The sequence below is a fragment of the Pleurodeles waltl genome, chromosome 2_1 (genome assembly GCF_031143425.1).
Source record: "Pleurodeles waltl isolate 20211129_DDA chromosome 2_1, aPleWal1.hap1.20221129, whole genome shotgun sequence".
Taxonomy (NCBI): Eukaryota; Metazoa; Chordata; class Amphibia; order Caudata; family Salamandridae; genus Pleurodeles; species Pleurodeles waltl.
The window spans coordinates 220341542-220413630 of record NC_090438.1 but is presented as its reverse complement, the minus strand read 5'-3'; positions in this window follow the sequence as shown (position 1 = coordinate 220413630).

Genomic DNA, 72089 nt, shown 5'->3' with positions numbered 1-72089 from the left:
CAAGCACAGGAGTAGAGGGTAACTCACCCAATGCACAAGATGGCACACACAGATACTAAAACTATGCATTTACACACCAACAGGACCCATACCCAAATGTCACCGGACAGGAGGTTCCAGACATATCCAGTCCCCCCACAGAAGAGGCCCACAGTGATGACAGCAGCTCTGCACGCCTGGATCAAAATGACCAGCCCAGCCCATCAGGGACCTCTGGACAGTCGGTTCCCCTGCCACAGTCACAAGCCACCACAGAACCTCCCCCCTCAGGAAACACCACCACAGCACCAACCCAGGGGGCCCATGTCACTGTCCCCAGGACACGTCAATCAGCAGTGTGTCCACCACTACAGGGACCCCAGGTAAACCCACTAACCCAGGACGATCAGGTACCTGGGGTCAGTGAGCACACGGTTCAGGGGACAGAGGCACAGGATAACAGGGAAGCTGGGAGGACTGCTGTGCGACAGGGGGGAGGACAGGCCCAGGGAACCCACTCTCCGCGAGGCACTCTCCAACATCATGGGAGCATACCACCATTCCCAGGAGACCATGGGCACGGTACTGGCCAAGTTTCAGGAGACCCAGCGGCTGCAGGAGGAACACTACCTGGGGATCAGGGAGGACTTGAAGTCCATCAACACCACCCTTGTCACCATTGCAGGGGTGCTGGCAGACCTGGCCAACACCATGAGGGACACAGTGGCACACAAACGGGCCCCTGACACTAGCCTGGACGATGAACAGCCCTCCACCTCCGCCGGCACTAGTGGACAGGAGGCCCTGCAACAGGAACAACAGGTCACCAGCACCCCACCTCCTGCAGAAGGAGAACCAGCCCGCAAACGGTCCCTGAGATCCAGGAACAAGACAGAGAACATTGCCAAGACCCCCGCCAGGAAATAAGACCCTCCTGATTGTCACCCTTCTGTCCCACTTTGTCACCCTGTCCACCTTAAACTGCCATTGCTCCCCTTCCTATGCCACCATGGACAATGCACCTGTGAGACCAAGATACTGAACTCTACCACAGACATTCCTCCATCATCACCCCAGCCCATTGCACACCCCCCTCCACTTATTAGCACTGAAATGAACACCCTTGAATCACAATTCAATCTGGAGTCAGTCTGTACTTTTACAAATGTGTAATTGCAACCTTTCGGGAATCTAGCAATGTCAATGTTCATGTTCACATACCATGGTTACACAGTTGTTGGGCAGCAGAAAACATAGCAGAGTGCACAAAGTGGGACATAGATCTGTGAAATGGAAAGCCAATGTAACATGTCAGGGTCCATACACAGAGGTAAAAAGGCAGATTTATGCTATGTCCTACAGTAGTATGAGATGTGAGAAGCAGTGCCATCCTCTTACCTGTGTCTCACTGGAAGTATTGCATGTTTGTCTATATCTTCTTCTTCTGCCTCCTCTTCTTCACTGTCCACAGGCTCCACAGCTGCCACAAGACCAGCATCAGGCCCATCCTCCTGCAGAAAAGGCACCTGGCGTCGCAAAGCCAGGTTGTGCAACATACAGCGTGCCACGATGATCTGGCACACCTTCTTAGGTGAGTAGTATAGGGAGCCAACTGCCAGATGGAGGCACCGGAATCTGGCCTTCAGGAGACCGAAGATGCGCTCTATTAACCTTCTAGTTCACCCATGTGCTTCATTGTAGCGTTCCTCTGCCCTTGTCCTGGGATTCCTCACTGGGGTCAGTAGCCATGACAGGTTGGGGTAACCAGAGTCACCTGCAAATATCGAGGGACAACTGTTAGACATCCTCCAAACATTAGGGACTCTCCCATACCCAGACACCTATTTATACTGCATGGGGACCGTGGGCTCACCTATTAGCCACACACAGTGTCACTGGAGTTGCCCCATCACATAAGGGGGGCTGCTATTCAACAAAATGTAAGCGTCATGCACTGAGCAAGGATACTTGGCATTCACATGGGAGATGTACTGGTCTGCCAAACACACCATCTGCACATTCATAGAATGGTAGCTTTTCCGGTTCCTGTACACCTGTTCATTCCTGCGGGGGGGACAAATGCCACATGTGTACCATCAATGGCACCAATGATGTTGGGGATATGTCCCAGGGCATAGAAGTCACCTTTCACTGTGGGCAAATCCTCCACCTGAGGGAATACGATGTAGCTGTGAATGTGTTTCAGCAAGGCAGATAACTCTCTGGACAACACGTTAGAGAACATTGGTTGTAACATCCCTGATGCCATGGCCACTGTTGTTTTGAAGGACCCACTTGCCAGGAAATGGAGCACTGACAGGACCTGCACTAGAGGGGGTATTCCTGTGGAATGGCAGATAGCTGACATCAGGTCTGGCTCCAATTGGGCACACAGTTCCTGGATTGTGGCACGATCAAGTCTGTAAGTGATAATGATGTGTCTGCCTTCCATTGTCGACAGGTCCACCAGGGTTCTGTACACCGGAGGATGCCGCCATCACATCACCTGCCCCAGCGGACGTGCCCTATGGAGGCGAAGGGTGAGCAGAGGGTCATACACCTCATAGGTTTAGCACAATTGTGAAATAATCTCTGTGTGCCTTTGTCTGTCCGTATTCGTGGCTAAAATTGCTGTGATGGAGTTAGTTGGCCTGCCATGTGGCCCCCTGAAATGGCAGCTGCCTGACCTGTAAGGAGGGACAAGGAGAAATGAGGTAACTGCGCTGGCGTTGTGCCGCATTGCGGTAGGCGGTCGAAGACTGCTGCGCAATTCAGCATTGGTTATCATTGGGCCCTATGGGTTCCAGGAGCCAATGACGATGTACGCCGGCGGTGACGGTACGCACCGCCGCGGACGTGACCGCCATTTTCTATCAGTTCCCTCATTTGATACCTGATCTTCAACAGGAGAGGACCTACTCTGCAAGTGCTGCTGTGACCTGCGTCTTTAAACGACAATGGCTACAATGTCTGGGGAAAGTGCCCCTGCCTTCACTGCGGAGGAGTTGGCCAAACTGGTGGATGGGGGCCTCCCACCAGTACACGCTACTCTACGGTCCTCCAGACAAACAAGTGAGTAAACTGTGTGCATGGTGGATGGCACATGATTGTATGGAATGTCGTGGATGGAAGAGACAGGGTTAGGGGACAGGCCAGCATGTGGGGATGGTGAGTGTATGTTTTTCTGGGCCAGTGTGGGAGGTTTGTGGCCAATGTGTGAAAAGAACAGTATGGGGGAGTAACATCCTTTTTTACTTCACTATTCCTCTAGGTCAGCGCCCACCAGTATTTGGCGTACCCTAGGGACCCTGGGGGTCTACCATAGACGGAGCACCCACTGCCGTAAAAGATGGGAGGACCTGCGCCACTGGAGCAAGAAGACTGTGGAGGCCCAGCTGGGGATGGCATCCCAACGTGGAAGGGGTGCCCGTCGCACCATGACTCCCCTGATGTACCGGATCCTGTTGGTGGTATATCCTGAGTTGGATGGGCGCTTGAGGGCATCACAGCAGCCACAAGGGGGTGAGTATAGTCTCATTCAGCTGACTCTAAGTGCTTTATGAGGTGTCTGGCTGGGGGAAGTTGGCTGTGGGTTCCCCTAAGCCAGGACAGACGTGCCAAGGTAGATCCATTGTTTTGCAGGCTCAGTGCCACTCCAACCCCAAAGGTGGTAGTTGCCCTCTACACCTAGTCAGGCTCCTATGGGTTCCAGCTGTGCATGAAATGGGACTAGACAGAGTCCTCCATGGGCATGTGCTTTTCCCCTGCACTGTTAGTGCATTCGCTAGTGCACAGGTCTGCTCCCTGTGTGTTGTGTCCGCCAACGATAGTGGTGTTGCAGGCATTGACTGTGTGTCTCTTGTGTCTTCCCCCCTTTTTGTTTTGTCAACCTGTCCTTGTGTGCATTAGCAGCATCTGACGGAGGAGCAAAGGCACCGGAGTAGGAGGGAGCTGCAACCCACATGGCCCTGGAGGGTGAATTTACGGAGTCTGAAGGTACCAGTGGGACAGAGGGTGATGGGAGCTCCACGACAGGGACAGGAGCAGACACCAGCGACAGTGATTCCTCCTCTGATGGGAGCTCCCTTGCGGTGGCTAGCACCTCTGTGCCCACCACAACAACAGGTACAGCCGCCACCCCCTCTACCAGCACCACCCTCCCAGCAGCCCCTCATCGAGTTTCCCGTGCCCACTCACCCAGGAGGGTAGGCATCTCCTTCGCCCAGGCGACTCAGGCCCTGCCCCAGTCAGCCCTGCTGCCCTCAGTGAGGAGGCTATTGATCTCCTGAGATCACTCACTGTTGGGCAATCAATCATTTTGAATGCCATCCAGGATGTTGAGAGTCATTTGCAGCAAATAAATACATACCTGGAGGGCATTCATTCTGGCGTGGCGGCCCAAAAGAGAGCATTTCAGGCTCTGGCCTCAGTACTGATGGCAGCCATTGTCCCTGTGTCCAGCCTCCCCCCTCCAACTTCCTCTACCCAGACCCAATCCCCTGTACCTCAGCCTATTCCAAGCACACCATCAGACCAGCATGCACACTCATCAACACACAAGAGTGGACATGGCAAACATAAGCACCACACATCCCACAGGCACTCACACAAGCACCATCCCCATGCAGACACACCAACATCCACTGCCTCCACTGTGTCCCCCACCTCCATGTACTCCTCCTCCCTCCCTGTCTCGTCTCCACTCACACCTGCATGCACTACATCTTCATCCACTACCTCCATCACCAGCACGCCCATCACCACACACCGCTCACGTGCAATCACCACCCTCACTACCATTCACACATCCCCTGTGTCCTCCCCCGGTGTGTCTGTGAGCCCTCCTCCCAAAATACACAAACGCAGGCACACACCCACCCAACAGCCATCCACCTCACAACAGCTTCTGTCCCATGCACCTTAACTCAAATTCAGCAGATGTACACCTCCTACAACAACTACCTCTTCCTCCACTCCCAAACCCCCTCCATCTTCCCGTCCCAGTGTGTCTAAGAAACTCTTCCTGGCTAACATTGACCTCTTCCCTACACCTCCCCCCATCCTTCCCCTAGGGCCACGATGTCCAGGTCCCAGCCCAGCACCTCAGCCACCAAATCCTCCAGCACTGTGGTCTCAGCAAGTCCGGTCACATCGCGGGCGGCACTCATCAGGGCTGCCAGTGTGCCACCTAACAAGGCCAAGGATCAGCCCATTCCGCCACCTGCCAAGGTAAAGAAGGAGCCCACATGCAATAGGGAAAAGCCGCACCAACCACCCAGCAAGGGCTTGTCCTAGCCAAAAGGGGACAGTGCCAGGGGACCAGCAGTGACATCCAAGGTGGGGAAGGGACACAAGGCGAAGGGGAAGTCAGGACAGGGCACGGAGCCTCCGGCTGAGGGACCAGAGTCACCCCTTCTGGCAACCAGAACAGCAACCTGTACGGCGGTGTACACCGCCACCTGCACATCCACCTGCACCGCCACCTGCACGTCTGCTGCCTCAGCAACAGTCCCTAGCATCATCCCCAGTGGGCAGCCGTCTGGGCTGTATGAGACGTCCTGCTGTCTCCCTCCACAGGTGCTGACACATTCACCAACGGCAGCATCTCCACCACTTACACTGCTGCAACCACCTCCACCAGCCCCGCGACGTGTTCAGACAGTGCCACCACAACTGACATGGCTAACATCCTCAGTGGGCAGCAGTCCGAGGCTGCAGGAGACGTCCTGGACCCTGCACAGCGTACATGAGGCACCACACCCAGCACTATTTGTACCAGCAGGTGGCAGGCAAAGTCGCAGCAGGGTGGAGTGTGTCTCTGTCTCCATGGAGTATCATGCTACCTGTTCCCACGCAATCTTGTGGCACACACACCCAGGTGAGGGAATGGGACCTGCCACAATGCATGTGAAGCACTCTGGGCACAAAGCCCCCTCCAGAACCAGTGGAGAAAAGCATCCACTCACACAGTCCTTGGCAGGATGAAGCACTCTGGGCACAATGCCTTCTCCAGAACCAGTGGAGAAAAGCATCCACTCACACAGTCCATGGCAGGATGAAGCACTCTGGGCACAATGCCCCCTCCAGAACCAGTGGAGAAAAACATCCACAAACCCAATCCTTGGCAGGATGAAGCACTCTGGGCACAAAGCCCCCTCCAGAACCAGTGGACAAAAGCATCCACAACCCCAATCCTTGCCAGGATGAAGCACTCTGGGCACAATGCCCCCTCCAGAACCAGCGGAGAAAAGCATCCACTCACACAGCCCTTGGGCAGGATGAAGCACTCTGGGCACAATGCCTTCTCCAGAACCAGTGGAGAAAAGCATCCACTCACACAGTACTTGGCAGGATGAAGCACTCTGGGTACAAAGCCCCCTCCAGAACCAGTGGAGAAAAGCATCCACAACCCCAATCCTTGGCAGGATGAAGCACTCTGGGCACAATGCCCTCTCCAGAACCAGTGGAGAAAAACATTCACTTGAGAGACTGTGGCTTTGCCCTCCCAGGATGAAACAATGGGCAAACCACCCACTTGTGAGACTTGAGAGACTGTGGCTTTGCACTCCCCAGGATAAAGCAGTGGGCAAACCACCCACTTGTGAGACTTGAGAGACTGTGGCTTTGCACTTCCCAAGATAAAGCAGTGGGCAACCCGCCCACTTGTGAGACTTGAGTGACTGTGGCTTTGCACTTCCCAGGACCAAACTGTGGGCATGGAGCCCCCACGTGGAGCAGTGGCGTCGTCCATTCATCCGGCTGAGGTGGCCCCCTCCTCCTACACCTAAGGTGCCTGTTTATTTTCGATCTAATGCCCCTGCAGTGTTCTCTCTGTTTCGAGTCAGGTGTCATGTGTGGGCTTTGCCCATGCATTTTGGGACCATTGGACCACTGGTCCACGGACAGTGATTGCAATACTATCTGGACTTGTGTAGTTGCTGTACATATTTGTAAATACTGATGATTTAAATTTTGAACTATCTGATTTTTCGATGATTACACTCATTACAATCATTTCATTTGGTCCTTGCTTTCTTCCAGAGTGTGACAGGGTGTAAATGTCAAGTTGCTGCATGTGTTTTATGTGTATGTTGTTGTGGGTGAGGGTGGGGGTGGGGGTGTTGTATGTTGCGTGTGTGTGTGTGTCACTCTCTTTCCCCCCTCCCATGTGTGCTAGGTGCAGTACTCACCGTGGTCATCGCCAACGTTTTTGCTGCTCCTGGTAGAAGACGAGGTAAACCAACATGGGCAGGACCTGTAACTCGGGCTCTATGGCGTCCTGGTTCCTTGTTGGGTGTCGAGAGGTGAGTGGTTTCCGTTCCAAGTCCTGTTTCCGCCGTGCTTTTTATGGCATTGGTAACACCCCGGAAAAGCTGGTGGATTGGTGCCTTGTAATACAGTGGGCGGTACATTGTGTTCCGCCTGTCTGTTGGTGGTCACTGCCGCGGTGTTTGTTTCTACTGCCGTGGCGGTCTGAGTGTTAAAGTGGCTGTCTATGTTAGCAGTTTCTGCCATGGTTGTGATTCCATTTTTTTAACCACCGGCCTGTTGGCAGTATTACCGCGCTTTAACACTGACCGCCAGGGTTGTAATGAGGGCCAAAGTGTTTAACCACTTCGCTGCCAGGCCTTTTCCCCCTCCTGTGCCAGGCCTTTTTTTGCCTATTTGGGGCAGTTCGCGCTTAGGCCCGCATAACTTTTTGTCCACATGAGCTAACCAAGCCAAATTTGCGTCCTGTTTTTCCAACATCCTAGGGATTCTGGAGGTACCCAGACTTTGTGGGTTCCCCTGAAAGAGGCCAAGAAATTGGCCAAAATATAGGGAAAATTTTGTTTTTTTCAAAAAAATTGGAAAAAGTGGCTGCAGAAGAAGGCTTGTGGTTTTTCCCCTGAAAATGGCATCAACAAAGGGTTTGCGGTGCTAAACTCAGCAGCTTCCCAGCTTTCAGGAACAGGCAGACTTGAATCCGAAAACCCAATTTTTCAACACAATTTTGGCATTTTACTGGGGCATACCCCATTTGTGCAATTTTTTGTGCTTTCAGCCTCCTTCCAGTCAGTGACAGGAATAGTCATGAAACCAATGCTGGATCCCAGAAACCTAAACATTTCTGAAAAGTAGACAAAATTCTGAATTCAGCAAGGGGTCATTTGTGTAGATCCTACAAGGGTTTCCTACAGAAAATAACAGCTGAAAAAGAAAAATATTGAAATTGAGGTGAAAAAAACATCAATTTTTCTCTACTTTTTACTCTGTAACTTTTCCCTGCAATGTCAGATTATCGAAAGCAATATACCGTTACGTCTGCTGGACTCCTCTGGTTGCGGGGATATATAGGGTTTGTAGGTTCATCAAGAACCCGAGGAACCCAGAGCCAATAAATGAGCTGCACCCTGCAGTGCGTTTTCATTCTATCCCGGGTATACAGTAATTCATTTGCTGAAATATAAGGAGTAAAAAATAGCTATCAAGAAAACCTTTGCATTTCCAAAAAGGGCACAAGATAAGGTGTTGAGGAGCAGTGGTTATTTGCACATCTCTGAATTCCGGGGTGACCATAGTAGCACGTGAATTACATGAAATTTCTCAAATAGATGTCTTTTTTACACACACCCCTATATTTGGAAGGAATAAATGTAGAGAAAGACAAGGGGCAATAACACTTGTTTTGCTATTCTATGTTCCCCCAAGTCTCCCGATAAAAATGATACCTCACTTGTTTGGGTAGGCCTAGCGCCCGCGACAGGATATGCCCCAAAACACAACGTGGACACATCACAGAAAACAGAGCTGTTTTTAGCAAAGTGACTACCTGTAGATTTTGGCCTCTAGCTCAGCCGCCACCTAGGGAAACCTACCAAACCTGTGCATTTCTGAAAACTAGAGACCTAGGGGAATCCAAGGAGGGGTGACTTGTGTGGCTCGGACCAGGTTCTGTTACCCAGAATCCTTTGCAAACCTCAAAATTTGGCTAAAAAAACACATGTTCCTCACATTTCTGTGGCAGAAAGTTCTGGAATCTGAGAGGAGCGACAAATTTCCTTCCACCCAGCGTTCCCCCACGTCTCCCGATAAAAATGATACCTCACTTGTGTGGGTAGGCCTAGCGCCCGCGACAGGATATGCCCCAAAACACAACCTGGACACATCACAGAAAACAGAGCTGTTTTTAGCAAAGTGACTACCTGTAGATTTTGGCCTGTAGCTCAGCCGCCACCTAGGGAAACCTACCAAACCTGTGCATTTCTGAAAACTAGAGACCTAGGGGAATCCAAGGAGGGGTGACTTGTGTGGCTCGGACCAGGTTCGGTTACCCAGAATCCTTTGCAAACCTCAAAATTTGGCTAAAAAAACACATGTTCCTCACATTTCTGTGGCAGAAAGTTCTGGAATCTGAGAGGAGCCACAAATTTCCTTCCACCCAGCGTTCCCCCACGTCTCCCGATAAAAATGATACCTCACTTGTGTGGGTAGGCCTAGCGCCCGCGACAGGATATGCCCCAAAACACAACGTGGACATATCACAGAAAACAGAGCTGTTTTTAGCAAAGTGACTACCTGTAGATTTTGGCCTCTAGCTCAGCCGGCACCTAGGGAAACCTACCAAACCTGTGCATTTCTGAAAACTAGAGACCTAGGGGGATCCAAGGAGGGGTGACTTGCGGGGCTCGGACCAGGTTCTGTTACCCAGAATCCTTTGCAAACCTCAAAATTTGGCTAAAAAAACACATGTTCCTCACATTTCTGTGGCAGAAAGTTCTGGAATCTGAGAGGAGCCACAAATTTCCTTCCACCCAGCGTTCCCCCACGTCTCCCGATAAAAATGATACCTCACTTGTGTGGGTAGGCCTAGCGCCCGCGACAGGATATGCCCCAAAACACAACGTGGACATATCACAGAAAACAGAGCTGTTTTTAGCAAAGTGACTACCTGTAGATTTTGGCCTCTAGCTCAGCCGCCACCTAGGGAAACCTACCAAACCTATGCATTTCTGAAAACTAGAGACCTAGGGGAATCCAAGGAGGGGTGACTTGTGTGGCTCGGACCAGGTTCTGTTACCCAGAATCCTTTGCAAACCTCAAAATTTGGCTAAAAAAACACATGTTCCTCACATTTCTGTGGCAGAAAGTTCTGGAATCTGAGAGGAGCCACAAATTTCCTTCCACCCAGCGTTCCCCCACGTCTCCCGATAAAAATGATACCTCACTTGTGTGGGTAGGCCTAGCGCCCGCGACAGGATATGCCCCAAAACACAACGTGGACATATCACAGAAAACAGAGCTGTTTTTAGCAAAGTGACTACCTGTAGATTTTGGCCTCTAGCTCAGCCGCCACCTAGGGAAACCTACCAAACCTATGCATTTCTGAAAACTAGAGACCTAGGGGAATCCAAGGAGGGGTGACTTGTGTGGCTCGGACCAGGTTCTGTTACCCAGAATCCTTTGCAAACCTCAAAATTTGGCTAAAAAAAACACATGTTCCTCACATTTCTGTGGCAGAAAGTTCTGGAATCTGAGAGGAGCCACAAATTTCCTTCCACCCAGCGTTCCCCCACGTCTCCCGATAAAAATGATACCTCACTTGTGTGGGTAGGCCTAGCGCCCGCGACAGGATATGCCCCAAAACACAATGTGGACATATCACAGAAAACAGAGCTGTTTTTAGCAAAGTGACTACCTGTAGATTTTGGCCTCTAGCTCAGCCACCACCTAGGGAAACCTACCAAACCTGTGCATTTCTGAAAACTAGAGACCTAGGGGAATCCAAGGAGGGGTGACTTGCGGGGCTCGGACCAGGTTCTGTTACCCAGAATCCTTTGCAAACCTCAAAATTTGGCTAAAAAAACACATGTCCCTCACATTTCTGTGGCAGAAAGTTCTGGAATCTGAGAGGAGCTACAAATTTCCTTCCACCCAGCGTTCCCCCATGTCTCCCGATAAAAATTATACCTCACTTGCGTGGGTAGGCCTAGCGCCGGCGACAGGAAACACCCCAAAGCGCAACGTGGACACATCCTAAATTTTGTAAAAAAACAGAGGTGTTTTTTGCGAAGTGCCTACCTGTAGATTTTGGCCTCTAGCTCAGCCGGCACCTAGGGAAACCTACCAAACCTGTGCATTTCTGAAAACTAGAGACCTAGGGGAATCCAAGGAGGGGTGACTTGCGGGGCTCGGACCAGGTTCTGTTACCCAGAATCCTTTGCAAACCTCAAAATTTGGCTAAAAATACACATGTTACTCACATTTCTGTGGCAGAAAGTCCTGGAATCTGAGAGGAGCTACAAATTTCCTTCCACCCAGCGTTCCCCCAAGTCTCCCTATAAAAATGATACCTCACTTGCGTGGGTAGGCCTAGCGCCGGCGACAGGAAACACCCCAAAGCGCAACGTGGACACATCCTAAATTTTGGAAAAAAACAGAGGTGTTTTTTGCGAAGTGCCTACCTGTAGATTTTGGCATCTAGCTCAGCCGGCACCTAGGGAAACCTACCAAACCTGTGCATTTCTGAAAACTAGAGACCTAGGGGAATCCAAGGAGGGGTGACTTGCGGGGCTCGGACCAGGTTCTGTTACCCAGAATCCTTTGCAAACCTCAAAATTTGGCTAAAAATACACATGTTACTCACATTTCTGTGGCAGAAAGTTCTGGAATCTGAGAGGAGCCACAAATTTCCTTCTACCCAGCGTTCCCCCAAGTCTCCCGATAAAAATGATACATCACTTGTGTGGGTAGGACTAGCGCCCACGAAAGGAAAGGGCCCAAAACACAACGTGGACACATCACATTTTTTTATAAAAAGCAGTGCCTACCTGTGGATTTTGGCCTGTAGCTCAGCCGACACCTGAGGAAACCTAGCAAACCAGTGCATTTTTGAAAACTAGAAACCCAGGGGAATCCAAGATGGGGTGACTTGCGGGGCTCTGACCAGGTTATGTTACCCAGAATCCTTTGCAAACATCAAAATTTGGCCCAAAAAACACTTTTTCCTCTCATTTCGGTGACAGAAAGTTCTGGAATCTGAGAGGAGCCACAAATTTCCTTCCACCCAGCGTTCCCCTAAGTCTCTCGATAAAAATGGTACATCACTTCTGTGGGTAGGCCTAGCGCCCACAAAAGGAAATGGCCCAAAACACAACGTGGACACAACATATTTTTTCACAGAAAACAGAGGTGTTTTTTGCAAGGTGCCTACCTGTGGTGTTTGGCCTGTAGCTCAGCCGGCCCCAGGGGGGGGGGGGGGCAGAAATGCCCTAAAATAAATTTGCCCCCCCAACCCCCACCCTCCCCCGCCGGGAGCGACCCTTGCCTACGGGGTCGCTCCCCCTGCGTGACATTGGCACCAAAAAACAAATCCCCGGTGCCTAGTGGTTTCTGCCCCCTTGGGGGCAGGTTGACCTAAACTCAGCCAATCTGCCCCCAAGGGGGGCAGAAATGGCCTAAATACAATTTGTCCCCCAGGGGAGCGACTTTTGCCTGATGGGTCGCTCCCCATCTCTAAAAAAAAAAAACAAAGAAAAAAAAAAAGAAAAAAAAGAAAAATTCCCCTGGCGCCTAGAGGTTACTGCCCCCCCCCCCCCCGGGGGCAGATCGGCCTAATAATAGGCCGATCTGCCCCCCGGGGGGGCAGAAATGGCCTAAAATAAATTTGCCCCCCCAACCCCCACCCCCCCCCCGGTAGCGACCCTTGCCTACGGGGTCGCTCCCCCTGCGTGACATTGGCGCCAAAAAACAAATCCCCGGTGCCTAGTGGTTTCTGCCCCCTTGGGGGCAGATTGACCTAAAATTGGCCAATCTGCCCCCAGGGGGGCAGAAATGGTCTAAATACAATTTGCCCCCCCAGGGGAGCGACCCTTGCCTGATGGGTCGCTCCCCATCTCTAAAAAAAGAAACAACAAAAAAAAAAAAAAAAAAAAAATTGCCCTGGCGCCTAGAGTGTTCTGCCCCCCCCCGGGGGGCAGTTCGGCCTAATAATAGGCCGATCTGTCCCCCGGGGGGGCAGAAATGGCCTAAAATAAATTTGCCCCCCCAACCCCCACCCCCCCCCCCGGGAGCGACCCTTGCCTACGGGGTCGCTCCCCCTGCGTGACATTGGCGCCAAAAAAAACAAATCCCCGGTGCCTAGTGGTTTCTGCCCCCTTGGGGGCAGATTGACCTAAAATTGGCCAATCTGCCCCCAGGGGGGCAGAAATGGTCTAAATACAATTTGCCCCCCCAGGGGAGCGACCCTTGCCTGATGGGTCGCTCCCCATCTCTAAAAAAAGAAACAACAAAAAAAAAAAAAAAAAAAAAAAATTGCCCTGGCGCCTAGAGTGTTCTGCCCCCCCCCGGGGGGCAGTTCGGCCTAATAATAGGCCGATCTGTCCCCCGGGGGGGCAGAAATGGCCTAAAATAAATTTGCCCCCCCAACCCCCACCCCCCCCCCCGGGAGCGACCCTTGCCTACGGGGTCGCTCCCCCTGCGTGACATTGGCGCCAAAAAAAACAAATCCCCGGTGCCTAGTGGTTTCTGCCCCCTTGGGGGCAGATTGACCTAAAATTGGCCAATCTGCCCCCAGGGGGGCAGAAATGGTCTAAATACAATTTGCCCCCCCAGGGGAGCGACCCTTGCCTGATGGGTCGCTCCCCATCTCTAAAAAAAGAAACAACAAAAAAAAAAAACACAAAAAAAAAATTGCCCTGGTGCCTAGAGTGTTCTGCCCCCCCCGGGGGGCAGTTCGGCCTAATAATAGGCCGATCTGTCCCCCGGGGGGGCAGAAATGGCCTAAAATAAATTTGCCCCCCCAACCCCCACCCCCCCCCCCGGGAGCGACCCTTGCCTACGGGGTCGCTCCCCCTGCGTGACATTGGCGCCAAAAAAAACAAATCCCCGGTGCCTAGTGGTTTCTGCCCCCTTGGGGGCAGATTGACCTAAAATTGGCCAATCTGCCCCCAGGGGGGCAGAAATGGTCTAAATACAATTTGCCCCCCCAGGGGAGCGACCCTTGCCTGATGGGTCGCTCCCCATCTCTAAAAAAAGAAACAACAAAAAAAAAAACACAAAAAGAAAAATTGCCCTGGCGCCTAGAGTGTTCTGCCCCCCCCCCCGGGGGTCAGTTCGGCCTAATAATAGGCCGATCTGTCCCCCGGGGGGGCAGAAATGGCCTAAAAAAAAATTGCCCCCCCAACCCCCACCCTCCCCCCCCGGGAGCGACCCTTGCCTACGGGGTCGCTCCCCTTGCGTGACATTGGCGCCAAAAAACAAATCCCCGGTGCGTAGTGGTTTCTGCCCCCTTGGGGGCAGATTGACCTAAAATTGGCCAATCTGCCCCGAGGGGGGCAGAAATGGTCTAAATACAATTTGCCCCCCCAGGGGAGCGACCCTTGCCTGATGGGTCGCTCCCCATCTCTAAAAAAAGAAACAACAAAAAAAAACACACACACAAAAAAAATTGCCCTGGCACCTAGAGTGTTCTGCCCCCCCCCCGGGGGCAGTTCGGCCTAATAATAGGCTGATCTGTCCCCCGAGGGGGCAGAAATGGCCTAAAATAAATTTGCCCCCCCAACCCCCACCCCCCGCCCCCCGGGAGCGACCCTTGCCTACAGGGTCGCTCCCCGTGCGTGACATTGGCGCCAAAAAACAAATCCCCGGTGCCTAGTGGTTTCTGCCCCCTTGGGGGCAGATTGACCTAAAATCGGCTAATCTGCCCCCAGGGGGGCAGAAATGGTCTAAATACAATTTGCCCCCCAGGGGAGCGACCCTTGCCTGATGGGTCGCTCCCCATCTCTAAAAAAAAGAAAGAACAAAAAAAAAAAACACAAAAAAAAAATTTGCCCTGGCGCCTAGAGGTTTCTTCCCCCCCTGGGGGCAGATCGGCCTAATAATAGGCCGATCTGCCCCCAGGGGGGGCAGAAATGGCCTAAAATAAATTGCCCTCCCCCAGAGAGCGACCCTTGCCTAAGGGGTCGCTCCCTTTGCATGAAATTCACGCAAAGAAAAAACTCCCTGGTGTCTAGTGGTTTCTACCCCCCTTGGGGGCAGATTGGCCTCATCAAAATAGGCCAATCTGCCCCCAAGGGGGGCAGAAATGGCCAAAATATAATTTTCCCCCAAGGGGAGCGACCCTTGCCTAAGGGGTCGCTCCCCACCTCATTAAAAAAAATGAAACAAAAAAAAAAAAAAAAAAAAAAAAAAAAATGGTCCCTGGTGCCTAGAGGTTTCTGCCCCCCCTGGGGGCAGAAAAGGCATTTTCAAAAAAATGCCCCCCCTGGGAGCGACCCTTGCCCAAGGGGTCGCTCCCTTTGGTCAATTTCAATGAAAAAAAAAAAAATCCCTGGTGTCTAGTGGGGTTTCAAAAGCCGGATTGCAAGCAATCCGGCTTTTGAAACCCTCGGAGGGACTTCAAAGGGAAGGAAATACTTTTCCTTCCCTTTGAAGCCCCTCCGGGCCTCCCAAGTGATTGAAAAAGAAATGCTTTTGCATTTCTTTTTCAATCGCGCTGGAAGCAGAGCTTCCAGCGCGACTAGGGAGGCCCCTGTGACAAATCAGCGCGCACTCGCGCGCTGACGTCACAGGGGGGGGGTGGGGGGGGTCGGGGCTGGAAGGGGAAGGGATTCCCCGGTCAGCCCTGACCTAGGGGGGTGGGGGGGCGGCCCTCGGGAGGAGCGCTAGCGCTTCTCCCGAGGGAAGCATTCAGGACGTAATGGTTACGTCCATGGCGCCACACGGGCGCTGCCATGGACGTAACCATTACGTCCGTGGCGGGGAAGGGGTTAATGTTGGAGCATGTCACCCTAGGATGCAATGCTGCTGAGTCAAAATATTTGTTTAGTTAAGCGTATGGACAGTGCTCTGCTCAGAGGTATGTGTTGACATGTATCAGGATGCTGTGACCACCAAACTCTACGGCTACAAAGTTATTCTAATCATGTAGACACACTAGAAGGAGTTTCTCTGGTGGGTTATGTGCTCCCAGTTGAGGTCTGCACCTTTGCTTGTTATCTTATCTGTGTTTTTATAGCATGCTGATCACCCAGAGCTCTGTAACAGGCATGCAAGGCCAGCCCTAGGGTTTACTTAAAAAGAGAGGTCTTCAACTTCTTTGGAAAGCTAAGAAGAGAGAATAATGCTCTGGCATGTTGTGGGAAGTAGTTCCAGGCTTTAGGGGATAGGTACAAGAAGATGCAGGCCCGTTCGGCTTTTATGTGTGCATTGGGTGTGTGCTAATGAGAGACCATATCAAATGTGTTTGGAAGGTTGATAGAAGAGAATGCACCTGTTCAGGTAGGCAGGGTCAGTGTTCTGGAGAGCCTTGTAAGTGTGGGTGATGGGTTCAGAGTGTGCACAGTTGTTTGTCAGGAGCCAATGTAGTTCCCAAGATGAGTAGGCCTGGGCAGAGTTCTGCTACACGGAACTCTGTGAAATGCTGAAAAAACTCTGCAGCGCTATGCAGAGCTCTGCAAGTGGTGGAGTTTGGGTAAGTTGCATGTCTCGTGTTGATTTTCAGTGCCAGGCTTTTTCCCGCACTGTAAAATCAGCACAAACAGCATCACACATACTGCCAGAGCATGCTAACTTCCTTCTGCCGCTCAAGTAGATTTTCTACTTGAGCAGCAGCTTTCTCAACTCATGCTGGTAGGGAAGGAGGCATAACAGTTGGTAATTTGTGAGTTTGTTTAGGTCAGCTGAGGGTTTATTTAGCAGGGCAATGACAACTTCTCATTTCCATGGTCCGGGAAGGTAGCTGTATTGATGGCGTGTTGAAGACAGTAGTGAGGGCTTCACTGGAAGGGATTGCTCCTTTGTCTGAGATGGGGTTGGTACAGGGGTCCGGTGCAGCCAGGCATTGAATGGTCTTCATGATTCCTGTGGTTTCCTCCATGCTCATAGTGTTCCATGAGGCCATTCTGCTGAATTTCTTTGTCACTGGGAGGCTTCTGGAAAGTGCCATGGGGTCTTGTTGCAGGGGTAAGTTGCTGTGTATGGTTTCTATCTTTCTGAAGAGAGGTTGTTGCTGATCTTGTGGTGATTTGATGTTTTCGGTGACAGCTGTGAATGTGGTGAAGTCTTTAATGATTGCAAAGTTTTATTTGCTGCTGTTGGCACTGGCATTTATTCACTCAACTAGGGCCTCCCACGTGGTTTCTCAGATGAGCTGGTGGTGCCTCCTCTGGGCAGATTTGAAGGCATCTTTTTCCACTTCCCCTTTGCTGGTTCTCCATTTCTGTGCCAGTTGTTTGCAGTGTCACTTGGAAATTTTGATGTCTTCTGTGCACCAGCTGGCATGTGTTCTGGTTGTTGCTGTTTTTCTTCATTTCATGGGGGCCAGAGTCTCAGAGAAGTTAGTGATCCACTTCGAAATTCTTTATGTTGCATGCCAATGTACCTGTGGGTTCTGGTTTGTTCTCATGAAAGGCAATCTGCTGGGCCCACTGAGGGGTCCCTCCTGGGTTGACGGACATTGATTATAAAACTTGAGGTGTTGATTATAATGTTGGCCGAAGATTTAAAGAATGGGTATAGAATGTGTCCCTCTTTGATACTTTAGGATAGTCCTGAGGTTGTCAAGGAGGTCAGCTGAGTTGGGGTCAACCCAGTCATCAAGATGGAAATTCCAGGAAATTGCTGGGCAATGAAATCTGTGATGTTGTTTGCGAAATTTGCTTGGGGCAAAGGGGCTGTAGACTAAGGTCCCACCCTGGGTGATAAATGCTGTGATTTGTAACTTGAAGTGAGGTGTTCCATATAGCCTGTTCTGGGCTTGGCAGAGGTAGTGCACATGAAAAGCATCTTTATATACAATGGTGATTCCTCCTGTGGGCCTGATTTGGGGGTCTTGCCTGGAGATCTTGTTTCCAGCAGGGATTGTGATGGTGATGTCTGGTGTTGAAGCTGTGATCAACTATCTTTTGGTGAAGAAGAGGAGGTCCGGGGTGACGTCTTCCCGCAGGTCTCTAATCTCTGTTGCATGCTTGCTGAGTGAACGGATGTTAAGGAGCATGCATGCTGTTGGTGTGTGGGGGTGAAGGTATGTTTGTTGGTCGGTTACTGAATGTGTGTGGAGTGGGTGTAGTGGATATGTTCTGTGTTGGTGTTCTTTGTGGTGGTGCAGGTGGTGCAGGTGAAGCAGCAGAGGGAACAGGTGAAGGCGTCAACCATGTTGGGTGGTGTAGCTTGTCAACTGACAGTATTGGAGGGTCTGGGGTTCAAAGTGTCAAGGAGAGTGGCAGAGTACTGGTGAGTAAGGAGGACCTGGGGACGGTCCTGGCACAGACAGGCACAGATGGGCACAGGCGGGCACAGGCGGGCACAGGGGGACACAGACGGGCTTGCCTTTGGTGCACCTTAGGCTTCTTTTTCTAATCCTGTGTTTTATGTGCAGAGATCTATGCCCCAACACTGAACACATATGTATACGTTTTAGTATTAAAATGTGGGAGACAGAGAAGGGAGAGGTTAGAAAATAATAAATACTTACTACTAAAAGAAAGGGGTTATAGGATGAATAAGGAGGGGTTTAGGGAGGGCTAGTGAGGGCCTTAGGGAGTGACATGAACCCACCCACAAACAGTAAGCCTGTTGCTATTCACACACTGCCAATCTTTAGATATTACTGCTAAAAAGGACCCAAGGAATCTGTGAATGGACTCCAGCTCAGGAATGGAGTATGTCCTTCACTTCACATGTCCAACCACTGGTACAGCAACACTCTCCCATTGACAATATTGGAGCAAGGAACATGAAATAAAACACTATAGGATCTAAAGTTAAATAAATTGTTCAAAATATTTATAGATATGAGTACATAAGATATAAATATATTGTATTTAACAGTAATAAAATTGATTTGAAATAAAACAATTATTCTTTTACATTTTTATGCAACATGAATATGTATTTATAATAATGTTCTTCCACTTAATTGTTTCTATTCATCACTTGTAATTATTTGTAATACATAAGAAAAATATATATTTTTCAGATTAGGTGGGAAGTTTTTCATTTAAAATCAGGAAAATTTACTGCGAAATGTTATTGTATATTTAAAAATATATATATAAATAAATATCATCACTATTAAATGTTTAAAAAAATCTATTTTCTTAAAGCTTAATAAACATTTAAACGTTTCCCTATACCTTCCCCCATGAAGATCACTGCCCCAATTGTGGAGGTCTCCTCAAAGTTTATAGAACTTCAAGGTCACTGCTGGTAAAACCTTTACAGTCTCCATTGACATTTTAACTGATTCTTCTCCCTGTTTCTGGGGGTTGGGACATGTAAGTCTACACTTTTGAGTAGCTTTACCCTGGTAAATGACGAATGGCCAAAAGTAGTAAAGTTACACAAAAGTGGAAATGTAAATATGTTTGTAGTGAATCTACATGTGCAGATTTATCTTTGTGTTTAGGCTTTTGAGTCTCCAGACTCGCACCTCCGCCCAGTCATCAATCTTAAACTTTTCGAGGTCCCTAAGCGGCTGTGTTAATAGGGGATCACCTTTTTGGGCAGGTCACTCGCTGGCCGCTGCCATCTTGTCAGTCCTGTTTGGGCTCTCTCTCGCTCCAGCTGCAATCCCCTTTCTTCGTGGCTTCAGAAGCAGCATCCGCATCCTTTGTTAAAAATAAATTAAACATGTTTATTTTTGGGGGGGTAAGATTTGTATAATGAAAACTAGTTAAATAATATTGATGAAAATAACAAGATTAAAACCGGTTGCAGTAAAGAATTAGGAGTATATAAAATATCATAAAATTATTTAAGGCAGAAAAAAGAAAGGAGTTAAGATTAAAGAAATACATTTGTTAATTGCAAAAATACATGTATTAACATTAGCATGCATGATGTGGTTGCCTACAGTGTATTCACCACAATTTAGTGATTCACGTTGTGTGCACTAAATTTATTGGAATATAATGCAGTAAAATACAACTGCCACAGGCTTCTATCGACTCTGTTCTGTTCAACAGACTATGCAGATTGACTTTATCTTGAGCCGTGCTCTTTCTTCTCAGAATATGTAAAGTAATATAAAATGCAGCATCAAGACACCTCCTCTATCTATGACTAGGTGACAATATAACACCAGCACCTAAACGGCTCCATAGATACTCATGGCAGACATCCTTTATCCAGGTACCCTGAATTGCCCACAAGACCATATGTGAATGAGCCAACTTTCTTCCAAGCAAAATGCAAAGATGCTGAAAGAATAGAATTCGTCACTTAATGGAGGCAGGCCTGGTGATAGTCCCAATTTATAAAATGATGCGTAACAGTGAAATCTCATTCTAAATACAGCAAAATAATTGAACTACCCTCCCCCCAAAGAAACAGCCAAAGCCATTGGAAATTCAGAAAAAGGCAGTAAAGACATCACACTTCCCCACCATATGACGAAGGATCACATCAACCAAAAGAGAGACCATTCCCTATTCCAAGGAGAGGGTGTATGCCACAGAGCTGAAGAACACACCCATGCAACAATGGAAACCACTTTGTACTCAAGAATGGCTGTCATGACAGCATGTGGCGCCATCACCCAATCTCCTTCGCTGTATTCCAAGTATAAGGAAACATTCATGATTGCAATAGCACACAGGAGCAACCTCTGTTCATCAACAACGAATCCAAAACCCTCTTAACATATGCCACATTTGCAAGCCACACCCTTCCAACCAGAAACAAATAGCTGACAAGCCTAAAAACCTACCATTTACTTATCACGCTACATAACCTGAGGATCACAACATATGATACAATAAGAACACATCTCTAGTCATCACATAGTACAACAAAACATGTCACATAGAACGTGTCACACAGAATAACAAAAAATGTCACACAGTAACCACACATAAATCTAAGTGTCAAAGTAAGCACAGTCCATGAAGCTGTTATCTACACATAAACTAAAACACTTACAACATTGGCGGTAAAAGCCGCTTACCGCCGGGCAAAAGACTGCCAATACACCGCTGCGGCCGCGGAATTCCGCCACAGCTATTATGACTCACATCTCGGAATCCGCCGAAATTCAGACACCCACACAAGTCCGCCACACCAAAGGTCAGTGATAAACTGGCGAAAACAAATCCTCCACCGTCACACCAACAGAAACACGCCCATGCTATTACGACCCACGAATCCACGCGGCAGTCTTTCAACCGCAGTATTTCATTGGCGGTACACACCACCGCGCTCAAAATACACACACATCTCCAAAACACCGCCACATTGGACAATTCCAAATACACACACCTGATACACATACAAACACCACTCCCACACACCCAACACAATATAAAACACACACCCACATCACCCACAAACCCCTATGACCAAAAATTAGAGACGAAGGTGACAGAGAGAGAGCACAGCAATAGACAACCCCACCACACAGAGGCACACAACACCATCACCCACACAACATCCACGCACAAAACACCCCACACCACTACACATCACCACACTCATCACCACATACACCACCCCACACATCACCTACAGCACCCCATGGCACGCCAAAGACACCCCAGGTTTTCGGAGGAGGCGCTCAGGGTTATGGTGGAGGAAATCATACGGGTAGAGCCACAGCTATTTGGATCACAGGTGCAGCACACCTCTATAGCTAGGAAGATGGAGATATGGCGAAGAATAGTCGACAGGGTCAACGCAGTGGGACAGCACCCAAGAAATCGGGAGGACATCAGGAAGAGGTGGAACGACCTACGGGGGAAGGTGCTTTCTGTGGTCTCCAGGAACAACATTGCGATTCAGCGGACTGGCGGCGGACCCCCACCTCCTCCCCCACAACTAACAACATGGGAGGAGCAGGTCTTGACCATTATGCATCCAGAGGGCCTCGGAGGAGTCGGTGGAGGAATGGACACTGGTAAGTCAAATCTTAACTATCATATCCCCCACCCTACCTGCATGCTATCACACACCCCCACCCTCACCCCCTCCCCTATCACTCCAACTCCTCACTAATGTACTAATAACACAAACCACCCATCCCAACAGCAAGCCCTGCATGACACAACACAGCATGGACACCCATCACTAAAGCATGCCCACTGCACATACCCATAACAACCCCTAACCATCATCACACAAGCCACCACACAGGAATGCTAGCACTGGGGTACACGCTCACCCACACCATGACACACACACATGCAATAATCATGCTTTTATACCCCTGCAGGACCACTACGTAACGTCACCAGACAGGAGGGTCCAGATATCTCTATCCCACCCACAGAAGAGGCCCACAACTGGATCCAGATGACCAGCCCGGACCATCGTGGGCCTCGGGACAGTCGGTTTCCCTTGCACAGGCACAGCCCAACACTGACCTTCCACCCTCTGGTAACACCAGCACAGCACCCAAACAGAAGGCCCATACCTCTGTAGCCAGGAAACGTCAATCAGCTGTGTGTCCATCACTACAGGGAACCCAGGATAACCCACCACCCCAACAACAACAGGGACCTGGGGGCAGTGGTAGTGGGCACACGGTCCATGGGATGGAGGCACAGGAACACAGGGGAACTGGGAGGGCTGCTGTGCGACAGGGGGTGGACAGGCCAAGGGAACCCACTCTCCACGAGGCCCTCTCCTCCATCATGGGAGCATACCACCACTCCCAGGAGACGATGGCTACCGTCCTGGTCAAGTTTCAGGAGACCCAGTTCTTGCAGGAGGAACAGTATTTGGGCTTCAGGGAGGAGCTCAGAACCATCAGCTCTGCCCTGGGCACCATTGTAGGGGTGCTGAAGGACATACAGAACACCATGAGGGACACCGTGGCACTCCAAGGGGCCCCTGACACTAGCCTGGATGATGAACTGCCCACCACCTCCGCCGGCGCTAGTGGACAGGACGCCCCGCCACAGGACCACCACACCAGCACCCCACCCCCTGCAGAGGGAGAACCACCCCGCAAGCGGTCCCTGAGATCCAGGAACAGGACAGAGCAAGATGGCAAGACCCCCGCCAGGAAATGAGACCACCCTGATTGTCATCCCACTGTCCCACTTTGTTACCCTGTCCAGATTGGAACTGCCCCAGCTCCACTTCCTATGCCCATATGGGCAGTGCACTTGTGAGACTAATAAACTGGACTCTGCCATGGACATTCTTCCACCATCACCCATCACCATTTTGCCACCCCCTCCAATAATTAGCACTTCAATAAACACCCTTGAACCACAAATCAATCTGGAGTCAGTCTGTGATTTTGAAAATGTGTATTATCTATGACAATGACAAAATCCGTTCGAAAATGTAATGTCAACATACCTATGTCACACATCACAAGCCCATGAAGGATGCAAGCAGATGACACACGTTGGTAACCACACCTGTGAAACCGTAATGGAAATGTACCACTCAGTTAGCAAATACTGCTTCAAATTGACAGACAGGATAGAGGTAGAAGTGTGAAAGTAAATGTAATAGTAAAAAAAATTCTCACCTGTGTGTCACTGGAAATATTGCTGTATGACAGAGTCCCTGTTGTCAATGTCTTCATCCTCCTGCAGAAAAGGCACCTGGCGTCGCAATGCAAGATTGTGAAGCATAGAGCAGGCGATGATGATCTGGCACACCTTCCTTGGTGAGTAGAATAGGGAACCACCTGTCATATGGAGGCACCTGAACCTGGCCTTCAGGAGGCCGAAGGTGCGTTCGATCACCCTCCTTGTCCGCCCATAGGCCTCATTGTAGCGTTCCTCTGCCCTGGTCCTGGGATTCCTCACTGGGGTCAATAGCCATGACAGGTTGGGGTAACCAGAGTCCCCTAATAGCCACACACGGTGCCTCTGGAGTTGACCCATCACATAAGGGATGCTGCTATTCCGCAGGATGTAGGCGTCATGCACTGAGCCAGGGAACATAGCATTTACCTGCGAGATGTACTGGTCTGCCAAACACACCATCTGTACATTCATGGAATGATAACTCTTCCGGTTCCTGTACACCTGTTCACTCCTGTAGGGGGGGATCAAAGCCACATGGGTCCCATCAATGGCACCTATGATGTTAGGGATATGTCCCAGGGCATAGAAGTCACCTTTAGCTGTAGCCAAATTCTCCACCTGAGGGAAAACGATGTAGCTCCTCACGTGTTTCAGCAGGGCAGAAAACACTCTGGACAACACGTTGGAAAACATAGGCTGGGACATCCCTGATGCCATGGCCACTGTTGTTTGAAATGACCCACTTGCTAGGAAATGGAGCACTGATAGCACCTGCACTTGAGGGGGGATTCCTGTGGGATGGCGGATTGGTGACATCAGGTCTGGCTCCAACTGGGTACACAGTTCCTGGATTGTGGCATGGTCAAACCTGTAGGTGATGATTAAATGTCGTCCTCCATTGTCAACAGGTCCACCAGCGGTCGGTACACCGGAGGATTCCGCCATCTCTCACATGTCCCAGCTGACGGTGCCTAGGAAGGACAACAGCGACCACAGAGTCAACCAGTTCTGAGGAATGTACCCACAGCTACACAGAACACGACACAAAATACAAAAATCTTCCTGTATGTGTGTTGAGTCCAGGAATAGGTATGTGTGACGCAGTTGTAAATAAAGCCATGTGGGCCCCTGAAATGGCGGATGCCTGACCTCTAAAGTGGGACAATGGGATGTGAGGTAACTGCGCTGGCATTGTACACCGTCGCGGTAGGCAGTCGTAGACTGCGGCGCAATGCTGCATTGGTTAACATTGGACCCTATGGGTCCCAGGAGCCAATGACGAAGTGCGCCGGCGGTGATGATATGCACCGCCGCGGACGTAACCGCCGCTGATGTGACCGCCATTTTCTATCTGTTCAATCACTCGATACCTGATCTTCGACAGGAGAGGACCTACACTGCAAGTGCTGCTGTGACCTCGGTCTAGAAGAGACAATGGCACGTGCATCTGGGGAAAGGGCCCCTGCCTTCACTGCACAGGAGTTGTAGAAGCTCGTGGATGGGGTCCTCCCCCAGTACACGCTACTCTACGGTCCTCCAGACCAACAGGTGAGTACATAGGGTGCAAGTTGTATGGGCTATGCCTGGGTGGAGAGGGCTGGATGTAAGTAGGAAGGGGGCAGAGTTCTTCAAGCATGAAGGACTGTGAATGCATGTGCCACATGGCAAGGGTAGGGATGTGGGCTACTCACTACGACGGTGCAGTTGGTAATGACTTCTCTTCTTCCCCTGTACATGTCATGTAGGTCAGCGCCCACCAGAAGAAGGATATTTGGCGTGCCATCGTCAAGGTCGTCCGGACCCTGGGGGTCCACCAGAGACGGAGCACCCACTGCCGTAAAAGATGGGAGGACATTCGCCGCTGGAGCAAGAAGACGGCAGAGGCTCAGCTGGGGATGGCCTCCCAACATGAGAGAGGTGCCCATCGCACCATGACCCCCCTGATGGTCCGGATCCTGGTGGTGGCCTACCCTGAGTTAGATGGGCGCATGAGGACATCACAGCAGACACAAGGGGGTGAGTACACTCACATTCTCATGACTTTGCGCGCAGTGGAGGGGTCTGGGAGGGGGAGGAGGGCTGTGGGTTTCCCTAGGCCAGGGAGAGTTCCGTAGGCTAGGCCCCTCCGTAATGCAGGCCATGTGCCACTCCACCCCACCTCTGTAGAGTGCCAAGTACAGGTATTCATGCCCCTGTGTCATCTATGTGGGCAGATGACACTCATAGCCATGTAGGCCATATCCCAGGAACTGCATCTGTAGAGGCCAAGAGCACGGCGTAGTGCAGGGGGCTGCTGTGTCTGTATTGTACGCCAACGGTAGCGGTAAGCCATGCACTCAACCTGTCTTTCTTCTGTTTCCCCACCCCATTTTGTGCTCTCCCTGTTCTTTTGTGCATCAGCATCATCAGGCGGAGGTACAGGGGCACCGGAACACGAGGGGGCTGCATCCCACATGGCCATGGAGGGCCACACCACGGACTCGGAATACACCAGTGGGACGGAGGGTGAGGGGAGCTTCACGACGGTCACCGGATCAGCAACCAGGAACACGGACTCGTCCACCGATGGGAGCTCCCTTGTGGTGGCGGCACCATCTGTGCCCCCCACTTCTACAGGTACAGCCGCCACCCCCCTACCAGCATCGCCCTCCCAGCAGCACCTCAGCCTTCGCCCGTGCCCGCTCATCCAGGAGGGTGGGCATCACCTTCGCCCCAGGCACCTCAGCCCCTGCCCCTGTCACCCCTGCTGCCCTCAGTGAGGAGGCCAGTGACCTCCTCAGTTCACTCACGGTTGAGCAGTCTACCAATGTGAATGCCATCCAGGGTGTAGAAAGGGAGTTGCAACACACTAATGCATTCCTGGAGGGCATTCATTCTGGTCAGGCTGCCCATCATCGAACCCTGCAATCTCTGGCCTCAGCACTGATGGCAGCCATTGTCCCTGTGTCTAGCCTCCCCCCTCCAACTTCCTCCACCCAGGCCCAATCCCCTGTACCTCTGCCTATCCCAAGCACACCATCAGACCAGCCTGCACACACGTCAGCACACAAGGGCAGCTCAGGCAAACATAGGCACCACACATCCCACAGGCACTCACACAAGCATCACCCACATACAGACACAGCAACATCCACTGCCTCCACTGTGTCCCCCTCCTCGTCGTCTCCCTCCTCCCTCCCAGTGTCGTCTACACTCTCACCTGCATGCACTACCACTACAGCCACTAGGACTCTCACCAGAACACCCAGCAGCACACCCCGCTCACCTGCACTCACCACCCCCACTACCATTTACACGTCCCCTGTGTCCTCTCCCAGTGTGTCTGTGATGCCCCCTCCCAAAGTACACAAACGTGGGCACACACACACACCCAACATCCATCCACCTCACGACAGCCTCCAGAACATGCACCTGCACCCAAAGCATCAAAAGTTACACCTCCTACAACCACCTCCTCTTCCTCCACTCCCAGACCCCCTCCAGCTACCCATCCCAGTGTTCATCAGAAACTTTTCCTGAGCAACCTTGACCTCTGTCCCATCACCCCCCCTCCAATTCATAGGTCCCGTACTAGCACCTCAGCCAAAAAGATTCCGGTACCAGTGGTGCCTGTTAGAGGTATGTGGAGTGCACCGGACACCAGGGCAGCCAGTGTGACACGGAGCCAAAGCACTGCCAGTCCACCCCCTGTGAAGCACCAGAAGTTGGACAGTGCCCGAAGGGAGAGGGGGAAGACTCCTGCCGGCAAAACCGCTCACAAGGGTCCTGGGGGGAGTTTCGAGTCAGCTGTGACTCCTCCCAAGGTGGTGAAGGGGCAGAAGAAGTCTCCAAAGTCTGGGAAGAGCAGCACAGCGGAGAAGGCCGCCATCCTCCCCGCTGCCCAGGACGCCACTGCCAGCCCCATCGTCACTGGTCCGGAGACCACCGCCAGAGTCAGTGCCCAGGAGGGCAGCACAATCGTCACTGGTCAAGCACCGCTGAACAGGGCTAGCACCGCTAAACGGGGCAAAGACCGCCATGGAAAGCACTGCTGAACAGGGCAAAGACCGCTGAACAGGGCAAGCACCGCTGAACAGGGCAAAGACCGCTGAACAGGGCAAGCACCGCCATGGAAAACACCGCTGAACAGGGCAGGCACCGCTGAACAGGGCAAGCACCGCCAACTCAAGCATCGTTTGCCCATGAGCGGCAGGGGCAGTGACGGAATCTGGACCGTCACAGGGAGCGTGATGCACTCTGGGCACCAGTCCCCCTCCAGAACCAGTGGAGAGATACATCCACTACCTCAGTCCTTGGTTGGATGAAGCACTCTGGGCACAAAGCCTCCTCCAGAACCAGTGGAGACTGTTATCCACTTGAGAGACTGTGGCTTTGCACTCCCCAGGATGGTCCAGTGGGCAAACCACCCGCTGAAAAGACTTGTGAGTCTGTGGCTTTGCACTCCCCAGGATGGTACAGTGGGCAAACCACCCACTGACAAGACTTGTGAGACTGTGGCTTTGCACTCCCCAGGATGGTCCAGTGGGCAAACCACCCACTGAAAAGACTTGTGAGACTGTGGCTTTGCACTCCCCAGGATACATCAATGGGCATGGAGCCCGTCGTGGATCTGGCGTGGTGCTGCCATCCGGCTGAGGTTCCCCCCTCCCCTTCCCCCAGAGGTGCCTGTTGTATTTCTATCTGATGCCCCTGCAGTGATCTCTCTGTTTCTGGACAGGTATCGTGTGTGGGCCTCGCCCATGCATTTTGGGCCCAGTGGTCCACGGACATTGCAATGTGCATACCTGCACTACTAATCGTGATGTATACACACATATTTGGAATGTGTATATATTTATGTATAAATGAGCTTACTGTATTTTGATACATTACAATGGTTGTACTGACTTCCTTTGTATCCTTGCATTCTTCCGGGGGGGTTGTGGGTTGTTACTGTGATGTTTGGAAATACATTGGTGTGTGTGTTGTAGTGTGCGAGAGTTGGGGTGGGGTTGGGGGTGTTGCGTGTGTGTGTCCCTGACTTTTGCCTCCCCCCTCCCCTATGTCGTAGGTGCAGTACTCACCATTGTCTTCGGCGCCGCCGTTGCTGATGTTCGTAGAGGAGCAGGAAGACAAGCGCAGGGAGTATTTGGAGTTCCGGCTCCATGGTGCCCTCCTTCCTCGTGGAGTGTGTTAAGGTGAGCGTTTTCCCATTGCAAAAGCTGTTTCCGCCGTGTTTTTATCCACGGTGAATCCGCCCCGGAAAAGGTGGCGGATTGGCCGGTTGTAATACTGTGGGCGGTACTTTGTCTTCCGCCTGTCTGTTGGCGGTGACCACCGCGCTGCTTGTCTGTACCGCCGTGGCGGTCGGAGTGTTAAAGTGGCTGTCTATGTTGGCGGTTTCCGCCACGGTCATAATTCCCTTTTTTGTTCCGCCGGCCTGTGAGCGGTACTACTGCTGCTTTAACACTGTCCGCCAGGGTTGTAATGACCCCCTTTGTGCCTGATTTAAGAGTCCCAAGCTCCACCTTAGTGCCGCTATAGCATTACTTTTCTGAAGCTATGGCGGTGCTAAAGTGGCTTTTTACACGTGCCATAGTTACATAGTGGTGCAAAGCATGCATTGCTCCACTTTGTAAACCCTTGTGCCACATTATGCCTATGCCAGGCATAATGTATGCAAGGAAGGCATTCCCCTGTTAGGGGGGGGGCAAAAAAATGGCACAAGGAAATCTAAGAGATTTCCTTGGGCCAATTTTTGGGGTACTTTTAACGCCTGCTTAGAGTAGGCGTTAAAAGGGGGAATGTCATTGAATACAATGGGCCCCTATGTATTCTGCAGGAGTAGATCCAAAATTTTTAAGCTACTCCTGCAGAGTGCATCAATAGCGTCAGGAATTCTGACTCTATTACCCCCTACCCCGCTCCATGGTACGCCGTATTTTAAATACTGCGCACACATGGTGGTGTTGGGGGTGCGCAAGGAAATTGGCGCTGTACTGGTTGTAGCACCCCTTTTTATAAATCAGCTCCCTTTGCATCAAAAAAATTACGCTTTGGCAGAGCCAAAGTGGCATTAGGGCCTTTTAAATCAGGCCCTTTGTTCCCTCATTAGCGCATTTAAGCCCCAGGCAGAACTCCTTGGGATATAACGATTTTGAAAAAAAATAATCAAAAACTCAGCACTGTTGTACAGGTACGGTGATGTTTACAACAGTGCCCACAAAAATTGCCATTTGAAAAAATATGGGCTAATTCTTATTGAATTGCCTCTGCCCTGCCACTGAGCCCCTAAAGGAAGGGCGACCAACAGGCCAGCTAGGAACAGAGATGTTAGTGCTAAGAAGCTGTGGCCTAGATCGCCACATATTTCCCCCACCCATCCACTGTCTTTTGTCTTGTGAACACCACACCTCTGCTGCTCCTTGAGTCTTCTACACACTTCCCCCATTCTGTGCTCCCCTCTCTCTCTCAACTCGTGTGCCCTAAACCCGCTTAATCCCGGACCATCAGTGTTTAATTTGTGAAAGAAAGAATGCCGATGCCCATAGCTCATTGCCAAGCAGAGTGATATAAATGTGAGTTGTCCAAACCACTTTAGCAAAAATCTGAGACAGCGGGTCAATACCTAAAGGCGACATTTTCTAATTCTATCAGGGCTGTTGTAAAATAATTTTTTCGTTGTGCTTTTTGCTCTCTGGATACGCAGTCAAATTATATTAGTCCTACTGCATCTCTGTTACAGAGTCAAAGAACTTACAGAAGAGTTCAGCTCAGAGGTGGTCAAGTTCCAAATCAAAACTGATGGGTAATAGTCATGTTACAAACACCCTTGGTTGAAGGTTGCTTTTCTCACTACAATATGTCGAAATATCAACTGTGGAGCAACATGACATCTTAATAACTGTTATCTACACACCTGTATAAGAAGCATCTGGGCTTGAAGCATTTATGTCAGGGCTATATTTAGAGATGTGTCAGCCTACCGGTCTTCCACACAGCAGGCTCTGGCTATGAGAAAGAAACTAAGGGGCAGACTTAAGAGCCCCTAGCACCTCCTTGTGCCACATTAGCATCATTTTTTGTTACGCTAATGTGGCCCAAGGAGGCCAAAATCGTCACGCCAAATTTAAAAAGTGGTGCAATGCATGCATTGAGACACTTTGTAAGCCATTTGCGCTAAATTATGCCTGAGACAGGCATAATGTATGCAAAGGGGGCATTCCCTCATGGGGGGGGGGTCGAAAGAAAGGCACACAGTAATCTAAGAGATTTCTTTGTGTAATTTTTTTCTGCACTTGTAAAAGGAGCCACGCCATTGTTTACAATGGGCCTCAATGGGCTCTGCAGGATTAGCATCAACATTTTTTACGCTAATCCTGCAAAGCTCCGAACTAGTATCCAAAATTTGGATGCTAGTTCCCTAACTCCCGCCATGGTGCACGGTATCTTAGATATGGGGCACGCATGGTGGCATAAGGGCGGGCAAGAAAAGTGGCTCTACACGTAGTGCAGTACCAATTTTCCTAAATCTGGCCCTTAATTATCTACGTTAAGACTTTGGTTAGTTTCCAATAAAAAAACTATTTCATTTCAAGGTGTTTTCTCAACTATTGATATGATTGCTTATATTTACTTTGGGCATGCAAGGTGACATTTGCTTGAAAATAGAACATTTAGCCTAGAAAAAGGTGATACTTTAGGCATGCCCCATGTGTAATGTGGTGGCCTAAAATAACAACTTGGAGCCGACTCCCATTTCTTTTCTCTATTAAAATAATTGTGTCATGTTCTTGTCTCAGGTGTAACTTGCACTGAGTATCCAGGTCTGCATCACAAAGAATTGTCCTAAATTTCCATCACATTGTCTGAAAGAAGTGTTTTTATGTGAGTAAGGGACATCGTCCTGCACAAAAATAATCCAGAGAGGCATTGTCTTCTTTCCATGGAAAAAGGAAAAAATGAGGAGAAATAAAAATATTTCTCCTCGTTACCCCTGCCCTGAGGAGGGGTAAGGTTTTGGTGCTTTCCCAGGTTTGTGTGATTGAGTAAATCTGGGTGTTGCATGGGAAAATCCACGGTAACGCCCAAGGACCGACTCCCTAGAGTAAGTTAACTCAGTGACTTGCACTGCTCTGTCTAACTTCATATGTATGAGGCCATTCAAAGTTTTGCGTAGCCCCATAGATATGGTTGAGAGGTTTACGCCGCCCGAGAGTCAGGAAAAGTGACGCCTCTCATAAATATGTCCCCACGTTCTTTAAGAACGCTGTGAGCAAGCCAGTCTATTTTACTACCTCTACTCGTATAATGGGATCAAGTTCATGAAGTGCATTGCTCGATGGATAAATATCTAACAACATCCAGTAAATGCAAGTAGAACAACGATGGTTAAAAAATGGGCAATGAAGAAGCTCTTAAAGAACGAGATTCATTGGCTGGTTTTGGCTTCCATTAAATTATTTTAAATGAAGATCAAATAAAGGCGTGGAAACAAATCGTGTTGAGGACCATTCTTGAATACATTGGATGTGAATGAAATTGAACATCTGTGCCACACGGAGCAATTACACACATGAAGAGTTAGTATATTGGACATTGTGATAATAAACACTGTTAGACCTATCAGCCTTAGGGTGGTCTTCCCTCAAACATTTTGTCTATTTGCTTATCATTTTGTTGCTAGACTTTTGCTTCTGTTGTCCTTTGGACTTAACACTGCTAACCAGTAAAAAAGTGTCTGTGCTCATTCCTCTAAACATGTTTCGATTGGCATATACCTAACTGGCATATTTACTTTACTTGCAAGTCTCTTGCAGCATTTTATACCACATATCCAGGGCCTGGAAATTAAAGGCTACTAGTCGGCCTGCAGCACTTATTGTGCCACCCTCCTGTTGCTCAAATGCAGATTTTCCTTAAATTAATTAAAGACTAGAGGCATCTAGCAAAGTTGGAACAGTCTGTTTAATTAAACACAATGCCCGGGAGAGTGCAGTACAGAGTTGGGGTTTGAAGACTGTCTCTCAAATGTACAGTTTGAGCATCTTTTTGTACATTGTCTTGAGGTGCAATAAAACAATTGAGTACATTCTTTGAAAAAAGAAATCTGGGCCTAGTCCGGAGACCATACATCCGACCATCTGATAGAGTGTGCAGGTGGGTTTAGACCTTGTATGGACAAAGGGTGGGCTAGTAGGTAACACGTCCAGAACGTGATCACTGCATATAGTGTGTGTGGTGTATTCTGATTGCCTGTGTTCCTATCCTCATATGGCATCTAACTTTATGGAGTTTTGGGAACACGTACCCCTCTGGGGAAATGTGTTTTCTTGGGTGCCAATTTCCTAGGACCTTTGTGGGTTGCTGTCTATTTGGAGAATCTTTCTTGTTTGGAACGTTTGTCTTTGGGCCATATGTCCCCCCACCTGTGATCTGTCAATTAGTTGCTTCAGGCCTAGGCCTAGGTCGAAGGGCCTGCTTGACACATACTTCTGGCTCTGGGTTTCCATGGAGGTCACGTTGGGTGTAATCGACAATAGCACAGTGATCTTGTTGTTAAGCTGGCACATATAATGGCATATATGTACATTGTTTTTATACATAATACACCTATGTAGCATTCAAAAATGTGTCCCAGACATGCCATTGCAGACGGAATATGTGTCACACTGCCATGTCGACCTGGCATTTAAACCTCCTTGCCAAGCCTAAACTCCCCTTTTATTACATATATCACCCCCTAAGGTAGGACCTCAGTAGCCCATATGGCATGGTGCTGTACAATTAAAAGGTAGTGTTATATCTGGCATCATTGCCATGGTCTCCTCTGTCTTTTTTGCCTCTGCTCCCCATGTTTTTACTGTGACTCTGTTTTTGATGTGTTTGGTACTCTAGGCACTTTACCAGTGCTGGCCAGTGCTAAAGTGCAAGTGCTCCTGAGTAAATTGTATATGTAATTGGCTTTTCCATGATTGGCCTATTTGATTTGCTAGTAAGTCCCTAGTAAGGTGCGCTAGAGTTGCCCCAGACCTGTAAATTAAATGCTACTAGTGGGCCTGCAGCACTGGCTGTGCCACTCACATTAGTAACCCTGTAAACATGGCTCAGACCTGCCACTGCAGTGACTGTGTTTGCAGTTTTACACTGCCAATTCGACCTTGCTAGGCCCAAACCTTCCCTTTTTATACATGTAAGACACCCCTAAAGTAGGCCTTAGGTAGCCACTTGGGCAGGGTGCTGTGTACGTTAAAGGTGGGACATGAATTGATGTGTTTTACATGTTCTATACTGCCAAATTCATTTTTCACTGTTGCAAGGACGCTCTCTCATAGAGTTTGGTGTCTCTGAACTCAAAATTGACAAAAATACATCTTTCAGTGAAGGTGATTTTTAGAATGTTAGCTTGAAAATGCCACTTTTAGAACAAAGTCATTTTCTTGCTTAAACCATTCTGTGACTCTGCCTGTTTATGGATTCCCTGTCTGGGTCAGACTGGCAGTTGGGCTATTTGTGAATCATCTCTAGACAGTGACACAAAAGGGAACTGGAGTGTAGCCTGCATATCCTGATCAGCAGTCTGGGCTAGAGTAGAGGGAGGAGTGGTCACTTACACCTGAATGGGCTGTGCCTGCCCTCACACAAAGTAGTCTCCAACCCCCTGGTGTGTGTTTGGGGCCTGGCCTGGTCAAGGCAGGATCCTGTAAATAACAGAGACTTTCCTTTGAAGTTTGCCTACTTCAAAATCAGAACACCATGTGTGGACATTTTCGATGCACCATCTGCAACACGGCTGATAAACGACGTGCCACCTGCTTTGTGTCTGAAATCGACGCTCTACCAGCATTGTGTTAGAGAGATCGCGGCAGGAGAAACGATGCAAAACCCACTTGTATCTGCTGATAACGATGCAACCCCCATGTAGCAGAGTTTTCTAACACTGTGTGACCAGATTTCTCATGCATCGTCTTGGGCTTCAAAGTCATTGTGAACCTACGCTGATCTGAGGTGCCCCGTCTGGACATCAACACATCACTCTCTTGAGCGGGAGAAAAACGACACATTGCCTACCTGACTGGAAAAGAAAAGAAATGATGCACAGCCTCGCTTGTGAGTAAGGAATCAATGCATCGCAGGCTTTTCTAATGCACGCTCGCCCGTGCAGCTTTATTTTTGATGCAAACCAGGGACTTTGTGTAAAATCAACGTTCCATTTGTTCTCTATCAAGTAAGACTCTTAGGGGGTCATTCTGACCTCGGCGGTAAAAGGGGCTTACCGCCGGTCAGAAGACCGCCATAACACCGCTGTGGTCGCGGTAAACCGCCACTATCATTCTGACCCGCAACTGGCAAACCGCCAAAAACCCGACATCAACAAAAGTCCGCCACACCAACGGCCAGCGAAAAACTGGCGATGACCAACCCTCCACCGTCACGCCAACAGAAATACGCCCATTCCATTCCGACCCACAAATCCCCGCAGCGGTTTTTCAACTGCGGTATTCCATTGGCGGTACACACCGCCGCGGTCAAAATACACACACCTTTACAAAACACAGCCACATTGGACAATTCGAAATACACACACCTGAGACACATACACACAATACTCCCACACACCCAATACACTATAAAACACACACCCACATCACCCACAAACCCTTACGACCACAATTGCGACTGAATCTAGAGAGAGACAGCACAGAATAGAGTACACCATCACACAGAGGCAAATCACTACATCACCCACACAATATCCACGCACAAAACACCTCACACCAACACACTCACCACACTCTATAACACATACCCCACCCCACACCTCACCCACACCACCCCATGGCACCCCAAAGACACCCCAGGTTCTCTGACGCAGAACTCAGGGTCATGGTGGAGGAAATAGTTCGGGTAGAGCCCCAGCTCTTCGGGACACAGGTGCAGCACACCACCATTGCCAGGAAGATGGAGCTATGGCAAAGAATAGTGGACAGGGTCAACGCTGTGGGACAGCATCCACGAAATCGGGATGATATCAGGAAGCGGTGGAACCACCTACGGGGGAAGGTGCGTTCCATGGTATCAAGGCACAACATCGCGGTGCAGAAGACTGGCGGCAGACCCCCACCTACTCCCCCAGAATTTACAGCATGGGAGGAGCAAGTCTTGCACATCCTGCATCCTGAGGGCCTCGCAGGAGTAGGCCGGAGGAATGGACTCTGGTAAGTCAAATCTTCACTACTTCTTTCCCCCCACCCCACCTGCATGCCAAATCATACCCCCACCCTCACCCCCACCCCCATCACACCAACTCCTTGCAAATGGCTCACCATCACAACCCACCCATCCCAACACCTAGCCCTGCATGCGTCCACAAAGCATGGACACCCATCACCAAAGCATGCCCACTGCACATACCCATCTCCACCACAAGCCACCGTCACAACAGCCCCCACAAGGGAATGCCAGCACTGGGGTACACGGCCACCCACCCATTTCACGAAATGGCACACACAGAAGCAATAACCATACTCTTATACCCCTGCAGGACCCGAACGCCACCACACCGCCCAGGGGGGTCCAGAAATGTCCATCCCACCCCCAGAAGAGGCCCCCGGTGATGACAGCAGCTCTGTCTCCCTGGACCCAGATGACCAGCCCGGCCCATCGGGGACCTCGGGACAGTCGGTTCCCCTCAGACAGCCACAGGCTACAGCAGACCTAAACCCCTCTGGGAACACCAGCACAGCTCCCACCCAGCAGGCCCATGCCTCTGTCTCCAGGACACGTCAATCAGCGGTGTGTCCACCACTACAGGGCACCCAGTTTGACCCACCACCCCAACAACAACAGGGACCTGAGGGCAGTGGTAGTGGGCACACGGTCCAGGGGACAGAGGCCCAGGGAAACAGGGGAACTGGGAGGGCTGCTGTGCGACAGGGGGGGGACAGGCCCAGGGAACCCACTCTCCACGAGGCCCTCTCCTCCATCATGGGAGCATACCACCACTCCCAGGAGACGATGGCTACGGTACTGGCCAGGTTCCAGGAGATCCAGGTACTGCAGGAGGAACAGTACATGGGGTTCAGGGAAGAACTGAGAAACATTACTTCCGCAATGGGGACCATCGTCGTGGCTCTTAACCAGATTGTCACCACATTGCGGGACCATGTGGCACCACAAAGGGCCCCTGTCACTAGCATGGACCAAGACCAGGCTACCACCTCCTCCGGCGCTAGTGGACAAGAGGCCCCCACACAACGACAGGCCACCAGAACTCCACCTCCTGCAGAAGAAGAACCACCCCGCAAGCGGGGCCTGAGATCTCAGAAGAAGACAGAGTAGGATGCCAAGACCCCCGCCAGCAAAGGATACCCCCTGATGTCATCCCACTGTCCCACATTGTCACCCTGTCCAACCTTAAACTGCCCCTGCTCCATCCTTCCACAGGCATATGGACAATGCACCTGTGAGACTGAAAACTGGACCCTGCGATGGACATTACTCCAGCATCACCCATCACTGTTTTTCAACCATGTCCCTAAATTTAGCAGTTTAATAAAATCACTTATTGCACAAAAAATATCTGGAGTCTGCTTGTATTTTGAACAAATGTATTAGACATAACGGTGCCAAAATGTTCAGTTAAATTGTGATGACAACATACCACTGTCACACAGCTCTAGTCCATGGGCAAACAAAGCAGAGGTCACGCAGTGGGGCCCACATCTCTGAAAACGGAAGGGAAAGTCACAACTCAGTTAACATAAACTGGGGGGAAACACAGACAGTAGAGAGGCAGGAGACTGTAAGTACATGTAAAATGGCGGTGTTGATTCGTACCTGTGTGCTATTGAAAATACTGTTGTATCACTGTGTCCCTGTTGTCTGTGTCGTCCCCGTCGTCTTCCTCCTCTTCACTCTCCACAGGCTCCACAGCTGCCACAACACCACCCTCTGGACCATCCTCCTGCAGGAAAGGCACCTGGCGTCGCAAAGCCAGGTTGTGAAGCATACAGCAGGCCACGATGATCTGGCACACCTTCTTCGGTGAGTACATTAGGGATCCACCTGTTATATGCATGCACCTAAACCTGGCCTTCAGGAGGCCGAAGGTCCGCTCGATCACCCTCCTAGTCTGCCCATGGGCCTCATTGTACCGTTCCTCTGCCCTGGTCTGGGGATTCCTCACTGGGGTCAGTAGCCATGACAGGTTGGGGTAACCAGAGTCACCTATTAGCCACACACGGTGTCTCTGTAGCTGTTCCATCACATAAGGGATGCTGCTATTTCGCATGATGTACGCGTCATGCACTGACCCAGGGAACTTGGCATTTACATGGGAGATGTACTGGTCAGCCAAACAGACCACCTGGACATTCATCGAATGATAACTTTTTCTGTTCCTGTACACCTGCTCACTTTCACTGGGGGGAACCAAAGCCACATGGGTCCCATCAATGGCACCAATGATGTTGGGAATATGTCCAAGGGCATAGAAATCACCCTTCACTGTAGCCAAATCGCCCACCTCAGGGAAAACAATGTAGCTCTGCATGTATTTCATCAGGGCAGACAACACTCTGGACAAAACCTTAGAAAACATAGGCTGAGACATCCCTGATGAAATGGCCACTGTTGTTTGGAATGATCCACTCGCCAAAAAATGGAGTACTGACAGCACCTGCACCAGAGGGGGAATCCCTGTGGGTTGGCGAATGGGTGACATCAGGTCTGGCTCCAGCTGGGCACACAGTTCCTGTATAGTGGCTCGGTCAAGTCTGTATGTCAGTATGACATGTCTTTCTTCCATTGTCGACAGGTCCACCAGCGGTCTGTACACAGGAACATTCCTCCATCTCCTCCTCCAAGTCCCAGCGGACGGTGCCTAGGAAGGACAACATGGAGCACAGAGTCAAGCAATCCACAGGTACGTAACCACAGCTTGCACAGAACACGATTCGCTATGCATTGAATGGCTTGTATGAGTGGCAATGCAAGGCCTAGGGCTGTGTGACGCAGTAGAAATTAAGCCATGTGCGCCCTTGAAATGGCGGCTGCCTGACCTGTGAAGTGTGACAATGGGATGTGAGGTCAATGCGCTGGCGTGGCACACCGTGGCGGTAGGCGGTCGAAGTCCGCGGTGCAAAGCCGCATTGGTTAACATAGAACCCTATGGGTTTCAGGAGCCAATGACGAAGTGCGCCGGCGGTCGCGGTACGCACCGCCGCGGTACGCACCACCGCGGGCGTGACCGCCATTTTCTATCTGCTTAATCACTCGAGACCTGATCATCCACAGGAGAGGACCTATACTGCAAGTGCTGCTGTGACCTCGGTCTGGAAGAGACAATGGCTGCTGCGACTGGGGAAAGGGCCCCTGCCTTCACTTCTGAGGAATTGGAGAAACTTGTGGATGGGGTCCTCCCCCAGTATGCGCTACTCTACGGTCCTCCAGACCAACAGTTTAGTACACTGGGACCATGCTTTGTGGGCAATGCCTGGGTTGAGTGGGGTGAATGAACGATGGTGCGGAGGGGAGCGTATGAGGCATGCATCAAACGACAGATGAGAGCATGTGCCACATGGCAAGGGTGGGGATGGGGGGACACTCACATCGAGCATGCAGAAAATGATGATATTGTATTTTCTCACCCTGTACATGTCACATAGGTCAGCGTCCATCAGAAAGTCGACATTTGGCGTGCCATCGCCAAGGACGTCTGGATCCTGGGGGTCCACAACAGACGGGGCACCCACTGCTGCAAGAGGTGGGAGGACATCCGCCGCGGGAGCAGAAAGACCGCAGAGGCTCTGCTGGGGATGGCCTCCCAACGTAGGAGGGGTGCCACTCGTCAATTGACCCCCCTGATGTCTCGGATCCTGGCGGTGGCCTACCCAGATTTGGATGGGCGCGTGAGGACATCACAGCAGACACAAGGGGGTGAGTACACTCTCATTCTGCTGACTATGCGCGCAGTGGAGGTGTCTGGGTGGGGGAGGAGGGCTGTGGGTATCCCTAGGCCAGGGCGATTTCTGTAGGCTATGCCCCTCCGTAAGGCATGGCCATATGCCCCCGCCCCCCACCTCTGTAGGGTGCCAAGTACAGCTATCCATGGCCCTGTGTCACCTATGTGTGCAGTTGTCGTCCATAGGCTTGTAGGCCAAGTCCCAATGATTGAGTAGTGTACCCCAAGTGCGCGGCGTAGTGCAGGGGGCTTCTGTGTCTGTCCTCTCCGCCAACTGTGTTGCCAATGCATGCACTCAACATGTCTTTATTCCCCCCCCCCCTTTTTTGGTCTGCTCTTCCTGTTCATGTGTGCATTAGCATCATCTTGCGGAGGAGAAGTGGCATTGGAGCACGAGGGAGCTGCATCTCACATGGCCCCGGAGGGCCATGCAACGGACTCTGATTTCACCAGAGAGACGGAGGGCGAGGGGGGCTCCACAACCTGGACACGTGGAGACATCAGCGACACCGACACGTCCTCGGAAGGGAGCTCCCTTGTGGTGGCGGCAACATCCGTGCCCACCGCAACAACAGGTACAGCCGCCACCCAGCGCACCAGCTCCGCCCTCCAAGCAGCCCCTCAGCGTTCGCCCCGTGCCCGCTCGCACACCAAGGCGGGCATCTCCTTCGCCCCAGGCACCTCAGGCCCTGCCCCAGTTACCCCTGCTGCCCTCAGTGAGGAGGTCATTGACCTCCTCCGGACGCTCATTGTTGGGCAGTCTACCCTTTTGAATGCCATCCAAGGGGTGAAAAGGGAGGTGCATCGGAGCAATGCATAGCTGGAGGGCATTCATTCAGGTCAGGCTGCCCATCAGCGATCGTTCAACGCTCTGGCCTCAGCACTGACGGCAGCAATTGTCCCTGTCTCCTGCCTCCCTCCTCCAACTCCCTCCACCCAGTCCCACTCCCCTGTTCCTCTGCCTATCCCAGACACACCTACAGACCAGCCTGCACACACCTCAACACCCAAGGTCAGCTCATCCAGACATAAGCACCACACATCACAGAAGCATTCACACAAGCAACATCCACATGCAGACATGCCAACAGCCACTGCCTCCTCTGTGTCCCCCTCCTCCTCGTCTCCCTCCTCCCTCCCTGTGACGTCCCAACTCACACTTGCATGCACCACTTCATCAGCCACTACGTCCATCACCAGCACACCCACCAGAACACTCCGCACACGTGCAGTCACCACCCCCACTGCCATTTACACGTCCCCTGTGTCCTCTCCCAGTGTGTCTGTCACCCCCTCTTCCAAACCACACAAACGCAGGCAGCCACCCACCCAACAGCCATCCACCTCACGACAGCCTCCGTCACAAGCACCTGCACCCAAAGACAGCACACTTGACTCTCCTACAACCACATCCTCTTCCTCCACTCCCATACCCACTGCACCTACCCTTTCCATTGCTCCTAAAAAGTTTTTCCCCTCCAAAATTAACCTCTTTCCATCACCTGACCCACCCCCTCCATCTCGTAAAAGTACAATCTGCACCTCAGCCACCACAACCCCTGGACCTACAAGGACCATAGTCCAGGGATATTGGAGTCCACCACCTTCGAGGGCAGTACATCGGCCAGCACCAAAGGGATAGTCAGCCCACCACCTGGGAAAAAATCCAAAAAAGGCAAGGGCCGGCGCGAGAGGACAGAGACGGCAGCCTCCACAGGCACCACCCTGGCACCGTCAGGGAGTGGGGTGCCACCTGGCACATCTCCAAAGGGAGGCAAGGGCCACAGAGGATAGGCAAGGATGGCAAGGGCAGCACAGCCGACAGGTCTGGCAGCAGGCGAGCTGCCCAGGAGGGCCCCACCAGCCCCATTCTGGGGGTGAAGGAGGACACCCACGGGCACGGGACACCAGCACAGGAGGGCCCCGCAAGCGAGAAGTCGGATGGCGAGTGAACACCATATATTTGCCGGATCTGGTGCCCTGGAGACACATGTGAAGAACCGCAGAACAGGGCCCCGCCGTCTCAAGAACCGATGAACAGGGCCCTTCAAGACATGCACCGCTGAACAGGGCACCGCCGTCTCAAGAACCGCTGAACAGGGCCCTTCAAGACATGCACCGCTGAAGAGGGTCCCGCCGTCTCAAGAACCGCTGAACAGGGCCCTTCAAGACATGCACCGCTGAACAGGGCACCGCCGTCTCAAGAACCGCTGAACAGGGCCCTTCAAGACATGCACCGCTGAACAGGGCACCGCCGTCTCAAGAACCGCTGAACAGGGCCCTTCAAGACATGCACCGCTGAACAGGGCCCTTCAAGACAAGAACCGCTTAACAGGGCCCTTCAAGACATGCACCGCTGAACAGGGCCCCGCCGTCTCAAGAACCGCTGAACAGGGCCCTTCAAGACATGCACCGCTGAACAGGGCACGCCGTCTCAAGAACCGCTGAATAGGGCCCTTCAAGACATGCACCGCTGAATAGGGCCCTTCAAGACATGCACCGCTGAACAGGGCACCGCCGTCTCAAGAACCGCTGAACAGGGCCCTTCAAGACATGCACCGCTGAACAGGGCACCGCTGTCTCAAGAACCGCTGAACAGGGCCCTTCAAGACATGCACCGCTGAACAGGGCCCTTCAAGACATGCACTGCTGAACAGGGCACCGCCGTCTCAAGAGCTGCTGAACAGGGCCCTTCAAGACAAGCACCGCTCCGCTGGGCCCTTCATCTCAAGCACCGCTCCGCCGGGCCCTTCAACTCAAGCACCGCTCCGCTGGGCACCGCCGTCTCTGCCCCGCTCCGCTGGGCCCTTCATCTCAAGCACCGCTCCGCTGGGCCCTTCATCTCAAGCACCGCTCCGCTGGGCACCGCCGTCTCTGCACCGCTCTGCTGGGCCCTTCATCTCAAGCACCGCTCCGCTGGGCCCTTCATCTCAAGCACCGCTCCGCTGGGCACCGCCGTCTCTGCACCGCTCCGCTGGGCCCTTCATCTCAAGCACCACTCCACTGGGCCCTTCATCTCAAGCACCGCTCCGCTGGGCACCGCCGTCTCTGCACCGCTCCGCTGGGCCCTTCATCTCAAGCACCGCTCCGCTGGGCCCTTCATTTCAAGCACTGCTTCCCTGGGCACCGCCGTCTCTGCACCGCTCCGCTGGGTCCTTCATCTCAAGCACCGCTCCGCTGGGCCCTTCAACTCAAGCACCGCTGATACATTGGCAGAAGGGGCAGGCCCGGATCAGTGTCGGACAGGGCTGCACGATACACTCTGGGCACCAAGAGTCCTCCAGTACCGCTGGAATTTGTCATCCACTTGAGAGACTGTGGCTTTGCACTCCCCAGGATGGCACAGTGGGCAACCCACCCACTGTAGAGACTTGAGAGACTGTGGCTTTGCACTCCCCAGGATGGCACAGTGGGCAAGCCACCCACTGTCATCCACTTGAGAGACTGTGGCTTTGCACTCCCCAGGATGGTACAGTGGGCAACCCGCCCACTGTAGAGACTTGAGAGACTGTGGCTTTGCACTCCCCAGGATGGCACAGTGGGCAACCCACCCACTGTAGAGACTTGAGAGACTGTGGCTTTGCACTCCCCAGGATGGCACAGTGGGCAACCCACCCACTGTAGAGACTTGAGAGACTGTGGCTTTGCACTCCCCAGGATGGCACAGTGGGCAACCCACCCACTGTAGAGACTTGAGAGACTGTGGCTTTGCACTCCCCAGGATGGCACAGTGGGCAACCCACCCACTGTAGAGACTTGAGAGACTGTGGCTTTGCACTCCCCAGGATTGAACAATGGCCGTGGAGGCCCCTCGTGGATCTGGTGTCGTGGACTCATGTGGCTGAAGTGCCCCCCCTTCCCTTCCCCCTGAGGTGCCTGTAGTTTTCCTATCTGATGCCCCTGCAGTGTTCTCTCCAATGGATTCGGGTCTCATGTGTGGGCTTTGCCCATGTGTTGAGGACCATTGGCCCACGTACAATGACAGAAAGCCAATTCTGACGGGACAATATACATATGTGTATATAGTTATGGGATGTTCGACTTACTTATTTACTTAGCCTTACAATATATTTGTATTCCAATAACATATTATTTTGTCTTTGCATTCTTCCGGGGGGTTTGGGGGTGTCACTCTGAGTTGTTGCTCTGCATTGGTGTGTAGGTAGTTGGGGGGGTGTGTCACGGATGTGTGTGCCCGTATTCTTTTCTCCTCCCCTGTGTCGTAGGTGCAGTACTCACCGTTGTCTTCTGCGCCGGCGTTCGTGCTCCTGGTAGAGGAGCAGGTAGACAATCGCTGGTAGGATGTGTAGTTCTGGTTCCATGCTGTCCAGATTCCTCGTGGAGTGGTAGAGGTGAGCGTTTTCCCGTTCGTAGTCTGTTTCCGCCGTGTTTTTATCGGCGGGGCTCCCGCCCCGGAAAAGGTGGCAGATTGGTGAGATGTGATAGGGTGGGCGGTACATTGTCTGTCGCCTGTCTGTTGGCGGTGACCGCCGCGCTGTTTGTCTGTACCGCCGTGGCGGTCGGAGTGTTAAAGTGGCGGTGTGTGTTGGCGGTTCCCGCCAGGGTCGGAATTCCATTTTTTTGGCCGCCTGCCTATTTGCGGGTTGGCAGCCGCTTTAACACCGACCGCCAGGGTTGGAATGACCCCCTTATTCTTTTGAAAATTCATATTTTGGCTTGTGTATGTTAGATGTTTGCCATTTTTGTCTTGTTTAATTTAGAGAAATATTGCCTATTCTTCTAAATACTGAACACATTGCTTCTGTGATAAGCCTTCCTGCTCATCCCAAGCTAACAAGGGGGTGAGTGGGGGCTACCCAGGTGTGTTTCTCCTTTGCACTGGCTAGAGTTAGGGTCCTTGCTTGGACATTGGGTAACCTGACTGCCAACCAAAGACACCATTTCTAAAAGGTAGTACAAGTACTTTTAAGTTTTATATGTTTATGTTTTTCATTTCACTACTGGACCTGTGGAAGGTCTCTCAGAGGACTACCTGCTGCTGTGACCCTCTGTGCACTTTACCAGACTGATGCTGTATCTGGAAGGACGTCTTAGCTGCCTGGTCCTGCCCTGAAGCCTCGGAGGCCAGCCCTTCTGTCGAGCCCTGTATCTACATTTGTTGAATCCTCAATCTACATCTTCACCCAGTACTACCAGAAGTGCCTCCAAGGGCTAGTTTGCTGGCCTCCTGTTCGAAGCGACATAACTGGCTCCCACCATTTTGAACCCATGCCGGGATCCATCCTGATTAAGTCCTGAACCGCCACAAGGTCTCCATCTACTCCTGGAACCTTGGTTTTGGTGTTAAATGTGACCATATGGCCATTTTACAAAATTGAGGACAAAAACAATTTGGCTAAAAAGAGCTCTGAGAACAAGGAGGTGACTGAGACCAACCTGCTTGCCTACCCACCTGAGGTGAAAAACTGGTCAAAATGAATTTGCGGCTTCTCCCGCTACTTTCTTCTCCACAGCAGCAAATCTGTTTCAGCGGTCCTTCACCAAAGGGGTATCAAACCTTGTGAAATTGTTTTTGCTTACACCCCTCTGCTTTGTTCCACTGGTAATTTCTGAGTTTCATTCTGGCACTTAATTCTGAAGGTCAAAATGCTCACTGTGTTCTCTTTCCACAGCAATCCAGCATTGATGCTCCCGTTTTGGGCATTCCTGTAGCATGCCCCACTTTTACCTTCCTAGACATTTTTCTTTCAAACCTTGTCTAAGACTAAACGTAAGTGCTGACCGGGCCTAATCTATCTTTTGGTCTTATAAGACCAGATGTCCTCAGTTGATGCTTTAATCTTTTAGGCAATGTTTTGACCCTAAAATTTAAAAACTCATAACCCCGGTTCTACTGACTGGATTCTTGTTGTTTCAGTGTGAAATAATTTAATACATTTACTGAATTTTTCCAAAATGGTTTGGCATTTTTCTTCTGTTGCATTGGTCACTTTATTACTGTTTGTGTGCTGCATAAATACTTTACACACTGCCTTTAAGTTAACCCTGACTGCTGTTTGTACGAAGCTACCCAGGGTTAAGCACGGGTTAATTTAGTGATTCTTTGTATGTCACCCTGCCCGGGATTGTAGCTGTTGCTTAACGAGGCCTCATACCCCAATCAGCCAAAAACCCAACTTCCCACATTGGATCAGGACTTGTGAAGTACCATCCAGTGATTTGTATTACACCCAAAATCCCAGGTAATAACATGACATCAGCGAGCTAAATTCTGCTTGTTCTTAATTGACTGTTTTTATTTTTTCTAAATTTAAGTAATACTACCTCCCTCCATTACCATGGAGAATGGATCTGATGAATGTTGGCAACCTTACTAGGGCTGAACTGCACAGGCTTTGCAAGGAGAGGGGGCTAAACGTGGGCAGACAAGCTTTCAAAGTGGAACTACAAGTAGTCCTCCATGCCTATGAGGAGGTCAAGAGGCTGCAAGCAGTAACAGAGGAGGATGATACTCAGGGGGACCTGGGTCTGAATGAGTATGATCATCAGGGCCCAGCTGAGAATCCTGAGCTGCAGGAAACCCTCCTACCCCTAGGAGGAGAATCAAGATGCCCAGGATGCGGCAGGGAGCAGAGTGTTTTGCTGATGCCAGTGACATGTAACGTTGGAAGACAGGGGAGGAAGGAAGCTCAAGCAGGAGCTGGAGCTGGCCAAGATAAGGATGGAGGAAAAAAGGATGACATGTGAATTTAAACTTAAAGAGGTGGGCATAAAAACGAAGCAAATAGAGTCCGGCAGTAATGGTGGCAGCATATAAGTAGTTTTCCCTGAAGAAGGTTGAGTCAGAATCCTCAAGAACCTGGTGCTTACTTATGTGGTGGGAGATGAAATACATAAATGGTTCTCAGCTGATGGTACACAAGGTCCAGAGGAGTGCTGGGGGGTGTAGATTGTGGAGGTACATGTCCACGGTGGGGAGGGACACATTCCTGACACTAGAGGTAGAGGACGATTCTTCTTAGTAAATTGGGGTAACCTCTGAGAAAAACTGACAGGGATTCATGGACAGCCACAAACTCCCAAACCAGACCTGTGTGGACTTTGCAGATTACTCTGGCAAAGCACTGAGGAGCTGGGTGAGGGGCAGCATTGTAAATTATTTCAGAGGGCTGTACAACCTGATTTTGAGGGAGCACATGATCAATATTTGGGGGCATATTTACAGCAAATTGGCTTAGGGCAGCGCCACAAGTATTTTTGCTGTGGTACCTGAAGCCAACCTGAAAGGGCAGAAATGTGCCGTATTTGCAAAATACAGTGCATTTTTGTCCTTTCCTCCTGCTCTGGTGCACAATTTTCTGCTTAGTGCCAAGGCAGGCACAATTTCATCATGGTGCAAGGGAACCTGTGCTGCCTGCAGGATTCTTTTTTTGCAGGAAACGGCACCTTCCTGCACAAAAACAATCCATGGAGGTGTTTTCCTTTATCTATGCATGCTACAGAATGCATCACACATAGAAAGAGGATAACATTAGGAGAAATAAAGATATGCCTCCTTGTTGCACCTGCCCTTGGGAGGCATACCGTTTTTACATATTCCCAGGTTTACATGGCCTTGTAAATCTGGTAATGCATCAAAACCCATAGGTGTTGCATGGGAAACCCCACCAATGGAAAGCCCCCCCAATGCAGTGTAAGGCAATGCGGGAACTTGCGCTGCATTGCATTACACCACTCATAGATATGGGTTTACACTAAGGGGCATATTTATGAGCCCCTAGCATCTCCTTGCGCCACATCAGCATTATTATTTTTGACGTTAATGTGGCCCAACAAGGCTGAAATCCCCACACCATACTGACAGAAAGGCGCAATGCATGCATTTTGGCACTCTGTAACCCTTTGTGCTACATTATGCCTGCGCCAGGATTAATGTGTGCAAAGGTGGTGTTCCCCGTCAGGGGCGCCAAAAAAAAGGAGTTAGGAAATCTATTAGATTTACTTGTGTCATTTTTTACAGCACTTTTAACAGCTACACAGGGCTTCCATTACTTAGAATGGGCCCCTATGCACTCTGCAGGTGTTGCACCAACATTTTTGAGCTACTCCTGCAGAGTACACCAATAGTGTCACATTGAATTATGCTATTGCCCCCTATCCTGCATCCTGGTGTGTCATATTTGAAATACGACACACACATGGCGGCATTAAGGGGGCTCTATGGGGTGCAGGGAAAGTGGGAATCTGCCCCTAAGTGCCCCCAGACCTTCAAAAATAGTGATGCACCAATGGTGTAAGGGGCCTGTAAATATGTCCCTTGTTTTGCAGAGCTGCACCAGTACCTGGCTGACTGACCCCAGGAAGATTGCTAAGGAGGCAGACCTCAATGGGCAGAAGGCGGAGGCTCTGAGGGACACAGAAGCCAGTATGACTATGGTAATGTTTCATCTGGTATCCTCAGAGTAAGTGATTCCTAATACATTCCACCAGGTTGGAGTAGCAGATAACCAAGAGAGCCATCCCTGTGGATTGTTTGCTAGGGAATGATCTAGATCAGACTGCCTGCAAGGAATTGGAGGTCAGGTCATACTTGGGAATTCTGGGGTTGCCTGAGTTCGTTTGTGTGACCACCAGGTTCACAGCCGCCCAGAAAGGAAGTGAAGGAGGTCTGAGGCCTGGAGAAAGTGTCCCGACAGCTGCCAAGAGGGTTGAGGGCAATGTGCATGGGAAATCAGTCCCTGAGTGTCCCCCAGAGGAGGCGGACGAGGCACTGGAGGAGGCTGCCGTGTAGCCCACTGCGGAATACATTGCCTCCCTTAGTGACCTGCCTGATCGTGCTGGACCCACCAGGGAAAAGTAATGTAAGGCACAGATGGAGTGCACAAACCTGGAGGACATGAGGCAACAGGCTGAAACCCAAGCAGCTGATGACACCTCTGGAGATCACTGCATCTATTGGGAAAATTGTTTCCCCCATAGTGAGCATAAGGCACCTGTGTATGGGACAACACGGGCAAAGGGAGTTCCCGAATGCTACAGGTCCTTCCTACCGGGGCTGGATGATGAGATACCCCTGGCAAAAGAGCTCAGGAAAGCCAAAACATTTTCCAGGCTTCTCCCCACTTTTACTGGTCCGGGATAAAAGTTTCATCAGATACATTCTGTAGGACTTGCGGTTGACCCAAGGAGAATGTCAAGTCGACGGACTTCCACCCGCCGTATTTAGATATTACAGTCCTGCAGGTGGTGTGCTGGTTTGCTAACAGCGAGGACCTTGAGTGACCCAATGGACCCAATGGACATCAAACAATGGCACTGGCTGTGCAATACAGGTCAGACACATACACACACACTGTACTTTTGCCATATGTGTCTTCCTGCATCACACATGCCACAACACACCACATACACCCTAATATCCAGTGCCATTCTACCACAACACGTACATGCCACAAACACATATGCCATACATCCATGACACAACATACATACACTATTGATGCTGTACCCACACATGACACAACCACAACAACCAATGCAACTACACCCTCATATACACAAATAAACTCACACATCACAACTACACTCATCACGACAACAATTGCCACACAACCACACTCACCTGGATGTTGCACGCAGCAATACAACACACAATACAACATATACAACAATACTGCCATATGCAAGTGGCACACATACTGACAAAACCACAGCATCCACTCCAGCTCCCTCCACTTCAACCAGCCAATCGCATCACACACACACATACACACAAACCCACACATACAAGTATTGACTAACACACATAACTCAAAGCACAACATGACAGGTACAGGTCCCCTTCCAATGTACACACATGGGCACAGTTGACAGGTGTGATTGTACCGTCATTGTGATGCAGGCATTCATTTGCCAATGAATACTGACTCTAAAATTGCATTTGTGTATGTGTGCAATATGTGTTGTGTACTAGTGTGTCCCTATCCATGTTTGACCCACTTTGGTCCCTGGCATATGCATCTCACAGCAATCTAAATACATTACCGTGACATGTATATGTCTGAAGTGGTCCTGAGCTCATGTGCAGTGATCTCCAATGTACACAGCCAAAGCGCGTTCCCTACTTTCGTGTCCAGTGATGGAGGGGTTGTGTTTTCACTGTGGTCCAGGGACAGCAGCAACGGAAGGTCTTGTCCAGTCGTGTCCAGCTGGAAATTGAAGTGGAATTAGGGAAAAAGCTGAGTTTTACCCTCTTCTCCCCACTAATCCACCAAGTCAGAATTGGAGGTCGGACCGCCACATTTTGCTTGGTAGTAAGGTACATCCAAATCTGCATGGTGTTGAGAATGGCTGGAGCTCCGTCGTCAGCCATTCTTTCTATGGCACCGTTGCGGTGGATGGGAATCCTTGGCGGAGTCGGCAGGACTCGGGCAGGTTGTTGTCTAAGGGACTGCCCACATCTAAATTGGGTGGGTGTAGGCCACCAAGCCAGAGGACAAGGTTTCCTTTAAAAAAGTGGCAGGGGACTCATTACTGCCAACATCTAACTCAGGCATTTGTGCCTGCATGCATGCAGTCAACGTGGAAGGAGTTTGAAGTTACTTACGAGTTTTCCAAACTCAATCATCCACAAGCTTGTCCAGAGATTCAACATGACACTGAGCAGCATGATTATAGGCCTGCTTAATCCCATGAGGCAAAAGTGGGATGTCCTTCTACCATACGTGCTTTTTGCTTACAGGCATGTACTACAGAAGGGTGTTGGATTTAGCTCCTTTGAGCTTCTGTATGGGCACCCTGCTGAGGGACCTCTCAGTCTGGTTAAGGAAGGGTGGGAGCAAGCTCCCAAGAAGTCTCCCCAAGTTGAGGTTAACTATGCTATCCCTCCAGAACCAGAGGGCCATGTTCTTGAAGAAGGCTTCTGAGAACTTGAAGGCTAGCCAGGAAGTGATAAATCAGTGGTATGACTAGACAGCTACCCCCAGTGGAATTCCAGCCTGGGAAAGAAAGAGTGGGTGAGAAAGACAGTTGAGATCTGAACCCTCCAATATAGTTGGACTGGGCTTTATGAGATAGTTAAAAGGAAGGGAGAGCCACCTACTTGGTGGACCTGAAGACCCCTAAACACCCCCTAAGAGTACTCAATATCAACCATCTCAAGTCATACTTTGAGAGGTCTGAGGTCACCATTCTGTTGGTGAGAAATATGATGGGGAGGAGTAGGAGAGAGTACCTGTCCCTGACCTCCTGTTATTTAAAGAGAAAAATGAGTCAGTGGTGGGTGTCAACCTCTCTCCTACCCACACCCCAGAGCAATAAGGGGACTGTCAACAATTATTGGGGTAGTGTGTCTCTCTTTTTTTCCACACTACTTGGCTTAAACATTCCTGTACCCATGACATTGACACCTGAGATATCCCCTGTCAAAAACAAAATATAGAAGCTATCAGACAAAGAGATCAAGGAGGAGGTCTCTCTGATGTTGGAGGTAGAGGTGATTGAGCACTCCAGTAGTCCCTGGTCCAGTCCGGTGATGCTAGTACCAAAAGCTGCCCTAACAGGTGTTCTCCCCAGATCTCCAGTTCAGTGTGGGCTACAGGGACTCAACACAGTCACCAAGACTGATGCTCAACCCACCCCCAGTACTGATGAGCTCACTGATAGATTAGGGGCTGCCAAGTTCCTGAGTATTTTTGACTTGAGATCACATTACTGGTAGATTGACCTAACTGAAGGGGCTAATTAAAAATCAGCCTTTTTTACTCCAAAGTGCAATTTTCAGATTACAGTAATGCTCTTTCACCTGCAGGAAGTGATTGAGGCCCTGCAGAACTCAGGTCTGACTATCAAAGCCAGTAAGAGCCAGATAGGAAAGGGGTCTGTGGTGTACTTAGGACACCTGGTGGGCAGAGGAAACGTGCAGACTATCCAGGCCAAAAACAGGCAATGTGGACAGCCCCTGTGCTCAAGGTCCCTGAATTTTCAAAAGAATTCATAGTACAGAAAGAGCTCTCAGAGCATAGCATAAGGGCAGTACGTTGATACATCTTAACGATGAAGGCCTAGACCAACCTGTAACTTTAATCTCTAAGAGGTTACTTTGAAGGGAACAGCGGTGGAGTGGTATTGAGAGAGAAACCTTTGACGTGGTCTGGGTACTGAAGAAACTGTTTGATGCTCGCTTCTGGTTTCAGACAGACCAGAAGCCCCTCGGGTGGCTCATGCAAATGTGGGGTGAGAATCCAAAATTGTTGAGATGGTCTATCTCCCTACAGGAAGGAACATAGACCTGAGTCAGACCATGTCAATGCTGATGGTCTCTCTAGGTTCTTCCGCCTTAGTGGTGAGAACTCCCAGGAGGTTTGGTAGTTCTCACCACTTCAGCTACAGGGAAAATGGGTTAGACTTGTCAGGCTTTGGTGGTTTTCTGACTACTTGCCTACCATTTTTGCTGGATTTTTGCTTCTGTTGGCCTTCAGACTAATATGTAGTAAAGTGATTGTGCTCACTCTCCTAAAAATGGTTTGATTGGCATATACCTAATTGCCATACTTAATTTACTTTTAAGTGTCCTGTACCTTGGCATACCCTATACCCAGGGTCTGAAAATTAAATGCTACTAGTAGGCCTGCAGCACTTATTATATCATCCACCTAAGTTGCACTCTTAAACTTGTCTCAGGCCTGCAATTGCAGCCTGATACAGTGTCCCACTGCTACTTGGCATTTATACCCCCTGCCAAACCTGAAACTTCCCTTTTATTACATGTAAGTCACCCATATGTTAGGACCCTAGGTAGCCCATAGGGCAGAGGGAGTGCTGTGCAAAAAGGTAGGATATATATATATTTTTTTACTACTGTGAGGCCTACCATTCCAATAAGATAACATTGGGGATTCCTCATTACATTTAATAACCTGTAATTCCTAATTGAGAGGAGGTATGTATGTCATGTTTGGGACCTATGCGACTGTAAGGGTAAAACCCTCTTTAATGGTAAAGTTGGATTTTTCATTACAGTTATGAAAATGTCACTTTTACAAAGTTGCCATTTCCTGCCGTTAGCCCATTGTGCCTGTAGCCTGTCTTGGGTCACATGACTGGGTGTAGCTGACAGTTAAACTTTTTGAATTCCTTCTACACAGTCACACAACAGTGGGATTAACTGAGCCTCAATGGGCCACCAACCTACAAGATGGGAGAGAGGTGGAGCTGAGCACAACTACACTTGCACCTGAAAAGTCTATGTCCTCTCTCCTTACAATAGACCTAACAGACCTGTATTGTCTTTGCAGCCAACTTGAGCAAGGGAAAGAGTCAGGAAATTCCAAGAACTTCAAAGAACCTTTCCAGAAATGTATCCCACTTTTTAGCAGAAGGGTACCATGTGTCAACACCAGGACAGTGCACGCTCTACGGGCATCTAGAATGCAAAAACCCAACACTCGCAAGATAATGTAATTTTTGCATTGTGATGATATGTTATTGTTTAACCTTTTGCATTGCAGAATTCCATCCAAAAGATTCATTTTTAAGGTGCTTATAAATACTGTACATTTGCAATGTATTGCTGAAGACATTCAGAGTGTGTTAGGGTGTGATCCCTTTCCAGGGCCTTCTAGAGACTTTCCCTGCAACATGCCTGGGCATGGTTCTAGGCTGGGCCAAGACTCTATAAAAGAGAGTCAGCCCAACTTCCAGTGCTCACTATTCAGAGGTCCCGGTGCAGAGCAGCAGCTTCTTCCTGAGCTCCTGTCCCGGCGGCCTATTTGGATTTTCCAGTCTTCTCCACTCATCTCTCATTGGTGATCACTGTTTCCAGGCGGTAAGACAGTGTTTGGACATTTCCCAACACTGTAATTGAGAATTTTCATATTTTTGACTTTAATTCTTAAATGAATAACAGATTACTTTTGCGCTGCCATTTTTTGACATTTGTATTGTGGTTTGCAAAGAGGGAAGACGCGCAATTTATTCCATAAAGATTTGACTTCGTTATTACATTGTTGTTCATTGCGCGCTGATATTTCTTGACATTTACATGATGTTTTACGAGTTGGCAAGATGTGCAACTCATTTCATGAGCATTTAATTTTGTTGTTCATTGCGCGCTACCTTTTCTTGACATTTACATGGTGGCTCACTTCTCGTGTGTAATTCATGCTGTTCATTGTGCGCTACCATCTTCTGGCATTTACATGGTGGCATTCGAATCGGCAACACGCGCGATTCTTTCCTTGAGTGTTTTTTCATGTTATTCATTGTGCTACCATTTCTTGGCATTTGCATGGTGGCAATTGAATCGTCAAGACGCGCAATTTTTTCCCTGAGTGCTTTTCATGTTGTTCATTGTGCGCTACCATTTCTTGGCATTTGTATGGTGGCATTTGAATCGGCAAGACGCGAAATTCTTTCCTCGTGTATAAATAATGTAAATTACTGTGCGCTACCATTCTAAGACATTTTCTTGGTAGCATTTCAAGTTGACACATCGCGTGATTTATTCCTTGAATCTACGTTGTGTGATTTCATGGTGCACAATCCTTTATGGTGTTTAATACTCATATAAAAATCTGCAATGTGCGCAATTCACTTTCCGATGTTTTTTCTGAGATGAACACAACAATACCAGAGGTCTAGATGTAATGCTTTGTGTTCCTGATATGTATTCTTAAAAGGAGATTCATACGGTTGTTTAGAAATTGCTCAGAGTGTTTCCTGATTCTCATGCTAAAGAAAGTACTAGAATCTGAAAGTCCTATTTAACTTTTCCTGTTTCCTCCTCAGGTATTCGGTCATCTAAAGCCTAGTCAGTTTTAGGACTATTCTAGGGTTGTTCATGTTTTTTTTCGGAAAAGACGAAGCTTAGAGTTGTAGCATGGTACTGATTTCATGAGATGTAATTTTGATGTTGTGTTTTAACCTTTTGCTTCCTACAGGTCTCCTTCCCAGCTGTTCCCGTCCTAATCCCCTTTTCCCCACTTGGACTCTCTTAGACTCTGTGATAAATCTAATCAGAGTATTGGAGCTGTCTTGTGGTGGAAGTGTTGGGAACGTGCACAGACCCCGAGGATCTGGTGACTCTGACACCATGGTATAAAATAAGACCATTTGATCCACTCTTCAGTTCACTTCTGGACTCATATCCCGAGTCAGCCAGACCATCCTTGCTTTGTTCCTGCACAACTGTGTTTCTTCACCATCTGCCAAGTCTTCTGGAAAACACCTGACGGTCCAGTCTTCCAAGTCCTTTCTGATGACTCCCAGATCCTGACTCCTTAGACCCTCCAGAGTCTCCCTCAATGTGCTACGATTCTACCTGTTCTCTAACTTCTATCAATGTCCCACCTGCTAACTCTGATCTCCTGTAAAGTACTTTCCAAGCTCAGCACTTACCCCCACGTTAGTGTACACTAATCTTTAGTAGTCATTGCAGCCTGTCTGTTATTGCCTTGCTTCTACCTTTGGACCCTTTCTCCAAGTTTTGGTTTCCGAACTCTGCTGTTCATGGACTAAAGACTGTCTCCTGAACCAACCTCTACCTCCAATTTATATACTGAATGTTATTGTGTTTGCTAGCATACCTTGGGAGTGTTTATGGCTCTTGCCTTGAACAGAGTGTTATTGTGCTTTCTAATATACCTTGAGAGTGCCCTCATCTCCCACCTGTGCATCAAAAGTAACCTTGTTTTCAGATTTCCTTGGGAGTGCCTCCCAACTCCAATCCATGGGCCCAATTCACAAATGGTAAACTTAAACTTTTGGTCTAAACCTAATCCAAATGTATAAGTTTACAGCTTTTTGAATTAACAAAGGGCATCTAAGAGTGATGGGCTCAATTCACAAAGGTAAACTTAGACTTTTGGTCTAAGTTTAGATTTTTGGTCTAGGTTTTGACCAAAAGTCTAACTTAGACTAGGAGTCTAACTTTACTGCAAGTAAAGTTAGACTTTTGGTTTAAGTTCACCTTTTTGAATCAGGGCCCATGTTCCTAACACAACCTTGGAAGCATCACTAATTCCAACCTTATGTTATGAAGTAAACTTGTCTCATGTATGGTCCTGTTTTCAAGTCTAAGTCAACGTACAGAGTATAATCCTAGGAGTATTGATAACTCCAACCTTGTATCAGGAACAATTCTGTTTCATGTGAATTTATGTAATTGAGTTATGACCTATGTATATAGCACAATCTTGGCAGAGTCAGTATCACAGCCTTGTGTCCCGTTTGGTCTTGTTTTAGGTTAATGTAATTCTGAATATAATCCATTTCTGAGACTAACCTGGTTTTAAACATACCTTGACAGTTGTTTAACTTCCAACCTATGTGCCCACAGTAACCTGCTTTTCTATTTCATTGTGAATGTCTCTGTTTACAAAATATGTACTGAGTGCTGAATTTGGACTGCCGTCAACTCCAATCTATGTTTCAAGTTTTTCGTGGAGTGACATAACTCTACCTTGTTCCTCAAATTTTTCTTCAAGAGTACCAGATGATTCCACTTGAGTATCTGATTCATCTGATTTCATGTAATGATTAATTAAGAAACCTGCAAGTGTAAAGAAATTAAAAGCATTGCATTGTAAACCGTTTAGAGAATTTATGCACTGAAGATAATTGGCTTCTCTTGTTGTTTCCAGTGCATTTTGTTTTCACGATAACTAAAGTGGTGATCCACAAATTCCATCTTTATATCAGAAGGTCAAGAAGTGACAACCTTGTTAAGCAGAGTAGTCACAGAGAAGAACCAGTGATGCAAGTTATCATTTATTACTTTATCAATTTTGCCCCTTATTCCCTTCCCCCTTCTAGAAGTTTAGGGATACTGGGAGTATTATCCCTGGGCCCAGCTTCTTGTTGACTTAGGAGTGGAGGCCTAGCATTGGTTCTAGTGTTGACCCTGTGGTTGGAACCAGATGAGTGCTTGATAGCTGTCGGCTTTAAGTTCTGACTTTGACCTGGTCTCGAGCAACCTGATGTCCACAGTAGGTGCTTTAATTTTTTTAGGCGCTGTTTTGAATCTTAAACTTTAAACATTCATACCTCTGGTTCTACTGAATGAAGTTTTGTCATTTTGTTGTCAAATAATTTACTACAATGTGCTTTATTCTTCTAAATTGGTTTGGGATTTTTCTGGTGTTGTGTTTTCACTTTATTACTGTTTGTGTGCTACATAAATGCTTTACAAACTGCCTCAAATAAAGCCTGACTGCTTTTTGTGCCAAGCTACCTAGTGTTAATTTAATGACTTTTTGTGACTTTCCTTCAAAGGTTTGTGGCTGTGCTTGACCAGAGCTCATACCCCTGTCAGCCAACAACATCATTTCTCAAAAACATATCTAGTGTACTGAATGAGGCCATTGGATTTAACCGGGGCCCCAGATAGAGGGTTTTTGTGGTTGTTCAGTCATACACTTGCACCTGTTTTTTCTTCTGTACTTTATTGCTATATGTTTCTTGGATAGATTTTGGTGACAATGGTAGGTGTGTTTTTTTGGTTTGTGCCCCAGCCGCGTGCTATTCTTTGGGCCTGTTCTCCATTATGATGGGCCAGAACTTGTGATTTTTGTCCTGGCCCAGCACAACCAGATACCCATAGTTAAGGCTTTCCACTTCTTAGTGCTATTTTCACATAAACGTTCCAGTTGTACTGATTGGATTTTTTAAAATCTTTTATTATTTGATTTATTAAAATCTACACTATTTTTCTGAATTGGTGTGGGATTTTTCTTGTGTTGTGCTTTCACTTTATTACTGTTTGTGTACTGCATAAATATCCAACACAGGTAAGCCTGACAGCGCTTGTGCCAAGCTACCAAAAGGTTAAGCGCAGGTTAATTTAGTGACTTCTTGTGGTTTACCCTGACAAGGATTGTAGTAATTACTTGAGAATGGCTTCGCCCCTCTCAACAAATAAGCTAATTTCATACAATGAGCTGTTGTGTAAGCAAGGAGGTGTTTGTTTTAATACAGTAGTGATGAGTAATAGTCCTATCTGGGTTAATATTTAATCAAACAGGCATACTCGGTAATCCAGCAGCACTTTGGTTCCCAAACCATACAAAGGAAATGAAGCAGTAAGAATGTACACAGTGTATTACACACCACCCATTTTCAATTTTCAAGTAATTCGTTCCTCTGCAAGCTTTATGTTTTTTAAGGTGAGAAAATGATGAGGAGCATGTGGGATATATAACACATTTTAGTGTTATCATTCTTTTATATAATGAGAAAATTAGAAATATTTAAGTGGGTTCAAAAATGTTTTGCTATTAACAGATAATTGGACGAATCATATAACTGTAAATATGGTTGTATGCAAGATATGTTCTATTATTGGAGGGCAGTAAAGAACGTCATTCTTAGCGACTGAAATGTCTCTGTTGTGTGATGTAAGAGGCTTGGGAGGAGCTGCATTGGGGTTTAAACTTTCTTCTTGTGTATTCCTGTGGTATGCAGCTCTCATTAACTAGACTTCTATCTTCAATGATGAAATTTAAGAAATAAGGAAAAGGTTTTTTATGGCTGTTTGTGGACTGGCCCATAACATGCCCACACACAATGATAATTGTGGAAGAAACAATTTAAAATACTGCCCATTCATCTACTCACCAAGGCACTTTCACCCAAACACTTTAATTTCTTTACAAATTCACTTAAATGCTCTCATTCCTCTACAGAACATTTCTCTCCATCATCAGGTCACACTCAATAATCCTCACTCATAATCAACAGTAATCACCCTCAACTCATCTACACTCTTTCCAACACTGCTCAACAAATCATAGACCTGAAGGCCATCAATAAGAAGTCAGCACAGTCATAATGACTCCACCCAATATGTGAACTGTTTGCCTATGTATAATCATGTGTGCACTATACATGTTTATTTGTTTAGGAGTTCTTTATCAGTTTGTGTATGTATTTACTGTGCATGTCTCCATGTAAGCAGGGATGTATCATCCATGTGTACACATATCCGCACAACGTGTTAATGTGTGCACTCTATATGTTTCCAGATATACAACTCATGACATACATAACTATGTTTTTTTAGATGGACCATGTTAGACGTGACAGCCTTAGAGTAATCTTCTCCCCAACTTTTTGCCTACCTCCTCTGATCTTGATTTTGCTGGCTTTAGGACAATGTGCACTTTACCACTGCCAACCCAGTGCTGAAGAGCTTGTGCTCTCAGCACTCAAAAGTATAATATTGGCTTATACCCACATATTCAATTCACTTATAACCCCCTAATGATGTGCACTACATGTGACCAGGCCTGTAAATTGCATGCTACTTATGGGCCTGCAGTATTGTTTGTGCCACCCATATACGTAGCTCTTCAACCATGTCTCAGGTCTGCCATCGCAGAGGCTACATATGCAGTTTTACACTGTCATTGTGACCTGGCAATGTACCCTTTTGCCAGGCCAAACCTTCCCTTTCTATACAATTAAGTCACCCCTAAGTTAGGCCCTGGACAACTCCAAAGGAAGGGTGCAATATATTTAAAAGGCAGGGCATGTACTTTTAAGTTTTACATATCCTGCTAGTGAAAAACTCCCAAAATCATTTTTGACTACAGCAAGGCCTATCTCTCCCATGGCATAACATTCTAATTCCCTTATTACATTTTATAAGTGTAATACACAATCTGGAAATTATAAGCATTTCAGGTTTTGTGTATCTGACTTACAATCTAAAATGCCAACTGATGGCCAAGTCAAATTTTAGATTGCAGTTCTGAAAATGCCACTTTTAGAAAGTCGGCATTTTCTTACTTCAGCCATTTGGTGCCTGGCACCTGTCTCTGATCACTTGTCTGGGGCAGGTGACATCTGGACTTTGTGCATTTCCCCTAGATATCCACACACAATGGGAGCTTAGGTGTGAATTGATGGGCCTTGTTGAGCCATCCTGGTAGGATAGAGGTGGAGGAGTTGAACACAGTTTAACTTACACCTGAATCAGCTGTGTCCTGTCCCCACATAAAGGGTTGCATAATCACCTGTGGTAAGTCTGGAGCCAGGTTAGGAAGGGCAGGACATCTGTGCACTTCAAAGGCTTGTCTTTGAAGCATCTCTCACTTCCAAGTTCCAACTGGGTATAAGTACTGGACCCCTGATACAACCAAGTCAATACTCTTCTACACCTGTGATTATTCTGACAGGATGATGGACTGCTATGCTGCAGAAAGACTGTTACTCTGGTGGACTGCCACTTTGCTGAATTCCTGCCTTGCTGTGCTGGCTGCTACCTTCTGTTCCCCTGCCTAGGTGAGAAGGATTGGGCCTGCATCACTTTAAGGACCTACATCATTTTAAGCCATAGTGGCTCCTAGGACTAGCTGGATGGCCTTCTGACCTGACGTCTCAGGGACATACCCTGCTCCTGCATCTGGACTTAGCCACCTGTGAGTCTGCTGTGCAAAGTGCTGCCACTCCAGTCCTGATCCCTTGGAAGTGGGTCCAAGGTGTTTGCTCCAGCAGGACGGACACATCCTTTGCTGTGGGAGCAGAATCAATGCATTGCCGCTGTTGTGTAGAATGGAACTGACCCATCACCCTTGGAACCGCCATTGCAATGTTTTACCCTGCACAAGGTCCTTACATACCTGTCGAAGGCAGCTCAATGACAACTCTGAAACTCTGCATTGCAGTCTCTGCGCTCATCGGAACCAACACATTGCCTCAGCTGCACAATGTATTCTAGACACAAGTCTTCCCATCACAAGCAATGGTGTCTGGATCCTTGACACCAATGCAGCAGGGACTTGCACCTTAACTCGGACACATCTCAGAACTTACGCATTGCCACTGCTGCTTGGAGAAAATTGATGCATCATCTCTACTGTGCAGTTTAGAACTGTTGCAACACTCCACAACTGGGATTTAAGGTACTTTGGTTCAGTGGGCCTAACTAGGTCTCTGTAGCTGGGCAACTCTCCATTGCAGTCAGCCTAAACTTCTGACTTTGCCAGGTTCGGTGTGACCAGATATCCCTGGTTGGCGCTTCTTTCTTCTCAGTGCTGTTTTACTGTTTAATATTGCAAAACGTATAACTCAAGTTCTACTTATTGGGTTTGTTTTATTTATTAAATCTTACTCTTTTTTTCTAAACTGGTGTGGATTCATTTTGTGTGGTGTTTTCACTATTTTACTGTTTTACTGTTTAAAGTTTGAAGCACAAATACTTTACACACTGCTTCTAACTTAGGCCTGACTGCTCTGCTAACAGAGGGTGAGCAAAGGTTGATTTAGGGTTTGCCTAACACTTACTCTGACTAGGATTGTGGTTGCTGTTTGACTAAGGTTTACACCCCAACCAACAATCCAATTTCTAACAGACCCTACATCTGAGCACTGGGCATTCATGGACTCAATATGTATACCTGTGTGAAGCTACTGACCCCAGCAATTAATATCCCTACCAACACTGCAGGTAGGTTGCTTACATCGCCTACTCATCCTGATTATGCAGGGAGAAAATCAGTTACTCAGTGACAAGTCCTCTGCCCCTTTCTTGATGGAAGTCACTGTCATCACTTTTTGGAGAGTCTACACATGTACTGGCCTCTATAGGTCACTAGGGAAACACTTAGGCATGTCCACGTTTCACTCAACTTATCCAACTCAGCAATTTGAAACACCAACACTGTGTTTATCACATGTACAGTGTAACAAAGATGAATGGTCCAGTAGTATTCAAACACATTGGGCCAGATTTATCTGTGGTTTGTACCACCCTTGTGACATGCAAAAGGGGCAAGGGCGACACAAAACCAAAGTCGGATTTATCAAGCCACGCAAGGCCACCTTGTCCCCGCATGGCTGGATAAATCTGGAGTAATGCAAGGCAGCGCAAATCTCTACCTTGCATTACTGTGCCCCAAGGAGAGTGTCCATGGGTGGAGCATGGGTGTTCCCACACATCTACTTCAAGATTTTGGTGCAATCCCAGATTTACAATTAGTGGTAGATTTAGGAATGCGTCAAAATGCAATACCTCCCCAGGTGAGGCGTGCAAAGGATAAGTATCTTTCTGCAGCACACATACAAAGAGGAAAATGCCTCTAAGGTTTGTTTTTGCTTAGACAGGTGTCCCTTCCCAGACAAAAACAATCCTGTCTACAACACAAGCATCTTTGCCCCGGGATGCAAGGGTGACTTTGTTGGTGCTAAGCTGCTAATTGTGTGCCAGTACAGGCATAGGGCAGGAATGTGCCACATCTTGATATGCGTGGTGTATTCCTGACCACACTCTTTTACACAGCACAGCTCAGTAAGGTGTCTTGCTGTGTTGTGCTGCATGAAAGCTTGATAAACATGGCCCATAGTTTATTAGATCCGTAAGGTACGCCTCAGCCCCTGCTACAACACTGCTTCACCAACCCTTCACTCCAGTACAAATGTCCACATTCTACTACACCATAAGTTATGATCCTGCATCTTGACTGCATTTTCAGACATCTTAACTACCTTCATAGGAACCAAAAATTTAAAACATTAGTTACCTTTCCTGAAATCTTCTTGATCTCTTTGCAAGCATCAAACATGTTTATTCTCACCACCATCTTCTTCCTTTTCACATTTTTCCACTCAATCTAGCCACTCATGACAAGCAAGGGCCTCATTTATGAGTTTTTGCCTTAGGCAGTATAGAAGGGAAGGGAAGGAATGACTCAAATTAATAAAATATGGTGCATTCCTGGTCGTTCTTCCGGTGCTGATGCACAAATTTGTGCCTAGTGCCGATTTAGGAATTTTGCACAATGGAGCTTCTTTGTTGGCACAATTGTTTTTGTGCAGGAAGGGACACATTTCACCACAAAAACAATCTATGGTGCAGTTTCCCTTTTTCTATGTGTGCTGAAAAATGCAGAATGAGAATGTCTAAGAGCTGAGTGGATATAATTTGTGCAGAGAATGATGGGGAAGGAGGGAGAGGCCTAGGGGTCAGTAGTTACCATATTAAGAGAGCCTGAATCTGACACATTTGGCATGCCGTGAAAAGCTGAAGACGTCCGACATTAGCCCAATAAATATAGGAGAGGTGAATGACCTAGGCTTATGGAGGGTCTAGACTGGTTCCCAATGGCCAATTAATTGCTGCCGAGGTCCCATAAGGGGTGCATTGTGTGCGATGGAAGGAACAGGACTTGACACCTTCAAAATAGCACACCACTGCATTACAAAATGTCATCCCTAACATTCCAGAACTTCTCTATTCTGGAGTTTAGCCATATTTTTCTACCCACTTTTCGTACACCTGAAAGCCTCTTGTCAACCTGCATTATTTCCAGTTTCCTTCAACTGTTCTTCTTCCTTAGTTACATCTTTGACCACACATACTCCAAATTTATTTTCATAGTCATCATCCTGCTTGTCATTTGCACAATTCCTTTCCATTTTAAAATATGAGCAACAATCAGCCAGAAAGTTCTATGTGCTGGACACATATGATCTCAAACTGAATCTCCTGAAGTGACATCACCCATTTTCTAGTAAACAAAGAATAGTAATCCACCTGAGATCCAATAATACCAACTCCTCAGTAGTATTGGTATAAATGCTGTTTTATTTAAGAAACTTTCTCAAAGGCTTGTTTCTTACGGTAAGCAGTATCAGTCTTTATAACGTGCTTACAGAATTAATTAAATATCCAATAGCAATCAAGGTAGATACAATAACGTAGTCAAAATGTCATTCCAAAGTCACCTCTCTCCTCTGGAGCACCGTTTCCTTCAAAGCCTGAGAACCACTATGTTTAGAACATGTAAGGACTGATATTTCTTATCATGAGAAACAAGCCTTCCTTAAGAAAACTCCAGGCTGTTGCACCGCACAAGGGGAGAAACACGTGTCAGCTACACCACCACCCTTGGTTTCAAACTAAGTACATCACTTGGAAAGCAGTTGTGAACACTATATTGTTTACAAACAAATGTCTTATGCAACAAAGGTCTTAAATAAAACAGGATTTATACTAATACTACCCTTTCCCATTGCAACTCATGAGCAAAGTTTCATACAAAATAATGCTCTATACATCCACTTTATTTACTGACCATTTGGAATTGTAAAGTTGGAGAGCAGCACGTTGGGCCAGAGAGGTGATAGAAGGTCAAGTTAATTGAATAAGTCATAATTTAGAACTCAGAATTGTAATGATGCACATCGTGCACCTGAGGTGGGGGGTGATTGATTGAAATCCTATCTGAAAGATGAAATGTGGCACAAGCATTCCCTCTGCACTTAATAAACAAATTAATATACAGCAATCAAGTCTACAATAGGACAGCATGAGGAGATGGGGGCTGTTAATGACATGGCTGGTAAATGGTTGATGTGCTGGAGTGCACCCGCAACAGAGATTTCTGAATTCTAGTCTGAGATTCCCTGGTGGCAGCTCACAGGCATCGCTGAAGAGGCTATTTGGCCAGTTACAAAAGCAGTATGTTGTATGACTCTTAAACTACTTGGAGAAATTCAAACTCACCCCCGCCCCTGGTTCAAAAACGTTAAAGTAATAAAGACTCGTGCAGAACGTGCAGTAGAGATGTGCAATTCTATCTCTGGGGCAGATACGCTGGAGGAGCATTGCACCAAGTTCACGGACACTTTGCAAATGTGTACATTTCATATCACCTCTTTAGCTGGATCGCTAATAACGTTCTTGACAGTGTCTCTGTTACAGCTATGCATCCCCACTCACATCCCTACTTAAAGCACTGCACCCTCTTGCTGTGTCGTAGCTGCCAGCTATATTTGCTTGCCACGCTTGTAGGGTTGTAATTGTTACTAGGCCCATTGAAAAATCTTCGCTCAACAATCCTCTTCTTTTAAACGTAGTACAACCGAGGGCTTACTCTGGTCCCTCGCTGCCTTTTTGGAATGTAGGGCATGCAGGGCTTGTGAAAACTAAGTGCCACGCCTCCCCTCCCAGCAAATCTAACACTGCTCTCATGCTGTCTGAGGCAGTAAACAGCATGAGAGCAGTGCCAAGATTGGCTGGGACAGGCGTACACAGTACTCCATCCTAAACCAATGGGACTGTGTCTGCACTTCCCCCTCTCCCTGACAGTGCTGACTACGGAGGTACAAGCACCTCAGTTTCGGAATATCAAGTGAGGGACACTATTAGGGGGGTGCTAGCTGGAGTGCAAAGCTTTATCAACATCAGTGATGGCATCCTGGTACACACACCCACCAATGATTTGTACCTTGACCGCCTGAAAGCAACCTTTAAGCGAATCCAAGAGAGTGGTCTCATTCTACTTCGAGTAAAGTGTGCTTTCTTATGGAGGGAGATTGCTTTTTTTGGCAATCGATTTTCAGGAGAGGGAGTCATGACTGATGCAGCAAAGATGCAGGATATTCAGTCAGTGTCAGCCCCCACCAAGGTCTCTGGTGTCATCAGCTACTTGGGGATGGTCACCTATTGTGGCCGTTTCATCAGGAATCTCACCACCTTGACTGCTCCATTGAGAGAACTGACAAAATGTAACACCAAGTGGGAGTGAGGCCCCGACCAGAGACTTATAGGTGACTATGAGGATTTGTACTAGACTTAGCACTTAAGTGGTCAGTTTCAGCAAGCTTACATATCTTTATTGCTGACTGTGCCAACCCTCGTTTGTGCAGTGTGAAGTTTTTCCCCAACTCCTCCTCTGATTCCAGTTTTGCAGTTTTGTTTTGTGTGCTTGCTATTTTTGTCAAGGTAAAGGAGGAATGTTGTTTTTGTTTTTGAAGGACCAACGAACCAACCCACCTGTCTCATCACGATAGGGGTTTTTTTGTGGTGTGATTAAAAGGTCCATGAGGTTAGCAGGGAGGTTAATAAAAGGCCCAGGGAATACCTCCTTGAGGCTCATAAAAGTAACCAAGGTACCCGTGTCTACTTGATGCGCAGCACCCTGCAACAACTCTGCACTGCACCACACAACACACACATGACATTTTTTGTAATTTGCCAAAATTTCACAGAATTTTGTGAATGCAAAGTGCACGAATTTTGCACGCCCCTATTTTGTTATTTGATGCAGGGAAATACATACTTTGCACACAAAAAATGACACTATCACTGGGAGCGACCTAGGGATTTTATGTAGAATATCGTGTTTAATGTGCACATTAAAACAATCTTCAAACAGAGTCAGTTTTTGTAATCTCGTTAACATAACATTTGGCAGTTCATATACTCAGTGCTTTAAATGGGATGCCACTCTCCGGTACTGAGTAACTCCACTTCTTCAATTTGAAAGGGAGAGTACCTGCACTTTTCAGCTCTGATGCCATAACGGAACCTCTAAGGAAAACAGGGCCTCTAAAGACTGAGTAACTGGACTTCTGTATTTCCATTTAAAGCACTCCATGTGCTGCTCTGTTTAAACACACATTAAGAAGTAAACAACCATTTGGAACACGATTAGGTCTGGTTTATGTTCTATACAATGAAAATGGCACGTGTTCATAACTGTGTTTGTATGTTTTAGTGCATTAAAGCCAGACCTATGGGTTTTGAAAATGTGTATTCTGTTTGGTGTTGTCATTTCACCAAATCAAAATTCTACGTGTTTTACTATTATGCGACGTGGAGATCTTCCAGCTGTGTGTAGGGACACAATTTGTGTTTTTTTCCACACTGAAAATATTATCCCGATGGTGCAACCTCTTCTCTTATTATGCCACAAAGTTGGAGGGTGTTCTTTTCACCTTTCTACCACGAATAATAAATAGATTGTATTGAATTCATATAGTGGTTTTACAGACCCATGTCTTAGGCAAATACATATAGCATGACTGTTAATTTGGACATACATTTCGGTAGATGTGGTCAGCATCAAAACTTCAGCTTATATATAATTTGGTCTATGAACCACAAATCTGTTATTGAGTTTCAGTTACCTAGTTTGGGTTTCTCAATTTAACAGGTGAGCTGTTTTATGTTTACTTATTTATTTTATGCTCCCAGCATAAACAAATTGCTTTTGGGTGCTTGAGAGAGCAGCTTTATAGACGTAGGGGCATGTGGTTACAATGAACCACAAAATAAACAGTAGTTACATTTACAGAGATAGAATGAGTTTTGTTCCAAGTGCATGGGGTCTGCAGATTCGTGGTTACAGAAATACAGCAGTTACACACTACATGATCTTGGAGACCATGGTAGGACAATACAGCAGTACGTTTTGCCACTGTGCATTAACAGTAATTGCAAGAAGACACATTTTGTACTAGAGTATAGGTTCAAGGGGCTTTGTGGGAGGTGTATGGCTTATAAAGGTGTTTTTATCGAAATGGTGGAGTGTGCTACTTTTGTAATTTGTGTGGTTCAGATTTTTGCCTGAAGTGCGTAAGAATTAGGAATGCTTGAAGAAAGAGTGTCCCTAAGGCAGGGTGCCATCATTATTCATCTCTTGTAATCTCTTATCTTGTTCCTGGTGTTTCTGGTTCCTAGTATGATTAGTAGGTTGTCTGCTGTACAAAAGAGTCAGTTTTGTTGATTGTTTTATTATGTCAAGAGATATTTCGGGGCAGACTCTCCAGGCATTTGTAGGTCAATCGTAGGACCTTGAATTTACTCAGTCCTGCTGCCACAGCCAGTAGAAGCTATTGATTTTGTTTGCCATATATTTGTGGACCGTTAGCTTGAGAATGAGCTGGCCATCTGCATCTAGGCCTTAGAAATCTCTTGAAGTGGTATGAAGAACAACCAGCATTCATGTAGTCAAGACAGGAGTAGATATGTGCTCCTACCAGTCAGCATGACTTTCTGAGGTAATTTACGGTAGGGTTAATTTTGAGGGCTAGCGTTCAGGTCAACACTTCAAATGGCATCCTATTTTTTTATTTTGAAACTGATAGGTAAATTCTGGATGAAGAAGGCAAGGTTTAGAAAAGGGAGTTCATTTGCTTAAGAAGGTACTAAAGACCTTGGGTTGGAAATCCCATTTTTGAGCCATGAGGTATAGTACATGTACAGCCTTAGGATGATTATTTTTCTTCCAACTAAGAGTGAAAACAGGGTTTGTGGTTGCAGATGATGTCCATGAAGGGTTTGATGTAATTGTTGAATACTAAGAGAGGCAGAGAGAGAGTCTTGTGAAATCCTACAGTTGGCTCATTGGTTAGACTCCAAGACTTTTGTTTTTGCAGATGCTGAAAAGGAAGGAGAGGAGCCATTTGAGAGTTCTTTTAGAGGCAATAGCCACTTAGTATGTGTCTGATTTAGAGACTGAATGTGATTCACCTTGTGACTGGAGGCTTTCACATCTATCCACATTAGCAACAAACCAAACACAAAGGCTAACTGGCAGCCTGAGCTTCGAAGGGCACTCACGCAATACCTCTGCAAGGTGAAAAGATAGTGACTTGAACTAACTAAGGTGAAGTGCACACTGGTGGACTATTTGACTTAAGTTCCCTACACCACATCACAAGATAGCACTAAATAAGGCGTGGCAGTCTTTTTTGAAGGGCACTGGTCTGAACTACATGGTAGAGGTAGAGAAGAAAGGAACAGTCCTGGGCCACAGTGGTGTTCTCAGACATTTTAATTTTTACCAACAAAAGACTACAGGAGACATTTGGGCTCAGATTTAGAAAGGGCTTGTTTTTTCATCAAACAATGCAAGCTCTTAACAGGGATTCAGTCTACTTTACTTGTTCTTATTTAATTTAGTTCTACTTAATGTGATTTGAAGCTTTGAGATCTTTATTTCTGAACTGTATTGATGTTGGAGGGCAAATCTGCTATTTCAAATTACATCTCAGGAATTTACTCCGAGTATTCCCTTGCAGCTCTAGTCACCTAGTCACACAAGGTGAGCTAGAAAATCCTTAGTTATGTCTCAGTGAGATTAACTCTCTCTCCTGAAAAAAAATGCACTGCTCTACACACTACAAACTTGTCTCTAGGCAAGACTTGGTTAGCCTTTTATTCTCCTAATGTAGGCACTTAAAGAGCCATTAAAATTGATAATAACACTTTCACAAGTATGTTATGAAATGCATATAATAAAAATTATTATTGTGTAGACTGAACTAATAGTTGTTTCTCGCATAATGTATTTGTTCTACAGATTTACTTGATTTTAGAGACTCTATTGTGCATTGCTATTATCTTGTGTATCATCAGTTCTATGTAAATTCCTTGGGTTATTGCAGAAAAATTTATTTTATTTTTAGCATAAGAACAATGGCCTTTATTGGGTCATACATCCATTGGTGACAAGTATAAATCCTCATATATACATGCTTTAGCTGTAACGTTAATACAGAGACATCTTGTCCCTGTCATTCCAGACAGTACACAAATGAACTTATCACTCAAAGGACTTATGGTGGTTAGAATCATGATAACCAAGTCGCAATCTCTACATGGTAAGGGGCATATTTATGAGAGGCTTGCACTTGTGTGGCGTCATGTAGTGTGATGAAAGGCGGAGCAAGCAGTAAGTCATATGTAAAAACAATGCATCTGTAAAAAATGTGCTGAATCCCTCTGCATCAACCATTATTTAATTTATGGAATTTCTGTGTTTCCCCTCAGAATCTGATGCAACTGTAACACAGTAGTATTTATTAGTGTAGCACTGCATCACGCATCACAGAGTAGCTCAACGCAAAGAAAGAAATGTGCCAGAATTGCTGCACATCAGCAAACCGGGTATAGTGATGACACAGTGGTTGTAGTATATAATGACCAACATCACAGCAATTCTTGCTGTGTATCAGCAAACCAGGTGTAGTAAATGACACAGTGGTTGTAGTATATAATGATCAACATCACAGAAGACCTTGACAAGCTCAACTACGCCATGGAGGCTGTGATACTGCAACTCGGAGTAGCTAGGAGATCACCAGGTAGGCAGTGAAGGAGGAGGGAGTGTGTTTTCTGACAGTGCATATCCCTCATTGACCTCATGGGTGAGGAGGTCATACAGTTCCAAAGATTCAACAGGGATACCACCATGGAATTGCTTGAGAAGACTGGGCCAAGTATCCAGCCAGCAACTGCAAGGCCTAATAACATCCCAGCACATGTAAGACTGATGGCTGTGCTCCACATGTTCACATAATGTTCCTTTCAAGTCACAACAGCCAAATTCGCTGGAATATCACAGCAAGTATTTCCTGCCTTTCTCCCATCTGTTTTAGATCCCACCATTAAACTCACAACTCCGTACCCTTTCTTACCCAAAACTACAAACCAGCAACTGGATACCAAACAAGGATTCTACACCATTGCTGGATTCCCGAATGTTATTGGTGCTATTGATTCCACACATGTGCAATTGCTATCTCCCTGCTGCAACTCCCCAGCTCTGTAGTAACAGCAAGCATGCCTACTCCATCAATATCCAGGCCATAGTGGACCATCAGGGAATGTTCATCAATGTGCTGCCAAAATGTCCTTGAAGTGCCCATGATGCGTACATCTTCCAACACAGTACCACCAATGAGCGGTTTCAGAATGGAACTTATGAGAATGGCCACCTTACTGGTAAGAAAAGCAGAGATGTACATTATGCTAACTAATAAGTTGTATTGTATGACATACTAGGCGTCTCTGTCTTTGTTTACACATAGTGCACACATTGTGCACATATTCGGAATAACTTACTCCAACATGTAGTCAGTGATGTCCCATTGTGTCCTTCCCTCACTATTCATGCAGTGGAGGTAGAAAACCCCCCACAGTGACAAATATAATGTCTTCTCACACTGTGTGAGTGTTGTGAACCACATTTTCTACACTGTTGAACAACTCAACACACAAGTCATGTGCTCCACAATTAAAATCAATTTGAGTAAATATATTAGTTAACTTTGAGATTTATGTATGTGCAATGGTGTATCAAGACTGGATTATTAGATAAAGTTCTGCTAAAATAACAGGTGTTGAACAAATCATGTGTTCCCAAGTATATGTGTCACACATGGCAGGAAATCTGTAGGTTGACCAAAGTATCAAGTGCGCAAATGGAAAAAGAACTTGTGAATATGATGTCATGCACTAAAAGTGTAGTATGAAATCATGTGTAAATGCCGTCTCTAGGTACATATGTGATACCAGAAGTACAAAGTATGCCTATTTTTTATCCATTCCAACATTCGAGGTCCAAATATACACATAGATAATAACCCACAATGACATACTTCTTCATTGTGATAGATCAACAATTTGGTGGTTCAGGTTGCCTACATTTCTTGCATTTCAGTCCATCAATGTAAAATGACACAGTCAATGAATATTCAGTGAAGAATATTATACACTAGGAAATAACATAGGAGGATGAGCAGCCAAGGTAAGATATCACAGTGTACTCAAAATCTAAAACGGAACCCTCTCATGTCAATAGTGTCAGAATAAAGGCATATAAGTACAGAATCACCAAAATAACGCACATACATGTGAAAACTAAAAGTGTTTTGTAAAAGTCTGTAGCATAAAAGTTATCTATAATTACATCATGTTGTCCCATATGAAAAAGGCCTACAATGCCATACCTGTGTGTCAACCTAAGTTCAGAACAACAACTTTCAATACAAAAAAGCATTAGCTGATGTACGAAACCATCCAAATGATATATCCATATCACATGTAAGACATTATTTACATTTACTATGCAAATAGTCATGCTAAATTAATTCAACAAATCAAAGGCTGTGCAAATGTCATGTAGGTAAGCAAAGATATCATAGGTGACATTTAAGCACTGTCACAGCCTATGAAGGGCTAAATGTATGCAAGAGAATGTCATCAAAAGTCTGTTACTTTGCAGACATATTGAGTGCAAATTACATAGAGCTGGGATGAACATTCTAAATTACTTATCATAATAATCTACTGTCCAAAGAGGAAAGTCAACCTGTAGATGTGCTCTATGTTTCATACCATGGGCAACATGTGCTATGACACATTGAAGTTAAACATACATGTGTAAAGCAATGGTCAACAGTATCTAACACATATCTGTTAACCCCCAGGGTGACTGGGGCGAGCTGGTCTCGTCCAGGCACACGCTTCCCATGTGCCAGGGAAGAGATCAGCTCATCCTGCACCCAACCCACACCCCCCAGTTGGGGATGGAAGGGGAATCGCTTCCCCTTCTAACCCGGACCCCTCCCCTCGACAATCTGATGATGTCAGCGCGCTCACAGCATGCAATCATCAGAAGCTGTCGAGGACGCACTGGAAGCCAATCGCTTCCAGCGAGTGGAGAGAAAGGACCCTCTACAGGTGAGTCCTTCTCTTTTATAGGGTTTTGGTGGGGGGGAACAGACACAGGGGGAAAGGAAAGAGTTTTTCCTTTACCCCTGTGCCTGTTTTCAATGGATTCCTGCTCCATGATCGTGGCAGGGCCAGCGATCGTGGAGCAGGAATCTCCATTAGGCACCAGGGATTTTTTCGTCCGATCTGCCCCCAGTGGGGGTCGAAACCCTCTAGGAACCAGGGATTTCATTTTCATTACATTTTTTGGCAGCGACCCCTTAGGCAAATATTTTTTTCTATGGGCCTAAATAGGCCATGTTTTTGCCCAATCTCAACCCCGGGGGTCAAAACCCACTAGGACCCAGGGATTGTGTATTGTGTGTGTGTGTGTGTGTTTTGTGTCTTGAGGGCACCCCTTGGGCAAGGGTCACCCCCCAAAGGGGGGACATTTGGGGTTTTTTAGGCCCATCTGCCCCCAAGGCGGGCAGAAGCCACCAGGACATCAAGGATTTTGTTTTTG